At 46.0% G+C, this 69,383-nt stretch overlaps 7 protein-coding genes and 1 non-coding gene across 10 annotated transcripts; 4 read left to right on the forward strand and 4 right to left on the reverse strand.

Moving 5' to 3' along the window:
* The first annotated feature begins 6,228 nt into the window (after nucleotides 1-6,228).
* On the forward strand, nucleotides 6,229-11,834 carry LOC123098788 (uncharacterized). The gene is made up of 10 exons (XM_044520863.1): nucleotides 6,229-6,471; nucleotides 6,595-6,669; nucleotides 7,144-7,328; nucleotides 7,409-7,661; nucleotides 7,817-8,036; nucleotides 8,142-8,277; nucleotides 9,292-9,495; nucleotides 9,634-9,699; nucleotides 9,808-11,338; nucleotides 11,448-11,834. The coding sequence occupies exons 3-10, from the start codon at nucleotides 7,167-7,169 to the stop codon at nucleotides 11,522-11,524; spliced, it is 2,649 nt and encodes an 882-aa protein (XP_044376798.1). The 5' UTR covers nucleotides 6,229-6,471; nucleotides 6,595-6,669; nucleotides 7,144-7,166; the 3' UTR covers nucleotides 11,525-11,834.
* A 17,016-nt stretch (nucleotides 11,835-28,850) lies between these two features.
* Nucleotides 28,851-34,188, forward strand: LOC123100409 (tau-cadinol synthase-like). The gene is made up of 8 exons (XM_044522348.1): nucleotides 28,851-29,220; nucleotides 30,017-30,247; nucleotides 32,023-32,264; nucleotides 32,376-32,395; nucleotides 32,568-32,786; nucleotides 32,891-33,023; nucleotides 33,550-33,798; nucleotides 33,898-34,188. The coding sequence occupies exons 1-8, from the start codon at nucleotides 28,851-28,853 to the stop codon at nucleotides 34,186-34,188; spliced, it is 1,755 nt and encodes a 584-aa protein (XP_044378283.1).
* A 410-nt stretch (nucleotides 34,189-34,598) lies between these two features.
* On the reverse strand, nucleotides 34,599-39,978 carry LOC123098790 (N6-adenosine-methyltransferase non-catalytic subunit MTB). Its single transcript, XM_044520864.1, has 7 exons — nucleotides 39,784-39,978; nucleotides 37,117-39,009; nucleotides 36,936-37,019; nucleotides 36,492-36,596; nucleotides 36,271-36,379; nucleotides 35,099-35,250; nucleotides 34,599-34,982 (listed from the first exon to the last, which is right to left on the reverse strand). The coding sequence occupies exons 2-7, from the start codon at nucleotides 38,926-38,928 to the stop codon at nucleotides 34,836-34,838; spliced, it is 2,409 nt and encodes an 802-aa protein (XP_044376799.1). The 5' UTR covers nucleotides 38,929-39,009; nucleotides 39,784-39,978; the 3' UTR covers nucleotides 34,599-34,835.
* A 15-nt stretch (nucleotides 39,979-39,993) lies between these two features.
* On the forward strand, nucleotides 39,994-42,660 carry LOC123098791 (mitochondrial inner membrane protease subunit 2). Of its 3 annotated transcripts, none has more exons than XM_044520865.1 (6): nucleotides 39,994-40,190; nucleotides 40,333-40,585; nucleotides 40,695-40,767; nucleotides 40,863-41,028; nucleotides 41,327-41,430; nucleotides 42,225-42,660. In XM_044520865.1, the coding sequence occupies exons 2-6, from the start codon at nucleotides 40,432-40,434 to the stop codon at nucleotides 42,232-42,234; spliced, it is 507 nt and encodes a 168-aa protein (XP_044376800.1). In that variant the 5' UTR covers nucleotides 39,994-40,190; nucleotides 40,333-40,431; the 3' UTR covers nucleotides 42,235-42,660. The 3 variants fall into 3 exon arrangements, 2 of the variants coding, with proteins under 2 accessions (XP_044376800.1, XP_044376801.1); XR_006447980.1 differs by having other exon boundaries at nucleotides 39,995-40,190; nucleotides 41,338-41,430; XM_044520866.1 differs by lacking the exon at nucleotides 41,327-41,430 and having other exon boundaries at nucleotides 39,997-40,190.
* A 1,634-nt stretch (nucleotides 42,661-44,294) lies between these two features.
* Nucleotides 44,295-45,812, reverse strand: LOC123098792 (tubulin-folding cofactor C). The gene has a single exon (XM_044520867.1). It carries the CDS (start codon nucleotides 45,698-45,700, stop codon nucleotides 44,684-44,686), a length of 1,017 nt encoding a protein of 338 aa, XP_044376802.1. The 5' UTR covers nucleotides 45,701-45,812; the 3' UTR covers nucleotides 44,295-44,683.
* Nucleotides 45,813-55,072: 9,260 nt separating this feature from the next.
* LOC123100410 (7-deoxyloganetin glucosyltransferase) lies at nucleotides 55,073-56,897 on the forward strand. Its single transcript, XM_044522349.1, has one exon. The coding sequence runs from the start codon at nucleotides 55,124-55,126 to the stop codon at nucleotides 56,609-56,611; it is 1,488 nt and encodes a 495-aa protein (XP_044378284.1). The 5' UTR covers nucleotides 55,073-55,123; the 3' UTR covers nucleotides 56,612-56,897.
* Nucleotides 56,898-57,415: 518 nt separating this feature from the next.
* On the reverse strand, nucleotides 57,416-57,611 carry LOC123100963 (U2 spliceosomal RNA). The gene has a single exon (XR_006448569.1). It is a non-coding gene; the product is annotated as a U2 spliceosomal RNA (small nuclear RNA).
* A 646-nt stretch (nucleotides 57,612-58,257) lies between these two features.
* LOC123098793 (phosphoribosylamine--glycine ligase) lies at nucleotides 58,258-61,967 on the reverse strand. The gene is made up of 4 exons (XM_044520868.1): nucleotides 61,446-61,967; nucleotides 60,849-61,222; nucleotides 59,858-60,388; nucleotides 58,258-58,955 (listed from the first exon to the last, which is right to left on the reverse strand). The coding sequence occupies exons 1-4, from the start codon at nucleotides 61,690-61,692 to the stop codon at nucleotides 58,542-58,544; spliced, it is 1,566 nt and encodes a 521-aa protein (XP_044376803.1). The 5' UTR covers nucleotides 61,693-61,967; the 3' UTR covers nucleotides 58,258-58,541.
* Nucleotides 61,968-69,383: the final 7,416 nt, after the last annotated feature.

Below are 69,383 nucleotides of genomic sequence, written 5' to 3' on the forward strand. Positions count from 1 at the left end.
GCGGCCAACTGGGGGCATTGGCTCTAGTTCGCTGTTTCCACCGTAATTTAGTGAATACGTGCGATTAGTTGCACAAAGTTAGTGGCCGCTGTTCCAGTTTCCACGCCCTTGCCGCCCGCTCGCCTCTCCTCTCCCCGCCAAGCCCCGCTGCTTCCGATCTGATTCAGGTATTCAGCGAAGGCGCGAGCCAACCTGCTGCACTCGTCAATTTTTCCGGCTCCAACCAACGAAACAACCAAGGTTTAACAGATCACACTATCTACTAATCTATCTTGATTCTCATTTGTATCAGTGTTGAATTAAATCAATTGATACATCAGATTTTGTTGTTTTGGTTGTGTGATTTATGACAATAAGATTCTATGAATACTTCCTATTCGAGATACAAAATATCACTATCATGATGCAAAATATTTGTACTAGTTCCTATCTTTGATCCATTTTTTATGTCAAAATTATACAGTATGTCAATTCGAGATTGCAATTCAGCAGCTATGAAGAGAAAAATGCTGCCCATTATACATTGCCCTAATATGTAAAAATTATTTTTTTGATTTTATTGGCAGTCGTAGGGGTCAATTTAAACTAATAAAAATATAATGATGTTTTTATGTCGCTGAAGCAGAACCTTGTTCTATATGATTATTTTTTGCACTGGAATTTTTTTGTCTACTTGACTTGCCCCCCCCCCCCCCCCCCACACACACACACACATGCCTAAACCTAAATCCTGGCCCCGCCCCTGCGGCTCCCTGCCCTTCATAACTGCACTGGATGCTAAGCGACGGCTTCAGTGCAACTCCACATGCCCTACTTCCTCTGCAAGGTTTCCCACTGCAAACTAAAAATGAAATAAATAAGAGGAAATAACTATTGCACCCCAACTCGGCAAATACGAAAAAATACAAACAATAGGAAATGAAGCATTAAATTAATATAAAGACTTTTGCCCGGTACCCCACTCATCAAACCGGAAAATAATGAAACAAATAAAAGATAAAAATGAGTTTGGCACAATGTAATTGGCAAGTATAGAACCCGACAAAGACTAGGGTGACATCAACGTTCTGTCGACTGCGAGAACCAGGGACAGTTGTCCAGCCATTTCCCGAGTTCTATGTTTTTGCCTCGTGTTGCACTGAGCAAAGAGATTTTTTTGCCGAGCCCCCCCCCCCCCCCAGGCAACCAACTTTTTTTAGCTTTGTTGAGTTTCCGATAAAAGAAACTCGGCAAACAGTGCGCAAGTTGCTAATTCGGTAGTGTCCTCTCCTTCCTTTGAAGGAAGTTCGTTTAGGATCTTGCCTCTATGTGTGAAAGAACTGGTTGAGGTTTTTCTATTTGATGTTCCCCCTTTGATAGCTTGAGATATTATTCGTCGTCCTACTGTGTATATTAGCATTCTCGACACCGCCACAAGACAGGGCAAGCTACACCGGATTGGGGGCAGGGCCGCCTACATGCGCTCCTCGCTATACGCCGATGATGCCGCCATCTTTGTGGCGCCTTTTAAGGAGGACATCCAGCAGTTGACCTCCATTCTGGCAGGGTTTGGCGAGGTCACTGGTCTCATAATGCACCTCGAAAAGAGCTCGGTGGTTCCTATCAATTGCAGCGGCATTGACCTTGATGTCGTTCTTGAGTGCTTTCCGGCCAAGCGTGCTACCTTCCCAATGCACTACCTTGGCCTCCCGTTGTCCGTCCACCGGCTCAGGAAGATCAATCTTCAACACTTAGTGGACAAAGCTGCAGGGAAGTTGGTGCCTTGGCAGGGCCGGTTCATCACGGCGGCTGGGCGAACAGAGTTGGTTAGATAGGTGACCACCTCCCAGGCCACTTTCCATGCCACAGCGATTAAACTTCCTGAGAGTACTTTGTGCAATCTCAATAAGCTTGAGAGGGCCTTTGGGCAGGAGCGGAGAAGGTCTCTGGTGGGCAATGCAAGGTCAACTGGAAGGCCGTGTGCAGACCAAAGAGCTTGGGCGGTTTGGGAGTCCTCGGCCTTCACTTATATGCGAGAGCTTTGCGTCTGAGATGGCTATGGTATGAATGGAAGGAACCCGATAGACCTTGGGTGGGCATGGGAAACCCATGCGACTCCACGGACAGAGAGCTCTTTTTTGCTGCGATGACTATCACCGTGGGGGACGGTCGGGCGACACGTTTTTGGCACTCCCCATGGCTGGAAGGAAAGAAGCCCAAGGACATCGCCCCGCTCGTGTTTGCGAGCTCATCCAACAAGAACAAATCTGTAAAGGAGGCCACCCAGGATCAAAATTGGGTACATTGGATTAACATGGAGGACGGGCTTTCGGTTCACCATATTGCACAGTTCTGCATGCTCTGGGAGAAGCTCAGCCAGGTTGAGCTTCGGGATGACCTGGCCGATGACATCAAGTGGAACCTCATGACCAATGGCACATACTTGTCCGCCTCGACCTACAAGGCGCAATTCGGAGGGGCGGTGGCAACCAACATGAAGAAAGTGGTATGGAGAAACTGGCCCCCTCCCAAGTGCAAGTTTTTCGCGTGGCTCATCAACAAGAACAGGATTTGAACGGCGGACCGGCTACAGCGGCGAGGGTGGCCAAATTGCAATTTATGCCAACTCTGCAAAAGGGAGCCGGAGACGGCGCCACACTTTATGTTCCAGTGTAGGTTCTCCATGCGCATTTGGAATGCGGTGAGATGTTGGCTTGACACGCCGGAGCTCGACACCGCCGACTGGGCTGGAATCTCTTCGGTCCATGAGTGGTGGACTAGAGCGGTCCTTGGTCACGGACATCGGGGGAAGGCGGTCTCTTCGCTTATAATGCTAGTCTCTTGGGAGGTTTGGAAAGAGAGAAACGCGAGGGTGTTCCAGAAGAAATCCTCGATGCCTACCATGGTGATAGAGGGCATCAAGGTGGAGGCCAGAAATTGGGTTTTGGCCGGGGCTAAACACTTGGGATCCTTGATGCCGTGAGAGTAGTCCTTTTTGTTTTCACATTTGTGGAGGAGTAATGACCCTCATTAAGACTTTGTTTTATACTCCTTCTTTATTGATGAGATGAGGCAAAGCTTTTGCCTCCGTTTAAAAAAAATCTCAAGCTCGCCTCCACTGAAGGCTAGACAAAAGAAGAAACGGAAACTAAAACCGAAGCATCAGCCAGAACAAGGCGATGCCTATTTCCCTCAAAAAAAAGATGCCTATTCTTTTCCAATGCAAAATCAAGCATGGATGACCAAATTATGGGCTTTGCACCCTTTCCAAGCAAGAACAAGAATCTGGAACGCATCTCTTCTTCAAGTGTTGATTTGTGCTTAGACTTTGTGGATGGTCGTCGATAAGTTTCATCTTGAGGGCATGGACACTTCAAGATGGCACTTGGAGGAAACCGTCATGACACAGTGGGCCAAGATGACTGACACGAGAGCACTCCCAATAGGAAGGCAAATGGCATCACTAACCATGTTGGTTTCTTGGATCGTGTGGAATGAGAAAAACGCTAGGCTATTCCACAACAAAAAAATGTCCCACCGCCAATCTTGCTAAACAACATCATGTCAGACGCAAACATGTGGATCACAGCGGGTGCCTAACAACTAGGGACAATAATTTTATTCGAGTAATCATTCATGTCGTGTAATAAGGGGCACTTGTAAAAACTCTATTCTCTCCTTAATTGATTGATGAGGCAAACATTTTGCTAGCATTTTGAAAGAAAAAACCCAAAGTAGATGAACGCGTCAACAACACATATATTTGCTTCCTAATGAAATAGTATTCAACAACATTTGTTGTATGAAATGGAGCAAGTGCCTTTGGACACCCTAACGGACACATGGTAGGTACACAAAAGGCGTGTTTGGTAGTGTTCCCGAGCGAGCCTGCCCGTGAAGTATGGCTCAACAAAGTCTGGCCGAGGTAAAACAGGCAGAAAACTAACATCAGCACTTTGTTTGGTTGGCCGCATCTAGGCCTCTTGCATTAGGGGAGCAATTTTGCATAGGGTTCCGTTGCCCGCATTGGCTCGGCTCACATAACTACATGGTGTTTGGTTGAATAGGCGGGATATGATTAAGAGGTAACACTTACACTTAACACTCACAGTTACACTGTGCATCACGACCGCGGTGGACGGTGACCGTGGCTCCGCTTCTGACACGACGAGCTTGGAGTCTTGGGCGAGCGTTCCTGTCGGCGTCGCTGCGAACTAGTTGTTAGCGTCGCCGCCGCAGAGAAAGTTCGTGTGGAGGAGCGATGAGGCAGAGGACATGGGAGGAGACAGTGTGTCGGACCATGGCGAATGCGGTGGACGGTGGTCGTGGCACCACGTCCAACATGATGAGCATGGAGTCGTGCACGAGCGACCCCATCAGCGGCGCGGCGAATTAGTTGCTAGCCTCGTCGCCGCAGAGAAAGTTCGCACAAAGACAGTGGACAGAGGAGGAGAAATGCAGTGCTCGCGCCATGACAGCGTCAGTGCAGTATGACCACAGTGAGGAGGCCGAGATGGCCGACATTGAAAACGACTCCAGTGTAGTAGGACGCGGGCAAGGAGGTCAACAGGAACGACACCGACTAAGAGGGACGAATAGGAGGGCTCTTAGGCAGAGGACAGAGGATAAGAAATACAGTGTGCGCACCATGGCGGCACCAGTGCAGTAAGATCATGGAGAGAAGGTCGAGATAAACGACGGAGATGATGACACCACTGCAGCAAGACACGAGAGAGGAGATCGAGAGAAACCACACCAGCCTAGAGGAATGATTAACAAGTGTCGTAATCACACCACACATATGCATATGTATCATTGTTCAAGAACTCGTCCAATTAATTAGTTAATGGGCCAGTTAATCGCTACTCGTAGGGTGCCGCAATCAAATAGCACTTATTTATTGAGAGTGTTTTAGCACATGGGAGCGCGTGCTCCTGGTTTTTAAAATGTGTTTTAAACATATTTTGAAATGTTAAAAAAATTTGAACAAAAACTTGACGCGTACATTTTGATATTGTACATGCTCATAAAGTCGTTTCGCAAAAAACCATAACTTATATGTCACGTGTGAAAAAGACAAAATCCAGTGTTAAAAAATGCTTTTCACAAAACATCATTTTGTCTTTTTTATACAAGCCACAAAAAATGCCGGTTTTCTCCGACACTTGACGTGGACACATATAATATCGAGATGTATGTGCCAAATTTTTGTTTTGAATTTTTTCACACTTTGAAATATATTTTTCACGTGCAGGAGCGAGCGCTCCTGGGAGCACCAACGGATTTTCGTTATTCATCGTGTTAATTTGTGAGGCCGATTAATTGGCTTGTCGGGCCAATTAATCGCTGCCGACCCATTAATTTGTGGGCAAACCAAGCCAAAATTTTGCCCCGTAACCCCTCCCATCCCCCTCTCTCTCCTCAATAGTTAGGGTTCAACCAAACATTAGCATATTTTGGTATATTACATAGCAAATAACATAAGAGTATGGTATAATACATAAAAACAAGATATATGTTGGCAAGTTCCTATTTAATCTACCGATTAATGGTGGGCCGATTAATCCAGATAATAGGCCAATTAATCGATTAATCATTACTCCTAAGCCGACCGAGCAGCTACCAGTTACCGATTTCCTGAACAATGATATGTACAATCACGAGGAAGCTGTAAATCTTCTCGTTTACGATCGTTGAAACAGAAAACTTGCAACATGAATGTCGTGTGGAACTGCGAGATTAGGCTACTAGTCAAAGGAAATTTTGAACGGTCGATCGCGTGCGATGAATTTGACAAAATTTGTCCAAAATAACTCCAAACGTGAACACAAAATTGAACATTTACTGTCGATGAAACTATGAACCGATCGCAAAAATGAAACCACAATATCGATGTACATATTTCTTGTGTAGAGCTTATTTCAAATCGAAGCACCGTTGTTTAGATTGAAAGGGAGAAGGAAGAAAGGAGAGTAGTGAGGAGCTTACTAGAGGTAGAAGAAGACCTATAGTCTATGTGTACATAGTCGCATCCCTCCACCCTTTTCTCGTGCAAGGGGCTCACCCATGTGCACTCGTTGTGACTCAGCTCGGCCTGGCTAGCTCAAAACGGTCTATCTGAGCGTTCCCAACTAAACATGAGAGGTGCTTTGAGTTTCGTGCTATGCAGACTCAACAGTGAATACATGTAACCAAACATTTCAGTTTTTTCTTGCGCGGGTCTGGTTGAACCAAATCCATGCAACTAAAAGCCAAAGGGCATGTATATAGATATTTTATCAAGCACATTAGTAGAATATTACACACCCATGTGTCCATGAGTAGATAATGGAGAATGGAGAAACTGGACACGGTTCTCTGGTCTCCCTTTGACAGGTTGAAGATATCCTCCTGACCTCTCATATCTCAAGCTCGAGTCTCCTTCCCAGTCGTCCAGATTATACCTGAACTCAACTCAAGCTCGCGTCGACTTATATTGCCGGGATTCGCCAGGTAATTTCCTCGCCTTGAGACGAGCTGCAGATTCTTTCTTTTCTTTGACCCAGGATGTTCTCCGGATCCAGTTTGTTCTAGTTGCTTACGGCTGTGGTCACTGAATCACTTGCATACATACAGGGAGGTGATTTGTGTGATTCTTCTGCTAATAGAAACTGCAACCAGAGCTACCGTATTACAGCAGTGCTTCGCCAGGTACTTTCCTTAGACCGGCTTCTCCAGATTCTTTCCTTTTTTAACGCAGGATCTTTCTCCGGACCCACCGCTCAATCACCTGCATATAGGTGATCTGTGTGCTTTTTTACTAACTATAAACTGCGGATACAACAGAGCAAGTGTCAAAAATGATTTTACATTTTGGGATGGAGGGAGTGCGTATTTAAGGTTCAAATTCCCTGATCGTCCGAATGTGCTGCATCAGCTTTTTGGTACACACAGTCCAAACAAGACTCGGGACAATACGAGTCCTGCTCTGCAACTTTTTCTATTGCAAAGAACTGCAGAGTATCTTATCGTTGTGTACTTCCTCGTTCCCAAAATAAGGGGTGCAAAACTGTACCAAGTCAGCCAGCGACACTTGTTTTCTTTCATGATTATCTCCAGTAACTTTCGTAATTGGTGTAGCTGCACCTAGTAGCCTCACAAATGATACACTTCTTCTATTTTCAGGTTACCGTGCATTGTTATCGTAAATGGATCACCAATCTGTTATTACACCATGGGACCTGGAGTGCATGCTATGCGACGAAGCGGCAGAGCCGAAGGCCTTGCCGCTATCGCTTCTGAAAAGAATCACACATGATTTCTCTGATGAGCAAGCAATTGGCAGAGGTGGATTCGCGGTGGTATATAAGGTACAGCAACTCTCAGCTATCCCAGTCTTGATAAAAGGTCAGCTGACAACTGAAGTGGTTGCTGACAATGCTCACTGCAGGGAATGCTTGAGAATAGGACCGTGGCCGTGAAGAGAATGTCGAATACGTATATGTACGAGAAGGAGTTCCAGCGAGAAGTTGAATGTCTCATGATAGCCAAGCATAAAAATGTAGTACGGTTTCTAGGATATTGTGCTGACACACAAGGGAATATGGCAAGGTATGAAGGAAAATTCGTCATGGCAGATGTCCAGCAAAGGTTGCTATGTTTCGAGTATCTTCCTAAAGGGAGTCTTCATGAGTATATCACTGGTAAGATCATGTGGCACCCAAATTATCTTTTCAGTTCTAAAGACCATGTGATTCAATATCCCACATTTAGTACCCACCTTTTCTATACATTCTAATATTACACACACTTGGAGTATGTCAAGTAATACTAAACTTGCTTTATCCTCTCCCCATAGATATGTCTTGTGGACTTCGGTGGAGAGACCGCTATCAGATTATCACGGGAATTTGTCAAGGGTTACATTATCTTCATCATAAACATATTGTCCACTTAGATCTAAAGCCCGCGAATATATTGTTGGATGATAATTGGGTACCAAAAATTACCGATTTCGGCATATCAAGGTGCTTTCATGAAATGCAAAGCCAAGTTATTACTAAGATAACTGGAACGCCGTAAGTTTGCTAAACCCTTTCGAAAGTTCAGTATTCTACTATTATTTACACCAATATTTTGTTACCTTGCTCATTAACCAATCACACGGGCGTATATTTATGCAGCGGATATTTGGCACCAGAATCTTATAACCATACTAAAGTCACATACCGGCATTCGTACCAGCTTGATATCTACAGTCTTGGTATAGTAATCATAGAGATACTCACTGGAAATAAGGGGTATCACGATGTTGACAAGGTAAGAACAATCTATGTCTTCTTTTGAAATAAAAGGTTGTACTTCAGAACCAATGCATTACTTATTTCTCTTTTGTATGTATAATAATATCACTATAAAATTCACCATGACTGAAAGATTTAGAGATCCTATGATATGTACGTATGAAAGTTTGGATTTGAACCTCTGGTCGGTCAAAGGCTTCTGTCCGCAACTAACCACATTTGAACAAGAGGGGTTTCAACCATATATATGGAAAAGAAAGACGTGTGTAACTGCGTTTGAAGTATTCTCATGTTTCGCCGATATTTAGCACTTTGAAATCCCACAAATCAGCAGTTAAACCAGATTAAGATCATGATTTAACTGTAAACATTAGTACAATATGGAACATCTTTAAAAGCATGGTTCAATTCAACATGTGATCTGTATGAAATAAATGGTGCATGACCGAATCTACCTTTCAATGTTAATGTTGCCTACTATAATTATTGGCAACACAAGTATCAAACAACATTTTTCGACCTTCCAAGCATCAGAATAAGACCGAGATCTACAAATAGAACAAAACTGAGCATGCTCCTTACAGAGACACCAGCAGTACCCAAAAAATATTGAAAGTGAAAATAGAATACATAAAAACATATATTGGATGAGTACTTTTCAAAACAAAAACAAAACTTCTATACATGTTTGTTTTGAACTTTCGATGAATGAGGAAATGTAAATTTACATGGCCCTATATGTGAGAACGAAAGAAAATAGGCGTCCATTCTCATTACCCATGTCCAAGTTATCTCATACCTCAGTTTTGGTGCATATTTTTTCTTGATTGAACTGATACATGGTTTCTTCTGGTATCTGGGAAGAAAATAGGCGTGCGTTCTCATTTATTTTTATGGATTTTTTATTGTAGTTTGAAGTTTTGATTGATGTATTTTGATGTAAGATGTTAACACAATGTATCTATACATAGCTAGTTTCACATTTTAAAAGATGGTTCTTCTTTTCATAATTCACAAATTCAATTCGTAGGTAGTTGAAAGTTGGAGTAACATGTTGGAGCAATCACAGAGCGAGGTACAGAAGAAACAAATACGAGTATGTGCTCAGATAGGAATAGAGTGCACAAACTTTGACCCGGCGAAGAGACCGGATACACTACATATAATTAGTAGACTCGATGAAACCGAAAGTATGGGCGGATATATCAAAACAGGCATGATTACTTCACAACAGGTAAGATCAATCCCGCAACATCCATGACATCCACCCATCAAACTTAGTCTTGAGCAGTTGTTGCACATCTTCACTTGCATTTTTGTTGCTCTAAGCCACCAGACGATGTTAAGTGTCCTTAATTGGTTACTTGAACAGGTCGGAGATGTTCTAAATAAACTGCATCAAGATGCACCTAACACGCCAAGAGAATCAAGCTCAGAGGTGAGTTCTCATCTGAAAGAACCTGTAAGTATTGATATATTGATAAATTCCAGATAAGTATATATGTGTCTAAAAGATCGTACCCACTTGAAATTTTACTCCTTGCAGGAGAATGCCACTGTAGTTACAGTGGCAGGGACAAACAAATATGACAGTTTTTGGAGAAATGTGGCAAACCTTGACATGTTCAATGAGACCATACATAGTCTTGATCCAGACATCAAGCGATGCTTTGAATATTGCAGTATTTTCCCCAGAGGATCAAAGTTGAGAATGGTCGAGTTAGTTCACCTGTGGATAGCGCAAGGGTTTATCAAGATCAGTTGTGCAACAGAAGACATGGAAGAAGTAGCCGAGGGCTACTTTCAAGAGTTAGTGTCGCGCTCATTTCTGCAACCAGAAGAAAGTAGTTATGATACCGGTTGCTTCACAATTCATGATGCCCTGCTTGATTTATTCGACAAAGTTTCTGGAGATTGCTTCAGAATCGAGAATGACTTTAGAGGAGGTGGCTGGGAAGGAGATATCCGTCGAGATATCCAGCATCTTTTAATTCGTTGTTATGATGGCAAATTGATTACCGAGAAGATCCTTGGGTTGGAAAATTTGCTCACTCTCATTGTTTATAAAGGTCACGCAGCACCAGGTGAGGAAAGAGTGATTGAGAGTATATGCAAGAGACTGCCGAAATTGCGGGTACTGGCCATTCCTTTCATCCTAGAACGTTATCCGGGGATGGAACCAAATGAGTTGTCTGTCCCAGGATCCATTACCCAGTTAAAGCACCTACGCTATCTTGCTCTCAGGACAAATAGAGTATGCATGTTAACCATACCAAGAGCACTAAATAAACTACCAAGAGTTATCCAGGTGCTAGATTTTGGTGATGGCAAATTGGATGAGGTTAACTGTGTTGACCTTATCAACCTGCGGCACATAAATTCCGGCTCATCGGAGTTCCAATTTCGTAACATAAGCAGGCTGACCTCACTCCAAACGATAGCATGTGCCTTCGGAATAAGGGATGCACCAGGATATGAGGTAAAGCAGCTGAGGGACCTAAACAAGCTTCGCGGCAGCCTGGAGATAAATGGTCTTGAAATTGTTAAAAGCAAGGAGGAAGCTCTTGAATCCAAACTAGCTGCCAAGGAACGGCTCAGCGAACTGAAACTGCAGTTTGGGCACAGTTCGCCAGAAGTCCAAGCAGAGGTACTTGAGGGCCTGTGCCCTCCCGTGGGGCTCCAAACACTGGAATTGCGTTCCTACGATGGCTCGAGGTACCCAGATTGGATGGTTGGTAAGCAGGACGGTGGCCCAAAGGACCTGCAAACACTTTCGTTCTGGTGTTGCTCCCAGCTAGAGCATGCTCCCGAGGCTTTCCCTCATCTGCGTGTGCTCAACCTTGCATACTGTAATTGGGACGCCTTACCAGGCAATATGGTGCACCTCACATCACTCAAGAAACTCAAGATCGAGTGGTGCTCTGAAATCCGGTCGCTTCCAACACTGCCCCAGTCTCTTGAGGAGTTTTGTGTTGAGTGGTGCAATGATGGGTTTATGAAGTCTTGTCAAATATTCAGACACCCAAACTGGCAAAAGATTGAGCACATCCCCAGGAAAACAATCGAAGGCCTAGCACGTAAGACTATAATCTCTCTTTGATGTCCTCTTTTCCCATTGTGCGTCTGTAGCCCATGTTCTGCTACGTACTGACGCTGCTTGTGTTTGGCCTCCGTTGGACCCGGTAGCTATACAGGATGTGGGAATCAAGATTCGGTCCGGCATCAATCTCCTGACAAGCTTTTGGCATCGCAAGAAAGTATGAAGGGCGTTCCAAAACTGCTGCCTCCCGATGTGATGGTGGCATCTGATTTGTAATATAATTTATGTTGGGAGAACTGTCGAATTTGATTCCTGGCTGCTAGCTACTCCCCACGTCTCATAATATAAGAGCATTTTTTTTACACTGATGCCTTATATTATGGGACGGAGGGAGTATTTGTTTCTCCCCTTTGTTGTGTTTGTGTATGTGTGAAGGATCAGTTTGCATCTTGCTTGAAAAGCTCTAACCTTACTGCCATGCATATACATCAGTGCGGCTGTTTTGCTTGGCATAAAAGTATACATACATCTCATGTTCGTCACGCAAAATGTGTATTGTTTGCCTATTTGGTCACTAACACTGCTTAATTGATTTGGGTGTTTCTCCTGATAATACAAGTGCAACCCAGCTAATTTAACTTAGGATGCAGCTTAGCATGTATACTAGCATGTATTATGTTTTGTTTTCTTAATATTTGTCCTCTGGACTGGAGACTCTTTGTTGAAGGCAGACTCTGGTTCAAAGGAGTCTGCGGTCCTTATTGTTCTGTTGAATGTACAAAAAAATTCTTATCATGTTAAACATCGGAATGTTCATCGGTTCGTTCTTTGTTACTTCCATTAGGGCATCTTCAATGTCAACCCGTAAATTTTTCCCCGCATCCATTCGCGGACACGGATGCGGGAGAACGCCATCCAACATTGCCAGCATACATTGCAAACACTTTTTCAATAAACCGGATAAAATTCATGCAAACACAACGGATTTCATATAAATCGGACGAAATTAATTACATTTTGAACATATTTTAACTAAAATAGCTAAAACTATGTGCACGTCCGGTCGCGCGGAGCTCCATTCCCACGACACAGATACACTGCACTAGTCTACGGCCGGCCGCGGCGGATCCCTTGTCTTCCCCATGTCTGGCAGCCCCGGAGGTATATTCTTTCCCCGTATCTTCCCTATGTCCGGCTGCGTCGCTCATCGGAGTGGCAAAGGGGGTGCTTGAAAGATCGTGGATGTCGCCTAGAGGGGGGTGAATAGGCGCTTTAAAATAATCACGGTTTAGGCTTGAACAAATGCGGAATAAACCTAGCGGTTAATTTGACAAGCACAAAACCTACAACGACTAGGCTCACCTATGTGCACCAACAACTTATGCTAAGCAAGATAAACAACTAAGTGATAGCAAGATATATGACAAGAAACAATATGGCTATCACAAAGTAAAGTGCATAAGTAAAGGGTGCGGGTAAGAGATAACCGAGGCACGCGGAGACGGCGATGTATCCCGAAGTTCACACCCTTGCGGATGCTAATCTCCGTTTGGAGCGGTGTGGAGGCACAATGCTCCCCAAGAAGCCACTAGGGCCACCGTAATCTCCTCACGCCCTCGCACAATGCAAGATGCCGTGATTCCACTAAGGGACCCTTGAGGGCAGTCACCGAACCCGTACAAATGGCAACCCTTGGGGGCGGTCACCGAACCCGTACACTTTGGCAACCCTTGGGGACGGTCACCGGTACCCGTCAAATTGCTCGGGGCGATCTCCACAACCTAATTGGAGACCCCGACGCTTGCCCGGAGCTTTACACCACAATGATTGAGCTCCGAACACCACCAACCGTCTAGGGCGCCCAAGCACCCAAGAGGAACAAGCTCAAGGGTACCAAGCACCCAAGAGTAATAAGCTTCTCAACTTGTAACTTCCACGTATCACCGTGGAGAACTCAAACCGATGCACCAAATGCAATGGCAAGGGCACACGGAGTGCCCAAGTCCTTCTCTCTCAAATCCCACCGAAGCAACTAATGCTAGGGAGGAAAATGAGAGGAGGAACAAGAAGGAGAACACCAAGAACTCCAAGATCTAGATCCCAGGGGTTCCCCTCACAAAGAGGAGAAAGTGATTGGTGGAAATGTGGATCTAGATCTCCTCTCTCTTTTCCCTCAAAAACTAGCAAGAATCCATGGAGGGATTGAGAGTTAGCAAGCTCGAAGAAGATCAACAATGGGGGAAGAACACGAGCTCAAAGGATAAGGTTCATTTGGGAAGAAGACCTCCTTATATAGTGGGGGGAACAATCCAACCGTTACCCCCCACACCAGCCCCGCAGAGAGCGGTACTACCGCTTGGCCAGCGGTACTACCGCTCCCCCCCCCCCGCGCGGTACTGCCGCTGGGCAGAGCGGTACTACCGCGGTGGTCAGGGCGGTACTACCGCATACGAGCGGTACTACGGCCCCCACTGCCGCGGCTAGTACCGTAAAACCCGACACGAAAAAGACCCCTCGAATCGAGGCGGTACTAGCACGAGACCGCAGCGGTACTACGGCTGGGGGCTACCAGCGGTACTACCGCTCTAGAGCGGTATTACCGCTTGTAGCACCCAAGCGGTACTACCGCTCCGGCCCGCGGTACTACCGCTGAGACCAAAACTGCCATAACTTCTGCATATGAGCTCCGAATTGAGCAAACTCAAGCTTGTTGGATACAAGACGACGAGTAGCATCAAAACAGCGACTGGTTATAGTAAGAAGAGGCAAGGAAGGTATGCCAACAAATAGAGGAGTGAAACCTCCAACCGAGAAGAACCGGCATAACCTTCCAACATCGAAAACATCATAGAAGATGCGAGTGAACTCCGTTTTCGATGAACTCGAGCTTGTCATCAAGATGACCATAAGCTCCAAAACTCACAAAGAGAAAAACCAAACAAGAACCAAGAAAGATGATGCAAGGATGCAATGGTTTGAGCTCTCTACGAATGATACGATCAAGCTACTCATCGAGAGCCCCCCTTGATAGTACGGCAATCGATCCTATAACCCGGTCTCCCAACTACCATCATGAGACCGGTAAAATAGAAAACCTATCAAGGGCAAACCTTTGCCTTGCACATGGTCCACTTGAGCTAGATGATGACGATCTTGACTCCCTCAAGTTGGACCACCTTTCTTGGTTGCGTTGGCTCGATGAAGACTATGTGATTGCTCCCCCATACTCCACTATGGGTGAGCCACTCTTCCGCACATCTTCACAAGTCCATTGTCACCACAATGGACGGCAAGCTTCAAGCATTTGATCTCTTCATGATGCTTCACTTGAACTTGCACACCGCAACCTAACCCCACAAAGAACTCTCACGAAGATCATGGGTTAGTACACAAAGCGTAATTGACAATGCTTACCACACCATGGGATCGCTTGATCCCTCTCGGTACATCTTCTACGCTTTGTGAGTTGATCAAGTTGATTCACTCTTGACTTAGTCTTGATCAACCTTGAATCTTTTCAACTCTCTTCATTTGGATGATGTCTTGAAGATATACATGAATGATCACACAATCTTCTTCTCCAAGACATGCTTGCAATAAGCTCAACTCTCACATGACCAATCTTTGGATAATTCCTTAAAAACACCTTGGTCACCACCAACACATGAACTCTCTTCATTTGGATGATGTCTTGAAGATATACATGAATGATCACACAATCTTCTTCTCCAAGACATGCTTGCAATAAGCTCAACTCTCACATGACCAATCTTTGGATAATTCCTTAAAAACACCTTGATCACCACATAAACTCCTTGAAACCAACACATGAACTTCAAGAAATGCCTATGGACAAATCCGTCAAATATAACTCAAGGCAACCATTAGTCCATAGAGATTGTCATCAATTTCCAAAACCAAACATGGAGGCACCGCATATTCTTTCAGTGCTTCAGCCAGAGAGGGTTGGGGGCTTCGCATCCATGAAGCCCAGGCGGGGGCTCACGATGGCAGCGCTGCTCATCGGAGTGGAACCCCCGCGATGTGCTTCAGCTAGAGGGGGAGGGAATGACGATGGCCTGCGATCGGGCTAGACACCGGTTGTGTACGCCGGTGTCGCCTCGACAGTGACCTTCATTGGACCCAAGCGGCGGCAGCATCCCGTGTTCTACAACTCCTTGATGACCTCGGCGGCGGGCGAGGACGTGTTGGACGCCGCATCGTCGCCGACCTCCGCCGGCAGGACGTGTGGCCGGAGTAGTTTCCTCGGCACACGCGCGGGTTTCAATGGAGGAAGGCGGGTAGTCTGCAGCCGTTTGAATGCGGCGTGGAGGCACGTTCAGCCGGGCGAGAAGCGGGCGGCGCTCTCTCGGCCGGCGCGCCGGTTCATTGCCGGCAGTGAGAGGTCGCGTCGTCTGTGCCGTCCTCCCGTCCGGTCAAATCGCAGGCATCAATGTCGGTCGCTGCATGCTCTGGGTCGGCATGAATGCAGCGCGACGTGTCGGATGGAAAGCGCGGGAGGGGCGAGGGAGGAGGTTTGGGTGGGCCAGGGCGGTGAGAAGCAGACGTGGCAACGGTCCGAATTCCCGCAAAGCCCCCTCCCCCAACGTTTGTCTCCGGTTTGCAAGAGAAAACACGTGTGGACCACCATGCAGACCAATATAGGCCCGCATTGAATGGCTTCCACGGTCCGGACAGTGCGGTCCGAACTTATGCGGGAGGTTTGAGGGTCGCCGCCGAGATGCCCTTACATATCTTTTGTAGCGGACTGAAACTTGTGTGACAAATTTATTATCTCATTTTCTTGAAATCGATCTTGTTAGTGTTTTGTCTGAACATCATGGGTTAATCGCTGGCCGAGGTACCCAGGATTAAGGATAGATTCGGAGTTCATACAAATCATCATGGGTTCAGCCGAGACCGGGATTGGGGATAGATTAAGTGTCCAAAGCAATCATCATCAAATACTATTAATTAATCATCAATAACGGATTTTGACAGAGTATTTAACAAAAACTACCACAATTTGACCTGACCTAACAAAGAACTACCACTTTCAAAAAATATTACCCGAAGCTACCATTTTTCTTCTATTTTTTCCTAAAAACTGCCAAGTCAGAAAAAGTGGTCGATTCAGGTGGTTCAAGCTCGATTATGACATGGCAGGTTGACAGTTAATGTTGACCGTTATTACAAATAGACCCACACGTCAACCCTCTTCTTCCACCTCTCTCTCCCCTCTTGTGCATTACATCGAACAAGCTGTGTGCGCCTCACCGTCGTGGAGGCTCGCGTCCTCGTCGCCGTCGACCAGAGGCGCCGCACTTGCCGGGCCAAGCTTCCAGCCACCTGTGTGTTAGCTTGCGTGCTAGCTTGGCCGATGCGCCGCCGCGAGTGCAAGATGGCCTCTGCCCTCCGCGCCACCGTGAGCTAGCTGGTCGGGCTAGCAGGCTGCCATGCTGCCTGGCGAGCTAGACGTCATGCTACCCGGCAAGATGGCCGCACCGTCGGGCGAGTTGTGAGAGCGGGCTGCCGGCCGCCGTGCCGCCGGGCGAGCGGGCCGCCGAGCTGGCCTCCACAAAGCCACTATAACGGGCGTAGGTACCGCAGGCAGGGGAGGCCTCGGGTGTAGAGGATGGCCACCGGAGCTGGCAGGCGACGGGAGCCCTCGTCTAGATCCTCCATGGGAATTTCAGAGGAAGGGGATAGAACTGATATGTGGGCCCCACATGTTAACGGTCAAAGTTAACGGTGCTGACTGACGGGTAGGCCGAGTCTGCCAATCACATTTAAAAGGGATAAGTATATTTTTCGTCCTCGAACTCTTTCGGTAGTATAGAATTAGTCCCTCAACTCCGAAACCATTAAAACCCAGTCCCTCAACTCTTTAAACCGGATAATTTTCGTCCCTTACGGCGTTTAAAGTGGTTTTGGTATGATGTAGACATGGTTTTAACTAAAACCGTCCACGTGGACTGATTTTCTGTGGCCCGATTCCCTCCCTCCCTCCCAGCCATGGCCGGCGGGACCTTGCTTCTTGACCCCAGGCGGATTTGCTCGGTCCTGTTGCGTGCCGATGCGGACACAGACAGCGCTTCTTGCCCATTTCAGACTTTTCCCTCTGGTTGAATTTTGCCATGTTCTTGTTCTTGATTCGTCCCAATATTGCAAAACATCGCTGCCGCTCTCCTCAATTGGTGCCCTGTTCAAGCAGCAGGCCTGGCTCCCCCTTGTTCGATGTGGCTGTGATTTCTGGGGTTTTCCCGATTCAGAATTCGGCTCTTCCCATGCATTTTTTATTTCTGGATCTGTGCAACAACTCGCCTTGCTGATTCAGAATTTGGCTTCCTTGTTTGGTGCGCCAGCCAAATAATTTTAGTGCATAATAAATATACTTTTTGTTCAATTCATGGAACTGACAACTATATTTGTGCTCCTGTCTTTGATTTCTATTTGTTTGCAGAAACTGATGAAGTCACTTAAGTGACATGGCGGTCAAAACCAAGTTACGTGGACGGTTTTAGTCAAAACCGGGTTCACGTTATATCAAAACCACTTTAAGTGTCGCGAGGGACGAAAAGTATCCGGTTTAAATAGTTGAGGGACTGAGTTTTAGTGGTTTCGGAGTTGAGGGACGAATTCTATACTATCGGAAGAGTTCGAGGACGAAAAATATACTTATCCCCATTTAAAATGCTCAAAACAGTACTTAAATCGAAGTGGTAGTTTTTAGGAAAAAAAATTAGAAGAAAAGTGGTAGCTTCAGGTAATTTTTTTCAAAGTGATAGTTTTTTTTTGTTAGGTCGGTTGAATTGTGGTAGTTTTTGATCGAATACTCGGATTGACGAGATGATTGATGGTGGGTCGTCGTTGGAGATACTCTAATGGGATAGTCTTACAGATGCCCTCATAACCCAGCCAGAAGAAGTACAATAATGCTGAGATCTGGTGTTGGTTTCTAGGTTGTCCTACCACTCATTTTCTCACGGGCCATGCGAGAAGTAGTTGCATTTTGCATGGCGTACATGCAATTATTTGTATTTCCCTGACACAACCCGCAAGGCTGAATCTTCCTACTCCCTTCTTCCATATACTATCTCAATTCAAAAAAATAAAAAATTGATGGTGTGATTTGTGTAACTTGCATGTCATATATTATTGCTCCAATTTGTGATCAAAATTAACCTCAAAAAACGTATAGGCCCTATATACATGGAAGAAGGGAGTATGTTTATATTCAAAAAGTGAAAAGAATCTTCTAGATTTATGTTGCGGGGATCTTTCTGGCCACGGCTCTGAAATTCGAATCGACCCCAAATCCAGCGCATGCACGTCGCCGGTGAACCCAGGGCGCCGCCCCATGGTGGGTCGCTCCGTTTTATATAGACGTACGCACACGCTCCCCCACCCCAGGCACCCGCAATCTCCTCTTCCTCCCACCGCCTTTGCAGCTCCGCGTTCGCACCAGCGACCGCCTCCCTCCTGTACACGTACGGTACGCCCCCGAGGTCGCACGAATCCATCGTTGCGTCGATTGATTTGGGGGCGATCCTTCTGGAGTGTTTCTTAGCAGTAGCCCAACACCGCTGAGCTTCTTTTGCCTTTGCCTTGAAACGATGCCTTTTCATGTCTCTCACAATCTGCATGTCCATGTCCCCAAAGCCTATCGTAGTCGTAGCTCTTCCCCATCCACTGGTCTCCTCCGAGCCTCGAGCTATATATGTACCACCCCGCAATGTCGAGTGTTTGACAAAAAACTATCAGAATTGGGGCTTCCATCCCACAAAACTACCACTTTTTTAAAAGTGGCTGATAACTACCAAAAAATTGAAAGCGCGTGACTAAAAACTACCAAGTTGACCAATTGACCGTTTTAGAGCGTTTAAACCCGTTTCTGACAGCAGTGGCCCACATGTCAGGTGGACGCCAGCGGTAACGGCTAACGGCGCTCTGTCCCAGCCGTTAGAGTCGGCCGTCGCGGTCGCACCTGGTCGGACCAGGACTAAGCTGGCCGACCGGGCCGCTCGTCCCCACGCTCCCTCACTCTCCCTCGAGCTCTTCTCCTAACCCTAGCCGGCGGCGTTCATGGCGGCGGTGGATGCAAACTCCGGCGCCGAATCGCTTGGAGGCATCCCCCCCGACGTGGTGGGAGGCGATGTTGCCGGCTTCTCGGAGGTTGATAACTGGCTAGGCAGCACAAGCTTCGTGGTTCCACAGCCTTCCCAACCGCAATCTCAGCCGTCCCAGATGTCGGTGAGGCCGCCTCCGGTTGTAGTACCGTCGACGAGAAGAAGCGTAGGTCGAGGCCGGCGCAAGCTTCCTCGTCCTGCTGGCGGAGCGAGGTATGGCATCTGATTTCTCATAATGTTTATGTAATTTTAGGTTAGTTTTAGAAGCATGATATATAGGCTAGTTGCACACTTAGATTCAGATTACAACCCTGTTAGTGCACAATGGTAAATTGAAATCTGTTAGCAACCTTAACATTGCGTTGTGTTTTCAGTGAATCCAAGCTGTCAGAGACCTGAAAAACAGTTAACTGTCAGAAATCTTAATATTGTCCAGGCCGTTTACTTATAACTATCTTAATCTATGTTGCAGTATTGATGACCCAAAGTGGGAAATTTGGTTTCATTTCCTAGCCAGAGAATCTGTGGTTAGAAGAATTTACCAGTCAGACATATCATATATTACTCTGGTTTCTCTTATTGCGTCTGAGGGCTGTGGAGCTGATGATTATATGTACTATGTTGTTGATGAGGAGAAAGGAATAGAAGGTCTAAAGCATGTTGGTTGTGAAGATGATGTGCAGCAGATGTTGATCCAATTAGATAAGGAAAAGATTGTGAACATACGAGTTGTCAAAGCAGATGAGCCTTCTAATGCGGATGAAAATAGAGATAGTTATTTTGCTGAACATTGTATTAACACACAACAAAGTTCCACGATGCTGGTGGATGCAACCAAAGACAGAAAGGATGAGCTTAAGAACAACAATCTTTAGAGAGAAGCTGACCTTAACCATTTTGAAGGTGACACTGATGTGTCTGAATTTCTTTCTGATGAAGATAGCAACAATGTGGAATTACATACAGGCTCCTCCTCTGAAGAAGAAGCTGCAAAACAAAATAGATCAATGGTCCAGAAGCTGAAGGCAGTGAGAAATCCTGGTCCAACAAGTAGATCACACCATGAGAAGAAGGAAAAACCAGACTGGTTTCCTGAAGCAGATGAATTTTGTTTTCCTGGTGATCCTGGAATTAGTGATGAAGAAGATGAGATTGAAGGAGCTTTCAAACTACCAAGTGGTAGGAAGAGAAGGTTGAAGAAGATGAAGGAAAGGGTATGGTTCAATAAAAAGCTTCCAGATCCACAAGAACAGTTTTGTAAGGGACTGTGCTTCACCAATGTTTATGTGTTCAGAGATGCACTTAGGGATTTTCACATCAGGACTTTGAGGAATTTCCAGTATCACAGAAATGCCCCTGATAGGATTATTGTTTGGTGCTCAGAGAGAGCACATGGATGTGATTTTTATATCTGTGCCTCTAAGATAGCTCATGAGCAAACTTTCTGCATCAAGAAGTGTGATATGCTGCACAATTGTGGAGCATGTGCAGAGAACACAAAGGTTACTACAAAGTGGTTGTCCAAATCAGTACAACCAGCATTGAGAGATGACATTAGAGCTCCTGTGGATGCATTAATAAAAAAGACTAAGACTAAGTTTTCAGTTGATGTTTCAAGAAGTGTGGCATATAGGGCAAGGAGGAAGGCTATTGATGTGGTGCAAGGTGACCACAAGCAACAATACTTGAGACTGAGGGGTTATCTTCAAGCTGTTCTTGACACAAACCCTGGGAGCAGATGTATTGTAACAACATTTGTTGACCCAGAAAATCCTGCACCCACTCCTAGATTCAAGTACATGTTCTATTGTCTGGCAGCATCAAAGGAAGGATTTCTGAATGGTTGCAGACCATTTATAGGTAATTGTTGTTGAATTTACTGTTCTGAATTTTGGGTCATATTTGGCCTGTAGCTAATGTTTTACTGCATCCAGGGCTTGATGGGTGTTTCATCAAGTTAACCACTGGACAGCAAATTCTTGCTGCCACAGGAAGGGATGGCAACAACAACATCTACCCCATAGCTTTTGGTGTGGTTGACAAGAAAGATGGAGAAAGTTGGACTTGGTTTTTAACTCAGCTGAGATGCTGCATTGGTAGTGGTAACAAATTTGGAACATACACAATAATATCTGACAGGCAAAAGGTTAGCAAGTAAATCATTGATCATTGCTGCTATAGTATAGTACTTCATGGAATTATTTCAGTGTGTTCATGTGTGACCCTGTTTTCTGAATGTATAGGAGTTACTTAAGGCAATAAATGAGGTGTTCCCTGATTCACCTCAAAGATTCTGTCTTAGGCACATATATGCAAACTTCCAAGCAGCTGGGTATAGAAGCAAAGAACTAAAGCAGTGTGTTGGCCAGGCTAGCTACTCTTACACTAGGCATGGGCATGAATTAGGGATGGCAGCTCTGAAAGCACAGTCTGAGGATGCTTGGAAATGGCTTAAAAATATAGAGGTCTCTGCTTGGGCTAGGTATGCTATGGATCATACTTGCAAAACAGATCTAGTTGTGAACAACCTTAGTGAAGTCTTCAACAAGATGATACTTGATGTTAGATCCAAACCAATAAGGACAATGTTTGAAGGGATTAGAACCAAGCAGATGATAAAGAGGCAGCAGACTAGGGAGAAGTTGCAGACATGCAGGTGGACAATCACACCAAATTACTCAGAGATTTTAGAAGAGAACAAAAAGTATGCCAAGCACTGCCAGGCTGACAGAGCTGGTGAGACAATTTGGCAAGTAACAAGCAAAGAAAACCAATATTGTGTGGACATGGAAACATGTACATGTGACTGCAAGAGATGGGACATGACAGGTTGTCCTTGCAGTCATGCCATATCTGCATTGACAAAGCAAAAGCTCCATCCCGAAGACTATGTTAATGAATTCTTCAAGAAGCCACTGTACCTGGAGGCATACAAAGCAATAATTTTCCATGTCCCTGGTCCAGATTGCTGGCCTGATACAAACACTCCAGATATCCAGCCTCCTGTGTTCAAAGAAAAGGCAGAGAAAAAGCAGACAACAAGGAGGAAGGGTGAGTTTGAGGTTCCAGCTCCTAGAGACACTAGTAGGATGGGTACTATCACCTGTGGAAATTGTGGTTTGGAGGGACATAGGTATACAAATTGCAACAAGACTCTAAGGCCTAGGCTTCAGATGAGGAAGACAGGACATCAGGTAATTTTTCTGAACCTGTTATAACAATTTCAGTTCCTCTAGACATACTTTTTCATCCAAAAATAATTTTTAAAAGAAATGTTATGTGTTACAAGCAGGAAAACAGGGCAGTTTATGAAGACATAGCTGGTTCATCTAGAAAAGTTCCTCTTGCAACTGCAAGAACCACAACAGTTCCTGCTGCAACTCCATCTGCATCTGCACCAGCCCCTTCTGCATCTGGCCCAGGCCCTTCTGCATTTGCACCAGGCCCTGCACCAAGAACTAAAAGAGGTAGGCATGCAGGTAGAGGGAGGACTCATGGATTCACTGCTCCAAGAGTTGCAACCACTTCAGATAATCAAGTTGGGACCAAGAGGAAGAGAATGACAAGCTCCAAATTAAAAGGTTATTTCTATTGCAGTGGTAACTACTGAAGTGACAGGTAAGCTGAGATGAAACCTGTTCTGTGGTCAAGTTGTCTGAACCTATTATGTGGTCTGAAACCTGTTTGGTACTTTCTTTATTTGTCTGAACCTATTATGTGGTCTGAACCCTGTTTGGCACTTTCTAAATTTGTCTGAACCTGTTCTGTGCTCTGGAACATGTTTGGCTATTTCTGAATTTGTCTGAACCTGTTCTGTGCTCTGAAACATGTTTGGCTATTTCTGAATTTGTCTGAACCTGTGAAAATGGGCCTTTGATTGGGCTTTGTTATTGGATCAAACTCCCGAAGCCTTCTGTGTTGTCTATAAGAAGGCGAACCCTCTCTCCCCCTACCCAAAACCTAGCCGCCAGCACCACTACAACCCAGCCGCCAGCCAAAGAGATGGATCCCAGCCATGGAGAAGTTGTTGATGACCAGGAGAAGTTGGGTAGGGCAGCAAGAAGGGCTGCAAGAGAAGAAAGGAGGGCCCATCGACATGAGCGACGGCGACGGCTAGCTGCCAGAATCATGGCAGAACGCAACTCCAACGACGTGAGGCAGTTCAACGAGGTGTTCCCAGCTGGAACCAACATCACTGACAAGCTGATCATTTGGTGGGCTAGAGAGAGGGAAAACTTCCATCGATATCAAGTCACCAGGGCGAGGTGGAGTAGAATTCTTGATTCGGCGTGGTGAATCTATTCTCACTAATGCTTGCTATGGATTTCTCTCTTGAATAAATGTCAGCTTGTATGAATTCTTATCAATTTCTCTGAATGTATGCGAAGTTAACTGAATTTTCTTAATTTGTGCTCTGTAATCGTTTGTGCGTGGTGGTTCATGGTAGTTAATGTAGGTCTAGAAGCATCCACACACAAGTAGTGGCCAGCCATGTCTTTAAAGACAACACCCAAAACGTGTAGTCTCCACTTCTCCTCTCTTTCTTTCTACTCGACCATTAGCCTATCCAAATTCCCATCCAAAAAACCACCTTCACGCCGGTGATGGCATTTGGAGAGGGTTGGCATAGGGCCCTACGGGAGCTGTGTGCTGGCGACGCCAAGAAGCTGGAGTATGCGCGTGAGGTGAGTTCTTGGTTCAGCAGCCCTACCATGCTGCAGAACCAAGCGCTCGCCGTCAGGGTAGCCACCACAGACGAGGAGAGGGAGCGCATGCCTGACCTCCATCGCCCCTTGATTCAAAACCTCATCTGGGCAATGGGTGAAGCTAGGGATTCGCCGGACCCTTTTCAGCGAGCCCGTTGGTATATGTACCAAGACCGCCTGAATCTGCGTTCGGTGGATCACCTAGCTGAACGCATATTGCCAGTGCTGCCCCTCATGAGGATGATGGAGATGCAGCCAGAGCAGGCGCTGCCGGAGCTGGAGCGGCCACCAGTGCAGGAGGAGGAAGCATGCTCATCTAGCAAGAAAAACAAGGCCAAAAAACAGAGCTTCCAAGGTCCTGTTCGTCGTTCAGAGCGTCTTCGTCTGCTGCGTTAGTACTGAGGATGCTGCAATGTAGATGATGATGCTGCAGTGTATGATCTACCTGTTTTAAGTTTAGCAACTTAGATCAATTGTATGTGATCCTGCGAAGTACTATGTTTTAAGTTAGCATGGTTGATCTATGTGAATGAAACCTGCTCTGAACTGCCTCTGAATCTGCACAAGTTTCTGTCAACTTTAAACAGCACAAGTTTCACCACGCAATAACTACAGCACAACTACCACCAAGTCTCACTGAATTCAACTTCTTTACTGCATCACTCCACCTCTCTTTACTACGTCTCCTCTTTCTTCAACTACTTAACATCAACCTCACTGGATCTCCGCAACTTCACCTCACTCGCTACTTCTCTCACAACCACATCCTCTCTGCACCCATGGCTGGTTCCTCCTCCACACCAGACCCATGGCTCAACCCATTCCCCACTGGCAAGGGCTGGGTTGCCATGCTATTTGGTTCGGCGCGCGGTGACCAGGATCTATTCCTGGACTACATGAAGATAGCTACGAGATACAACAGCGCGGATGGACTAGTAGATGTTGCTGACCTAGTCCAGAAGAAGGCGACGCCTCAAGAGAAGAAGTGCATGCAACAGAGCTATGGAACTAAAGGTAAGGGTATCCTACCCATCGACACTCTACTATGGGCAATGAGAGAGGCAGAGTCCTCCGATGATGGCCAGCGTAAGCGATGGGAAGCCCACCGCTATGTTGCTCCGACACAAGCTGCAACTGATGTAGCAGTGCAGGAAGAGGACGATGACGACTTGCAGATAGTTGCGCCACCTGCAGAGCAGGCTCGCCGCCGTCCCCCTCCCATCATCGTCATCGACGAAGACGATGAAGAGGAGGAAGTGCAGAAGCAGACAGATCCAAGGAAGATCAAGCAAATCATGCGTCGCTCTGCACGCTTAGCAAATCCTAAAGATGAGCAGTAGATCCAATGTTATTTATGTTGCCTAAGTGAACCTATCTCTGAAACCTGCTCTGAAATTAGTGTTAGCTAATTCAGTTTCGTCAGTGTTCACAAGTTCAGTATCGTCAGTTATGTTTATCTGAAACTTGGTTTGCATGTATGTGCTATCTATGTTAGAGAGACTATGTGCTATCTATGTTACAGAGAATATGTGCTATCTCTGGTGTATCCAAGATCAGATAATTCTATGTGCTATCTATGTGCTATATATAGGTCAGTACTGGATGCAACAGATTACGAAAACAAATATAGAAATTTAACATCATCATGGACTATAGTTCATAAGCTAACTTACTATCCATACTTGGCATTACAACTTGGAGTTCATAGGCAGTTAATATCTTAAAGCATTACAGATCACATGCAGTGCCATGGGCACCACAAAACAAATCCCCAAAATGATCTGAAACCAGGACAGTTCATAGGCAGTTCATATATAGTGTTATAGCTAGCTAAGATGCATATTTGCATCAGATAACATAGCAAGGCCAATTATATATATAGGCCTCATATATACTTACCATCCAGAGCTGCCACTTCACTCCTCCATCACAACTTCCTTGATCTTGTCCAGCTTTTCCTTGCACCCATGACCAACCTTCAGGAGCTCAGCAATGACATTCTCCAGCTTCTTCTTCTCTTCTTTAAGGTGGTCTCTGTCCACCTCTATCTCCTTCATGGCCTTCCTTGTGTTTTGGATTATATCAGCTTGACTCTGAAGGATGCACCTCTGTTCTTTTTTGAGCTTAAGCTTCTCCATTTGAAGCTCAATCTTTGCCTGCTCCTCAAGTTGCTTCTTCTTCTCCTTCAGTTCATTGATTGCCTGGCTTGTGCAATCCATGTCATGAGATTTGATTCCATCCTGATAATCAAACAACTTGGACACATCATCCACCAGCTGGCTATACTGATTGGCCAGAGAATCAAGCTCCTTCTGCAGTTTTGCAACCTCTGTCCCATGAGCCTCATTATCCTGGGCTCTACCAAGGTTCTGCTCATGATACATATCCCAGAGCTTGGTTAAGCACCTTTGCAGAATTACAGGCCAGGGGGCATCTACCCACTCCAGAACACCACAGTTCACACCATCCTGAAAATCAAATTATTTTTGCAGTGAACACCACAGATAACAAGCAAATTCAGAATAACAAATCATAAACACATGTGCTATACATAGGTACACTAGCTAGCTCTATACTCAAAATACAACACATCAATATGTTTCCAGTGCTCTCTGCTACAAGTACAATATTCAGACATACATAAGTTTTCACACTTAAGGAAAATTTAGAAAAACAACAACTAAACGCTACTCTGTTTCCACTACATAGCAGAAAATCAAGCTAATCAAATCCACACCAACTTGGTCTATTACCTCAGTAGCACATCCGACGAATCTCCTGCCAGTGTCAGTGCCTTCAAATGCCACAAACTTGCCTGCCCTCTGCCTGTGCAAGATGCACCTTCTGTCAGATTCAGTCACAAGCCCACAGAAGCTTGGGTCTATCACAGTGTTAGGAGTTTGCTGCTGCAGCAAAAACATATATGTATCAACTACAGCTCACATATATGAACTTAAATGGAAGAAATCTCAATTATCTTCAAACCCTAACCCTAACCCTAGAACACACAGGAAGGAGAGGAGAGGATAGAGTTAGCTGACTTACGAAATACTCCATCTGCATGCTGCTGAACTCGCTCATGAACTCGTCATCGTCGTCCGAGGTCTCGTTACTATTGGGCCAGGACGGCATGGTCAGTCGTGGCGTCGCTGGAGAGCGAGAAGAAGCAGAGGAGAGCAAAGTGGGGAGTGAGCTCGGGGGAGAGTGAGGGAGCAGGTGGGGACGAGCCCGGTCGGCCAGCTTATACCTGGTCCGATGCGGCCCGGTCGGCCCGGTCGACCAGGTGCAACCGACGAGCGAGCGGCTCTAACGGCTGGGACGGAGCGCCGTTAGCCGTTACCGCTGGCGTCCACTTGACATGTGGGCCACTGCTGTCAGAAACGGGTTTAAACGCTCTAAAATGGTCAATTGGTCAACTTGGTAGTTTTTCACGCGCTTTCAATTTTTTTGGTAGTTATCAGCCACTTTTAAAAAAGTGGTAGTTCTGTGGGACGGAAGCCCCAGTTCTGATATTTTTTGTCAAACACTCCCGCAATGTCAATGTTAAACAAGGAGCAGTCCGCAGCCACAGGGCCTCCTGCGTTTCAGCTGCCGCTGAGAAGCTGTCGGCCATCAAACCTCGCTCTCGCTGTGGGGCCACTATTTCCTCGACTACCAGCCAAAACCATTGCAGGTATATGCTACTCCCTTCATTTCTGAATATAGATTTTTCTAGAGATTTTAACATGTGACCACACACAGAGCAAAATGAGTGAATCAATACCTTAAAATATGTCTATATACATCCGTATGTGGTAGTCACTTGTTGAAATCTCTAGAAAGACAAATATTTAGGAAAGGAGGGAGTAGTATGCATTTTAAAGGTGTTTCTACTAATTACTGAATTGTGTGGGGAATACGTGCGTTTGGTTCTTGGGTTGGGTGCATATACACCTTATATGAAAAAAATAGTAACTACAATTTTCTTTTTGAAAATTTTAGAATTGTCCTATTCAATAAAAACCGCGAAAGGAAAACCCCGGTGGCTTCAGGGAAAAACAAAAAACTTAAGGCCAAATAGGTGTGAATAACTTGTATATAGCTGGCTATAAAATTTGTTTTTTCCCCATAAGTCAATGGAGTTTTTTCATTCACGAAAAAAATGTGTACAAGTGCAAAACAAAGTCAAGTTTATTCCAAAGAAAATTTCTGGATTTTTTTACTTTTTCTGTAATTATTAAAAAGTACCTCATATAGGGTGTATATACACCCAGAAACCAAAGAACATTTCTAATTTTGTGGGCACTTACTCAGAGGGGGTGTGAATATTTAACAATCGGTATCAACTAGTACAACATAGCGACATGATTTTTGGGACATGGTTCTATGCGCACCCACTAAGACATTTTAATTTTAGAAAATATGAAATAATCAAACAGTTCTGGAAAGAAAATGTAGTGAACATGGTCAAGTGTTCTACTCACATAGGAAGTTCCGCAGAAAAATGGTTTTCATGTTCTTCTGGCAAAAAAAATTGCAGCTTCAAAACACTTGAATGGTACTCCTTCCGTTCACAAATATAAGATGTTTCGGACATTTTAATATGGGCTACATACTAGTTGAAATGAGTGAACAATATGAGCTACCAGTGGGTAGGGCTATCGCCTCCATTTTTGCCAGAAGGGTTGGGTAGGGCTATCAATCTCTATGAAGGCGAGGTTGGCCCCAGGGCCAGATGACCTACGGTGGCCTTCTTCTAGAAGTTTTGGGATGTCCTGCAGCCGGTGATCATGCCGATGTTCCACAAATTTTACATTGGGACCTTGGTGTCATAACCCTTATCCCCAAAGTAGTTGGGGTGACGGATATCAGATACTTTAGGCCGATCACAGTGATTAATGTGCTCGAATGGATTTTTGTGAAAGACTGTGCGACACGTTTGCCTCCTATAGTGGAGCGGATTGCTCATCCCCTCCAGACCGCGTTTCTGAAGGGCCAGCTTATCCACAATGGGATTCTGGCCCTTCACGAGATTGTCCACGAGGTGGCGTCACGGGGTCATAGGGGCGTATTTCTCAAGTTGGACTTCCAAAAGGCATACGACCGTATGGATTGGTCCTTCTTGCGGCTAGTGCTCCAGCGTCGGGGCTTAGATGAGAGATGGTGTTCTTGGATCATGTAGTTGGTGCAGACTGGGAACACCAACAATTAATATCAATGGCGAGGTGGGAGCATTTTTAGGTCCTCTAGGGAGTGAAACAAGGGGATCATATTTCCCCTCTTCTCTTCAACCTCGCCGTCAATGCCTTTGCACGCATCTTAGACAAAGCTAGGGTGGCCCGTCACCTGTCGGGGGTAGTGGGCCACTTAATCCCGTGGGGAGGTGTCACCCATTTGCAGTATGCGGATGACACCATGATTATGGTGGAGGGGTCGGACCTTGACATCGTTAATCTTAAGTTCCTCCTGTTGTGTTTCGAGACCATGTTGGGACTTAAGATCAATTTTGACAAAAGTGAGGTCGTTGTCCTGGAATATTTTGCGGCCGAGCAATAGAGGATCGCGGACAACCTAAACTGCAAGTTAGCGGCTCTCCCCAATGCATATCTAGGGATGTCGATGTCCGAATCCAAGATTCTGTTGAGCGAATTTGACCTGCTGGTGGGGCAACTAGCGTCCCGTGCAGAGCCTTGATGTGGGCGGTTCACTTCCAAGGGAAGTAAAACTATCCTTATTAGTTCTAACCTCGCGAGCCTCCCCATGTATATGATGGGGATGTATATCCTTCCGGAGGGCGTTCTTATATCGTTCGATAAGGATCTGGCTAGGTTCTTCTAGCAAGTGGCAAACAACTGCTAGAAATATCATATGGTTAAGTGGGCGGACATTTGTTTGCCTAAGGATCGGCTGGATTAGGTATTATTGCCTCGCATCGCATGAACGTCGCCCTCATGTTGCAATGGGTCTGGCGGATCTTACGGGGAGACGGTGGCCTGTGGCTGCAGCTTCTTCAGGCAAAATACCTAAGAGGCGAGCCTCTCCTGGCATGCTCTCGCTCGGGTGGTTCCCAGTTGTGGAAATCAATCCAGCGGATCAAGGAGGATATTCGTCTTGGGGTTTTCTTCTCTACAGGTAATGGGGAAGGTACCCAATTCTGGTTGGATCCATGGGTTTGTAGCGAGACACTTCGGGTGGGTTTCCCTTGTTTGTTTGCTATCTGCACTGACCCGATGATCCCGGTTTCTGCGGCCTCCAGAATGGGCAGTGGAACATCTTAATCCGTTGCACATTTGGGAAGGCGGAAATTGTAGAGTGGGCTCAATTGCGGGCCGACCTCCCGCCGTTGTCGCCGGATTCTCCGGACACTGTTTCTTGAAGTCTCACCTTTGGGTGAGTTCTTCGTCAGCTCAACATATCATGCACTCTACCGACACCCACTATTCCTTGGCCTTCCCCTCTGTGGAAGGCCCCATTGCGTTTAAATATCAAGATCTTTGTGTGGCAACTACTGCGTGACCGCCTACCCTCTGGTACGTACCGAGGTGCTTAAGTGGCACGGCCCGGGTAATGGCGTGTGCCCCCTATGCGATGTCTCAGAAATAGGGACACACATCATGTTCTCATGCACGGTGGCGCGGGCCCTCTGGAGTTTCGTACGCGAGGCACTAGGGCCCGGCTGAGAGGCCCTGGACTTTGAGGAGTTTCCTAAGATAAGAGCTACCCAGACTAGACGAAATTACTGCTTATTCTGGCTAATCTTTGCGGCAATGTCATGGACGTTATGGACGACTCATAATAAAATGGTGATTGAGCGGGTCTTCCTGCAGCAGGCCTCTCACTAGTTCTTCAAATTCCTTGCTTTCTTGCAGCACTGGCACCCCCTTTCTAGGCAGCGTGACCGCGACCGGCTTGGGCTCATGCTAGATGCGCTTCTGGCTACCGCGCGTCGCTTATCCTCTTTGTATGCCCCCCTTGTCAACTGCCACTCAGTGGTTTTTTTCTCTATTTCTTTTATGTTATTTTGGGCATGATTGTGTTGTTGCCCCAGCCATCTTTTCTGCTATGAATCTTGGGATTTGGTTGTATGGATGTTTGCTTTATTTATAGTGGGACAAAATCCTATTTCTAGACTAATACCATTTTTTTTAGGGTGATACCATCTTTCTTTAGTATTTGACAAAGAGGTGTGCACGTCTTTTTCTCTAAACTAGCCAGAAAAGCTTTGGCTTTTAAAAACAAAGTATCCATTGCCTAGACATTAAAATACTTTACTAAGGATTTGAAAAACCTATGCTGACAAACTAGGGCTAGCGGCTAGCCCCCTTGAGAACCAAGCGAAGTGGTGGAAACGTGTGAATCAGATACAATTTGTGAGATGGTACTTTTAATTTTCTAGATTTTACTCCCAATTAGCAGACATCGCCAAAAAAATCATATCATATACTTTGAGAGATAGCTTACTTTATTGTCATCTAATTCGTTCAAGTGTATCTGGATGTGTGTAGAGATCGGAGAAATGGATGACTTTAAGAGCTGATAAACTGAAGGAGGAGGTCCGTGTGTTGTTTAAGACTTGCAACAACATGGTGGAAATGATCACCTTACTGGACAGCGTCCAACGTCTCGGAATAGATCACCACTTCAAAGAGCAGATTGATGTGGCGTTAAGTGACATCCTCGAGAATGAGTTATGTAGCTCTAGCCTTTCACGAAGTTGCTCTCAGGTTTCGTTTGCTTAGAGAACATGGTCTTTGGGTATCTCCAGGTATGTCTGCATGTGAATGTATACAAGCCATTAGCTAATTCCCACAAAACATATATAGAAGATGGTCCATGGTTTAGATTACTCCGTACAACTTAATATGGGTAGCTTTCATTAACAATACGTCACTAACATTTGACCTCAGATGTTTTTAACGCATTCAAGAATGAAGATGGGAGCTTTAGGGAAGATATTACCAATGACCCAAGGGGACTTTTAAGTCTATACAATGCAGCTCATCTTCTCATTCATGATGAGCCATCACTTCAAGAAGCCATCTCTTTTGCAAGGCATCACCTTGAATTGATGAGAGGCAGTCTCAAGTCCCCTTTAGCCGAGCATGTTAAGCGTGCTTTTGACATACCATTTCCAAGGACCGTTAAGAGGGTAGAAACAAGGTATTATATCTCAGAGTACAAACATGAGGAAGGAAATAGCCCAACTCTACTGGAGCTCGCGAAGCTAGATTTTAACCTTCTACAACATGTCCACTTGAAGGAACTCAAATATCTTACTAAGTATGTCTCTGTTATATCCACTACTCAATTAAGAAGGAACCAATAAAGATTCATGCCTCATGTATTGGATCCTACACATATATGTTTTTGGCACTGTCCATATCTAATCATAGTTTAGTTGGAATAATTTCTTTTACTAAACTACCAAAGTACTTCAAATAAATATTTCCAGGTGGTCGGATGATTTTTATGGATATGTGGGGCTAAACTATGTCTGTGACCGTCTGGTGGAGGGTTATTTTGCACCATATGCAGTGTATCATGAGAAAAACTTCACCCTATCAAGAATATTCTTTACCAAGCTAATGGTGCTAATGACCATGATAGATGACACATATGATTCCCATGCTACCATAGAGGAAATTCGGCAGCTAAATGCGGCCATACAAAGGTTAGTAGTTTGGATTTACCTGCTTATGTGGAAAAGTGGTAACATGCAATGCAAGGAATGACCGAATTAAGTTTTCTTTGAACTATCTGCAATCTAACATGTAGATGGGATGAGAACGCAACTTCTCTTCTACCCGACTACTTGAAAAGGTTCTATAATGAACTCTTGAAGATCTTTAAGGATGCTGAAGATGAAGCATTCATTGACACCTACCATGTTGCCTATGCTAGGAAAGCAGTACACGATCGTATACCTTATATATTTAATATTTTAGGATAATGAAAAAGTGGACTCCTGTCATGTACCTTAAAGAACCACAAAATCTAGTTTATTATAATGTTTACGGCAGTTTGAAATACAAAAGCATGACACTTAGTAACCGCAGAGGGTTCCAAAAGGGTCAGAATAGACTGACAAATAAATAGGGATCTGTGACACAAAAAGGAATAATGATGCATAGATCCGTGAATTAAACTTCCATCCTAATCATGCAAAGAGCTCCCAAAACACAATCTTCAATCCCCATCAAGCTAACTCCTCTACCCTATGTAGTGGTCACCAAGATTACAACAATGAGGTGGACAAGAATATAGCTTACATGGGATTAGAACTTTCTTGTTATCAATTTAAGATTTGGGATAGAATTTCACTTTTCCATCCTTGCACTCACTAGAGATGCACACATCCTTTTAAATATGATGTGTACATGCTATCATCTGTCACACCGTTTGCTTTCATGGTTAATTTGTTGTCTTTTGTACAGTTTCAGAAATTTTCTACTTATCATCTCCAAGAAGCCGAATGGTCACACGAGAATCACAAGGCAAGCTTTGAAGATTTCCTGAATTTATCATCCATGTCCGTAGGTTTAGCGGGTCTGTCTGTAGTTTTGATGGTTGGCATGGGTGATGAAGTAACTAAGGAAGCATTTGAGTGGGCAACAAGTTTCCCTAATATCATTATAGCCGGCGGGAAGATATTGCGTCTATTTGATGACATTGCTGCATTTAAAGTATGTCTTTTTTTTGGCTTTTGTCCCAACTATAACCTTTTACCGCATTGACCATTCAAAGGTAATGTATCAAACCAATAATGTTGTATAAACTTGTAGGGTGAAAAGGGCAAGGCTGATGTGGCAACCTGTTTGGAGTCTTACATGGTCGAGCATAGGGTCACAAGCAAGGTGGCCATTGCCAGAATCCATTCACTGATTGAAGATGAATGGAAAACAATAAACGAAGCTCACTTTGAACATGGGGCACCGCTCCCGGTGGTGAAGCGGATTTTAAACTTGATTAATAGTGGGACCATATACTATGGGGATCAGAAAGATGGATTCACCTTTGGCATGCATCTTCAAAAGACTATTGAGAGCCTCTTCGTCAACCCCATTCCCATGTAGTAGGTTCCAATGGTGGCGTGACAATTTGCATATGCCACTTCCAATAAGTATTTGTACAATATGCAATTGTATTCATGATTACTGGATATGATATCACATTTAATTATATGTCTACATGTTACCGTGCAAGTTTATTTTTGTGTCAGATATCTATATATTCACCATGGGTCTTTGTTTTTGTGTCAAATATCTATATTTTCACCATGGGTCTTTGTCACTGCCGGGCACTCCCAGAACCGGCAAGCCACTGTAAGATTTTGTTTCAAACAATATTTGCGACGGCACAGCCAACGAAGAGGTGATCACACTTCGCCGGTGCAGAGTTGCACATTACACACAAGAGAGGCATTAAGCCACCCCAAGTGCCCAAACACAAATGCACCGCATCAGTACATGCATGCACGCGCGCGCAAAGGTAAGCTTCTTATTCTGATTGCTGCCGTTTCATCAAAACATCCATCATCCATGACACTGACATACAGTACAGTACATTTTTTCGACGACAAGCGGATCAACCCCACCTACAAGGTGTAAAATAATAGCTACAAATATGGGAAAATAAATGTAGCCACCACTGCAGCTTGAAAACAGATCACGGTGCACCGAGCTCCATGGAGTGGGGTTTTCCGCCAATAGCGCAGATGCTGTCAGTTCTTCGGCGGGGGTGACTTAGGCCTGAGCCCCTCAATCTCCGGAGTCGTCACGATGAGGTGCGGAGCACCAGGGGGAGGGTTCCGACCGCCGCCTCCCTGCCACACCTTCCCATCGCTGTCCGCAAAGTTCTTGTTATACGCCTGTAAGAGTCAAGTTTCTTAGCAGAGATGACGTTGATGTGTGGAGATCGTGGCAATGCATATGCTCTTGTGTAACTGTGTGCAGGAGCACAAAAGTTGAATATCCGGCTTTTTACCTCTTTGTTGAAGTTGGAGTAGGACAAGTCTTTCCCAAGAGTAAGCCAGCCAGGCCGAATGTTATGATCCTCGCCAAAGAGTTCGAGGCGCCTCTTTCCAAGAGCAAAATGCTCAATGATCCTGTACATGTCATCAGGTTTCTTCGTTGAACCTGTAAAAGAAGACATATACTTGTAGGCATCACAAACAAATATTATGCTTCAAAGGATGCGTTCTCTCTTTTTTCAAAGCTATACTTCAAAAAAAACAATGTAAACATAAGGAATTCTGAAATACACTCCAAGCTGTCAACAAATGGATAACTAGATATCTGTACGCTGTCAACAAATGGATAACTAGATATCTGTACCATGAACATAGAAGAGAAAGTAGTAAGGCCTTCCCTAGTAACTTCACCAAAATACGTGTTTTTCTTTCAAGCATACCAAGATGAAAATGACCAAGGAATAGCTAACTTGCAAAAGGCTACCACGGAAGGATAAATAGTACGATTATTTAGCCGAGCCAAAAACATCTGCTCATCTTCCACATCCAATTACCTTTATGCCAAGAATCAACAGTACAACCCATGAAATCTCTAACATCTCCTTTTAAATGTGCACATTCGTGCATTATAGAAATCTTAAAGAAAACATGAACAAATGTTTCTCCAATCTTGGACATACTTTCATGGTTGTCATGAGATTATTATGCAGAAAATGCATGCATAGTGGTACACTTGCTACAGCTGCTTCAGGATAATCAACGCCATATTGTTTTGTTTGAGTTTCAATTAGCGTAAAAGGATTATTCAGAGTTCAAGCTTCATATGCACTACCTCTGTTCAATAATGTAAGACATTTTGGCAGTTCAAAACTGCCAAAACGTCTTATATTTAGGAACAGAGATAATACAATTTTCTTCAAACCAGTTGTAATAAACCAATCCTTCCACAAGCCAGATAGAATATGCTTGTATCAACAAGTCAAATTCTTTTAAAAATCATACTCCACTTTTCATGGGCCAAACCATAAAATTCATACCATGACAACAACAAAGACAAAACAGTGAATTTAATTTCATACAGGAACAAGACAGGAAAGGAAAAGAGGCCTCAGAATAGTTTAGAAGACAGATATCATAAACGAAGAACAATAATAAGCATTATCAATTGCAGCTACGAGATAGATACCATCAGTGGGTTCTTCAGCTATTATTATATCAGTATCAATATTCGCGTGGATGACATGACCATCAGTGCTACGGCGTACCGTTCCTTTTATACCCATCAAACAATGCTCCTGCACAAAGAAAGATGGATACTTCACAAGAATCCCAGAGACATGGGGAAATTGCAAAGTAAAAAACAGAAAATAATGCTATAAAACATATAATACTTAATAACAGCACTACCTTTGAATGCTGCAACAATGTACGAGAATCATGCCGCAGACCTGATGATGCATTTTTCTTGTTGGTTTTCACCCAGCAAACATCCTCACACCTACGAAATCCCCACTGGACAAAAGAGATGTTTCAGCTAGCTTCATCTATTATTACCTTTATTATTCAGCTGGAAACTGTATGACAGATCTAAATTGAATAAAACAGTGCCTATATCTTTTGAAACAGATGAATACATTGGAAAGAATGTGAGATTTATGCAGATTGAAGTTTGACTGCAACTAAACGGAATGGCAATTACAGAAACATGATCAAAATGCATTGTGGCTATAATGTTTTGGGGAGGACACATGAGCCTGGATGGCCTTCTGTAAGCTGGCATCATGCCATTGCCCAGAAAATTTGACAACAAAGTAGGTTGTAAACTGCATGTGTTAGAGAAAGCTGTCTCACCTTCTTCAAACATTGACGTCCCTGTTCAAGACCTACGCCATCACCAACCCAAAGGAAGAGAAAAGAGGGAGTATCAGCTATAGCCTGTTGATTCAAACAATTCACGGAAGTATATTAATAATTCTGTGGCATAAAATGAACACCCTTAAAAAGGATGAAACAACCAGACAAGAACAACAACCTCAATCTTCAAATTCATAATCTCCTCAGCGTTCCAATATTCAATATGATCTGTTATTCCTGGTGCACGATGAACATACTCTTCCCATGGTGGATCCACAAGAATAACATCAAACTTTGTACCGAAAAACTCTGGAGAAAGAACATGTTGCCGTAGATCACACTTAAAATACATCGGTGGTGAAGCAGCGTTAGTAACAATTTCATCCTTCCTCTGTATGAGTTCTCTCAATTTTGGATAGTCCTCCGCTACACTTGTAAGATCTAGTTCTCTAATGAAGTTTTGAGGTCGCATGCCAGTGTCCACAAAGTTCTGAGAGTAATCATTCTGTTCACCCCTTGAAGGAGCCTTTCTGATCGGTGCACCATGCCTATGTGGCACCCAACCACCAGATGGCTTATCATGTGTCATTTCACGATTTTGTGTGCTCATCTGGTTAAAACCCAATCCTGACATATTCGTTGGAGTACCCATTCCTGGGCCCATTTGATTTAAGTGAACATTATGAATAGGTCCAGCTCCCATACTTGGAGTGAACCTATGCTCGCCAGCAACTGGAGGAGGGATGTGAAGGTTAGGTGGAACAGAGAGCATGTTGACATCAACACCTCCTGCTCCAGGCCACACCATAGGTCCAGGAAACGGCGGCATGAAAACACCAGGTAGAAGAGGAGGACCTGGAGAATGGGGAATATTTGGCCCCATATGTTGCATTTGCCCTGGTGGCAGGGTGAGTGCACCAAATGAAGGTGGCGGCATAAGTGGCACGGGAACTCCAATTCTCTGAGAATCCCTTCCATTTGGCCTCCCCCTTCCTCTAGAGGATCTATCACCTTTAGGCCCTTGCTGAGTAAATGGAGAAACCATGCTGGTGCCACCACTTTGATCTGCTTCAGGATGATTGGTACTACTATCATCAGTTGTTCCAGGAGCTCCCACATCAGATCTTCTTCCAGAAACAGAGCCCTCTCGCCCAAAATCAAAATTGCTATTTGGCCTGATCTCTATTGAATCAGACCTGTCATACCGATTTCCATAGGTTGAAGAACCTCTGAAACTCTCAGATCTACCCCTGGAATCCTGCCGATACCCAGCTCGACCATGAAAACTCGAACCATCTAACCTTTCCTGTGTGCTCCTCCATTCAGAGACATTTGCCTCTTTAGGATCTCGCAACTGACGGCTCCTCGAGTACTGCTCAGATCCTTCAATCTCTTGTGTTTTCACATTCCAACTGCTGTCTTTCCCTCTGTCTGGTGTATCTGGTATTTGTGAAGGTGGAGCGTCTCTGTTCCTTCTATCCCCTGATGACTCCCATCCATCGTTACCCACTCTGGGTGACGTCTCCACTTTTTCCACACCACCCTTGCTTTCATGTCCGTACTCCACTGTATGCCCAAGAATCTCTTCCTTTTGATGACTTTGATCCACTGATCTGCTATCTTCATTGATGTTCTCAGCCATCGCAGATCCCCTCCTCTCATTGATATCCTCATCGGATCTCCCGCCCCTTGAACTACTAGAGTCTACACCTTTTCTAATTCCAACCGACTCATCTGCGTGGTCGTGGATCATCTCTGTCTCCCTGCCGTGCTTATTATGGTCAGAAGAATAACCACCATCTCTTGTATCAACCCTGTCTGCAGAAGTTTCACTTCTTGAAGAGTCCCAACCTTTCCTGTCGTCTCTCTCCCTCCTATCAAAATCCCGATCCTTGGAACCATCAGGACTTCTCCTTGGAATCTTTGGTGATCTTAGATCTCCTATCACATGATAGTCATCTTCCTCAGCATTAGATTTAGACCCGTCCATCAGGCAACTGCAATTGTTGCTACCTCTCTTCCTAAGGTTACAACCGAGTTGAGAAGCTTTGGCAGGAACCTTCAGATTCCACTGCATAGAGAAACATTTTATCAGAAAAGTGAACTTTGGAATAAGAAAATCAAGGAAACAAGGTCTTGCGCACACACAAATTAAAAAATCGAAATCTGAAGTTTGAGAAAGATTATAACAAGTTGAGCCAGATTCAGCATTAAGTATATATTCTTAAATAGATGGAAACCGAAGTGTAGCACTGGAGCAAAATCTAAAACTGGAGATTGGGAAAAACCAGCACATATCATAGTAAACGTTGAGTAGCACGCCTGATTATTCGCTGGCACCAGAACAGGTGAAAACAATCGATTGCATGGCATACCACCAAAATAACAAGTTCAAGCCTGGGAGATGGATCAATCTACTTATAAAGTCACCTACCCACCACCACATCATGTGATTATCTTGAGCTGTTCAATGACTAAATCCAACAAATTTGCTCGAACAAAAATACAGAGCGGGGAGCAGACAGGGGGTGGACCTAAACGCCCCAAATTCGTGTGAAGACAGGGGGGCAGCCACGGGCACACTCCTCAAATTCGTGAAGTAAATCACTGGACGACTAAAACCTCGCACATCACTAAATCAATCGACGAAGACCTCGGGCGGGGTGGAGGCACCAGGGACGCCTGCGTCGACGCTAAGCTGCGGCATGGCGGCCGCCCTAGGGCGCAGCGGCAGCGGGCTACAGGAGAGATTTCCTAGCCGCACGGGGCGGGATTGGAGCCCGGGGAGGGGTTATAGCACGCGAGCAGCTTGGGAGAGGAGGGAAGAGTGGGCGGGGGGCCGTACCGGAGCGGGATGGGAGGGCGGCCGCCTCCGGCGACCTGCGACGTTCGAACGCGGCGCGGTCGGTGGGGTGGTCGTCGCCGCCGCCGCCGCCGACGGTGGGAAGTGCAGCGAGGGTTTGGGTGAGGGTCGGAGCGGTGGCCTAAACCAACAGAACTAGTACAGAAGAGAGGCCCCGCTGTTTGATATGGGCCGTTGATTACGCGATCGGACGGCGGGCCGTAAGCGCTTCGCTAATTATACCCTGTGGCTTACAACGCCCTGACGACTCAAACCATCCGCCGCCACCACACACCGTCGTCGCCGTCGTCGCCGCAACTCCCGCCGTTCTTCCTCGCCGACCTCCACGGAACCGCTCCAAAGCCTTGGTCGCCAGCCTCCGCCTCCACGGAACCGAGGAAGATTGCTCGGTAAGAGCCTCGGGTGATTGGATTAGTTTTCTTCTCCTAATCTGCTCCATCTACATCTAAGTGTTCGTCTGCACCATCCACTAGATTAGCTGCATAATTCTTTGCCGTACTAATGTACTAGTAGTACCGTACATCTTTGCAGTGTATTCCCTTCAGAGCTCAGTTCACTGCATTTCTGCAGTGTTTCTGCACTTCAGAGGTTCAGATCCTACCTGTATGCAGTGACCGGATAGTTTTGATAATGGGAGCCCGCAGCCAGCTTTGGTCGATCGCCAAGATGTCGGTCACCGGGGGTGTAATCGGCGTCACCATTTCCGACCGCTACGTCACCGTGGTCGCGATAAAGGGTCATTCGATGCATCCCACCATGACGGCCACCGACAGCGCCTTGCGAGGTATTCGTGGCTTTGGTTTCCACGGATCAGTGCAGGCATGGAGAGTTGGATTATCTTGCGATCCATACTCAATGATTCTGTGCTGACCAGGTTGCTCGGCTCGAACCAGGTGACATCGTGTTAGCGGAGAAGGCCTGCCTCGACCAGTACAAATTCTCTCGTGGCGATGTGATTTTGTTCAAGTAATGCTTTGAGTCATGCAAGTGATGCTTCTTTGTTTTCTGTTTGCAGATGCGTTGACTCGTGCAAGTGATGCTTTTTTGTTTTCTGTTTGCAGATGCCCTAGTAATCATAAGGAAGTGTTCGTGAAGAGACTGATTGGCTTACCTGGTGAGTGGATACAGCTCCCCGCGTCTTCTGAGATAATTAAGGTCCCACAGGGGCATTGCTGGGTTGAAGGGGATAATGCTGCTAGAAGCTGGGATTCGAGGTCATTTGGTCCAGTAAGTTACTTTCATCTCCATTTTCTTTTCAGCTTTACAAAACGATTTTACTTTGATTTGGCTGTTCTGGGTAAATGTTAAAGTCCAGTTGTTTGAGTGAAACATATTAATTCCTCCAGTGTTAGAAGCTTGTTTGTTCAATGTTGGAGTAACCTCATTTTGCTCCTGAGTACCTGCACTATTGTACTATCATGTGAGCTCCTTCCATAGAAAAACTGGGTCCCTGAAATATGCATATATTGGTGAAGTCTTATTGAGATGGGGATATTAATCTCACTGGCTGTGTATGATGCTTAAGCTTTGTACCAGAAATATGTGGAGACTTGCAGTCAACAGTTCTAAGAATTGGCATCAAGTGGTATTGAATAACCTGGCAAGCTTCCTGGAGTATGTCCATTTCATGTACGGTTCCTTCTTAATGGTTTTAAAAATAATGCTATGTCATGTTATATGCTAGAACATGCTGGATGACTAGCAGAACATAGTACTTGAGCTCCAAGCCTCCTGGTTCTTGCAACATGCTATACTATCTTTGTGTATTTGAGGTCTGAAGCAAAAGAAAAAAAAAAATGATACACTATAGCCTTCAGCATGTGGTGATTCATAAAATAAAATAAAAAAGCCTCGGTGCCTACCCATAGGAACACCTAACAGAAGAAAACACTAAAGAAAGGCAGAGTAAAGAAAAAAGAAATCTGATAGTCAGGGAAAGCCATACTGTAAGTAACACAACAGCACAATACACTAGAAGGCAGGCACATTTGTGTGCTAGGGCCTAAGGTGGAAGAGTTTTAAGCTTGCCAGGCTGCAGTGGTGTTTTCTTATTCATGTTGCTGGATTGGTTGTAAATTTGCTAATTCAGCATGTCCTAGAATTAGCATAGGATACAGTAGAGCAAACAGAGTGTTGTGATAGATATGGAAACATAGTTTTCTTTTAATTAAAAATATCGCGCAGGGAATTCTTAATTCGACTAGCTCTATTCTACTCCCTCCGTTCCTAAATATTTGTCTTTCTAGAGATTTCAACAAGTGACTACATACGGAGCAAAATGAGTGAATCTACACTCTAAAATATGTCTATATACATCCGTATGTGGTAGTCCATTTGAAATCTCTAAAAAGACAAATATTTAGGAACGGAGGGAGTATGTTGCATCATATGACTTGTTTCATTAACGTGTGATGTTTCTTCAGATCCCTTTAGGCCTAATAAACGGGAGGGTGACCCACATCATCTGGCCGCCGTCGAAGATCGGCAGAGTGGAGAGAAAATGGCCCGAAGATAGAATCCCGCCGTTTTGATTCGACTCCTCACTGCGCGTGATGATGATCCATCCAGTTTAGCCTGTTTTGGGGCTACCAGAAGTTTAGCTAGCCGTTGTTCACGTTTTGGTGAGATTTGAGTTATGCCTGTTTTGGGGCTACCAGAAGTTTAGCTAGCCGTTGTTCAAGTTTTGGTGAGATTTGTTCTGAAATTTCATTTTGCCCACCATTGTTGTTGCTGTTGCTTACTCGTGTAAACAATTGTCTTTGATTTGGTCAAATGTAAAACCTCAATCGAGGCCCTTCACATTCAATCGTTTGTTTTGCAAACAAATACAGCTTGGCAATGAACCTTTGCAACTTGTTGTACTGGACTCAGCAGATGCAGATGGACAGAAAGAAAAAAAAAACTCTAAACTTGATTTATTACTCCTTCAAATTCTGCAATATGCAGCGTGTATGTACAGTACAGCAACAAAAAACAAAAAGGCCAACTGAAATCCTAATTTATCTTTTTGCCGGAATTCCAAGCTCGATGTCGATGGTAACGACGACGGGGGCGCAGATGCTCTCCCAGTTCCCTCGTCACTGTCAATCTACCAACACACTGTAGAGTGCTAGCTCCTTAAGGATGTTGAGTCTGCTGTAGTAGCAACGGCAATATGCTGCTTAAATTAAAAACCTCAGGCCACAAGCAGCCGCCTCCTCCTCCTACAAGAAAGAAAGTTAGGGTTCGTGCCTCCCGCCGGCGCTGGTCTGCCCCATCTCCGGTGGCCCTAGGGCCATGGAGGTGCGGTGGATCCTGGCAAGGGCCGGCGGCAGGGCTCCGCTTTTACTCGGTTTTTTCTTTAATTTTGCTAGGGTTTGTGTCCTGCTCAGGAAGGCGAGACGGCGGCGGCTTCCTGAAGATGGAATAAAGGTCTCCCCGCCTAGCCCCCATTCCGGCGGTGCGTCTAGCATCGTTTTGTGGGCGTGTGGAGGTGTGTCTCCGGCAGATTTATCTTTGGTGGATTTGCTCGGATCTCGTCGTCGTTGTTCGTTTACATTTGTGTGTCTTCGGTTTGGATCCTTCCGATCTACGTTATTTTTCATCGGCGGTGGTTGCTGTTCTGGGGTGCTGGTCCTATGGGGCCTTAGCACGACGACTTCCCGACTGTCTACTACAACAAATTGTGCCCGACTCCGGCCAGGGGCGTAGCTATGTACAGCTAGCCGGTGTCACTGGCACCGGGTCCAATTTGCACTTGCTTAATATAATCCGTTGATTTAGTGTGTAGGTCATTGATTGTTTGATATGTAGGCATGTGTTCTTCTATGTGGACACCGGGTAATTTTCAGTCTAGGTCTGCCCCTGACTCCGGCGATGGAGGGGCGATGACGGCGGCACGCCTTCGGCTCGCCTCAGTGCTTGTAGTCGTCCCTATGTGGTCTATGGATGTGGATGTAATTTTTATTTCTTGTGTTCGTTGTACTGCCATGATTGAAGATGAATAGATTGGAAGTTTTCCCCGAAAAAAAAATATGCTGCTTAAATTTCGCCTTCATGCAACTATGTCAGCAGGTCAGGAACAGCTCGTAACCTTCTCCGGCTCCGGCTGCAGCCCGACGGCGATGTTGCAAAAAGTTAGAAGAAACAGTCTCTTGGAAAAGTATCTCAAATCACTTTAAATTGGGCAATATGGCTTCCCCTCTTCTTGTCACTGCCACTAGCAGGAGCAAGGGCATTTAGCCATTTCTGGAGACTGTCCCCTCTGAACTTGCCATTCTCATCCACTATCAGGTCCTCCCTCCGTTTCAAGATATAAGATGTTTCTTGGTCTAGATTAGACCCAAAAAACGTCATATGTTCTGTTACAGAGGGATATGTATATAAAGCATATCACATCCAGCAGGGAATAATACATAGTGCTGCAGAGGTGTGGGTTAATACTCCGTGTATACTGTATGGGCAAGGTTGCTTATGTACCTCCAGCAGGAAAATACATAGTGCTGGGAACTATGTACCAGTACCACAAAAACATGCATTCCTGCCAAATTATAAATTCCTCAACTTATGGAGCACTCAAGGTCACAGAATTGGATAAACCAATATAATTGTACAACCGAATAAACATGCATGTATTCCAATGCTATCGACCAAAATTCAAAGTATGCTTCTTCCCAGAAAACTGCATCATCTTACTAAGTATGCATAACTATGAAATAATCAACGCCTTTCTGGACACGCGTTGAAGGGTCTCATGCTTCCAATCCTTAGTTCGGCGAGCTCAAGATACAATGAGATCATAAACATCAGCAAACGGAACATGTAATCACCAAAAGCATCAAGATTCAACCAGTCCATAACATTAATCCAAAACTGGGGCCGAGAAAGAAACCTCCCGAGCAGCTCACTTACAATCCTCCCGTTCCTGAACTTCTGAAATGTCGACAATCGGCAGGCGCTCTTCCTCCGGAACCAAGCACCAGTTTGGTGACTGCACTGCCCTGAGCCATTTGAAGTCATCCACATTGGCCCAGTTACCAGTGTCCTCGGCAAGCCCAGAGTCCCTCAGATCATCTTCGATCCCTTCATACTTCAAAGCATGTGGTGCAAATCTCACACCGCTGCAGTCCTCAATGATCGGCCTGCTCCTCACCCGCAGGTAGAAATCTGTTTCCCTCGCTTCGTGGATCCTGATCTGATGCGCCGCCATCACAAATGTACAGCCCTCAACATCCTCTATGAGCACCGAGCCGAAAACAGGGCCAATGTATACGCGGCAATCTCTTAACTTGTGAATGTACAGCGCCCGGCATTTGCCCTTGAGGTACACCTCACAGGAAACCAGATCAGCAAGCGTGAAATCTCCATCCTTCTCGTTGGCAGCTCTCAGATCCTTCACCAAGGTAGCGCCATTCCTGCTCCGGAACCCAAACCCTGGCAGGATCGCATCGGGGTTAGGCTTTGGCTGCTCCGGAGGCGGCTGGGGCAGGGCGGGAGGATCCTGCGGGGGGTTCTTGGTGGCTTTGCTCTTGTTCCTGAAGGAGAATGACTTCTTGGGCCGGATCTCGGAGGCGGCGAGCTTGTGGGCGGCACGGAGGTCGGAGACGGCGGCGAGCGCGGAGCGGAGCTCGTACGGCGGGAGGGAGTGGGAGGCCTCCGCGACGAGGCGCTCGAGGTCGTCGACGGCGGAGGAGGCCGCGGCGAGGGAGGCGGCGGCGCCGTCGGGGGAGGAGCGGCAGGCGGAGAGGGCGGACTCCGCGGCGGCCTTGGCTGCGGCGAAGCGAGAGAGGAAGGCGGCGACGGGGGACGCCTCGGGGGAGGCCGCGGAGGAGGCGGCGGTGCGCTTGGAGAGGCGCTCGAGCATGGCCAGGTGCTTGCGGTTGCCGGCGGCGGCTTTGGTGCTGTCGACCTCCGGCTCCATCCCGGCAGCCGCAGTGGCGGCGGCGCTGGGCGCGCTCGGATCCGTGGCGCTGCTTCGGCTAGGTTTGGCTGCTTCCGGTCAATGCGGGGATGCGATGCGACTTGGCTCTGAATCAGTAAACAGACTCATTACTGAAAGAGTAAAATGCATTGGTGGTCACTGGACTTGTCACGTTCACTTTGGTCACTGTACTCAAAAATACGGTTAATATGGTCACTAAATACGAGTTGTGGTGATTATACGGTCACTGTCACATCGTATATCTTCGTATTTTGTTGAGTTGACTAGTCAAACAGTTTGAATGATGCCTCCTCAGCTCTTTTTTTTCTCTGTACCGACGCAGGCAAAATAAAATAGTGACGCGTGGGGATTCGAACCTCAAAGAGTGTACACTTATAACAACCGTCATGATTCCTTATTGTACATTAGCGTGCATGCACACAGTGCACACACAGTATGCGGCAATTTTAGCAAAAATAAATTTGAGCTAAATTTTAGCAATTTTAAACTAAAGATATGCATGAAAATGTTGTGTAGATGCAACACACACGAAGTGTTACAGAGAATTTTTTTGCCGCTACGTTCAAGTTCTGTGGTATTTTTTCTCTTATATTGAGATTGTTTCAAGTCAGCCGAAACATCCTAGTGTACCTCATGATCGAACTGATGGCTGCGCCATTCAACATGTACTTTCCAATTACATACTAAGCAGCCCTGTCTACCTTGGTTTCGTGCCATCCCACCAACGCTTACATAGCGGCGAGCTAGCTATATGCAGGAAATAGAAACGAGGCCATGCATATGTACAAGGCTGGGGGTTCACGCTACATGCTCTCTTAATCTGTGACGAAACTGAAGAAATATTAGCGCCTAGCAGGCGGAACGTGCAGCTTGATTAACAGATTAACAGGGTAAATGAAAAGAGCTTGAGAGTTGAGAGGTGCATCAGAGTAATTGGACTGGAGAATGAATTATGTATTGATGGGATGATAATAATACGCAGATATCACAAGCACGTACAATATATGCATACGCACACAACCACAAATATGCACGTACCCATACAAGCTCAAGCACAGCATGCATGCACAGCAAGCAACAAACCACATGTCATGGCTGTCACGTGAATGCATAACGTTACAGCAGGATGCCTTTCTCCAGTTTAGACACAAGGAGAGGTGAGCACAGCGGGCTAGCTTGCTGACAGCCTTGCGCTATGTTTGGGGTTTGATTCCACACTATGTCACTATTTTATTTTGCCTCTACTTCTTTCTTCCACTCACAGACAAGTGGGGTCTGCGTCCATAGAGAAAAAAAAGAGCTGATAAGGCATTATTCAAACTGTTTGACCGGTCAACTCAATAAAATACGAAGCTATATGAAGAGACAGTGACCGTATAATCACCGTAACTCATATTTAGTGACCGTATTGACCATATTCTTATGTACAGTGACCAAAGTGGGCGTACACGACAAGTTTAGTGACCACCAATGCAATTTACTCTTACTGAAAACCAAAGTGTCAAAACAGCATCAATTTCAGTTTTTTCCATGCCAAAATACCACTAGTGGCTAACTGACTAACATATACTCAAACAAAGACATATATGCCCTTACATAGGATTGTTGTGCTTTTTTACGAGCTGCTATACAAACTTTGCATGAAATGCCCATTGATTTGTTTTTGCTCTATTATTACCAATGATTTGTTTATTACATTTCAAATGCAACAGTTAGCAACCACTAGTAGAAAAGGGGGCTTTTGTCCCGGTTGGTAAGGGCCTTTAGTTCCGGTTTTTGAACCGGGACTAAAGGGTCGTTACTAATGCCTCCCCCCTTTAGTCCCGGTTCTTACACGAAACGGGACTAAAGGTCGTCCACGTGGACGCAGCCTGGAGCTCCACCTTTAGTCCCGGTTGGTGTTATCAACCGGGACTAAAGGAAATTTTATGATTTTTTTTTTGAAAATTTTTTTTGTGATTTTTTTTTAAATTTTCAAATTTCTGAATTATTTTAACCTCTAATCTCTAATCACCACCCCTCATCACTGCTCAATTTATCCTCTAATCTCTAATCACCCCTCATCATTCCAAATCATCTAACTTCCCGGACGGTCACCCATCCTCTCACTACTCCAGCCTGAGCACGCTTAACTTCCGGGTTCTATTCTCCCTCGTTTCCAAGTCTGCACATGTTGTTTTCCTGACAATAGTAAGATGTCAATCCTATTAACCCTCAGGAATTTAGCTTGAGCAGGAAGTGACACATTTCACTGTTTGAGTTTGAAACTATTGTTTTAAAAAACAATAATTATTTAGTAACACTAATATATCTGGAATAATTAGTTTGACCATTGTTTGACCACTGTTTGACCAGATTTGACCAAAATTCAAAAAAAAACTGAAATAATTATTTAGTAACACTAATATTCTAGAATAATTAGTTTGACCATTGTTTGACCACAGTTTGAATTTTTTTGCATTTTTTTGCCTCTCCAGATCTTAAAAGCCCCGTAACTTTTTTTTGTTAGGTTTTTGAGGATTTTGAAAATGTTTAACGGGGTTCCCAGGGAGATTTTTCATATAAAAAACTTTTTCATCCGAGTTCGTATGCAAAAGTTATGCCCATTTTAAGAAATTCCAGAGAGATTTTGCAAATAAAGCCGAAATTCATATTTGTTAATTTTCCCAACAACTAGACCACATATCACATGGGAAACTTATTTTATTTTATTTTTTTGACATTTCCATCATTTTCTTTTGTTTTTTCTAAAACTGAAAAGGCGGTCCACGAGGGGGGGTAGAGTTTGATGGGCCCTTTAATAGCAAAAAGAATTTTCATAAAGAATGTTTTTGTTAGACATTTTAATAGCAAAAAGCATTATCATAAAGATTTTTTTGTTAGAAACTAAAATAACAAAATCTGTTTTTGAATAGAATCATAAAACACAGTAATAACAAAATCAAAGAATTCAAATTTGAAAACTAATGGCACTAACAGAAAGTTTATAATTTTTGTGACCTAAAAGCAAAAAGAATTAAAAAATAAAATTTAATAAAATAAATAAAAATAGCAACAGTAAGTATTTTGTTGTAAGTAGAAACAAAATAAAATAAATAAAGCAACAAAGAAAAAAAGTGCCATCTACTGGGCCACCACGGCCTGAATACGACTAGAAACCCAACCATGGGCCAGGATTCAGGCCCGCAGGTGGCCCAGTAGGCCCAAAGGCACACAGTGTACGGTTAGGCCCGAAAGCCTGCAATTGAGAGGAGCTCGAGAGGGTGGGCGCAGCAGCGCTTATAAACCACTCTCGAGCTCTCTCAACTAGCGAGGTGGGACTAAACTTTGGCCGCGACGCGGGCAGCACATGTCCTTTGGTCCCGGTTGGTCCTTTAGTCCCGGTTGGTGCCACCAACCGGTACTAATGGGCATCGCACCCTTTAGTCCCGGTTCGTGGCACCAACCGGGACTAAAGGGCCCAGGTGAACCGGGACTAATGCCTTAGCCGCACGAACCGGGACCAATGCTCACATTAGTCCCGGTTCGTGACTGAACCGGGACTAATGTGAATATTGCCCTGTGACGAAAGCCCTGTTTTGTACTAGTGAACTTAGCATCAGATGGGTTGTTCCTTTGATGTATTTCTTTTTGTGGAAATCACTCCCTTAATTTAGAGTTCCTTTATCCAAATAACAAACGTAAGAATGTGAGGTTTCCCATAATGTAGAAAGCATCATTTGTGTCAAGATGCCACAAGGTTGCTGCAATCCTGCTCTTTTATGAGTACACCGGATACATGATTTCATCCCATATTCCAGAGTTGTCGACTGCCAAAAACGTGCAAGTTTTCTATCTTCCCGTGAAAAAAAGAGGACCCTTTGGCTAGGGTTTCTCGTGCCTCCCGCAGTTGCCGCCGCCGGTCTACCTAGTCTTATGTAGTCTTAGGACCATAGAGGCGTGGTGGATCCCGGCCCTTGCAGGTGGGAGGGCTATGTTTTTCTTGCTCTTTTGAATTTTGTTAGGGTTTGTGTCCTGCTCAGAGAGGCGAGGCGGCGACGGCTCTCTGAAGATGGAATAAGATTCTCCCCGCCTAGTCCCCGCCCCGGTGGTGTTTCTAGCATCATCGGAGGGCGTGTGGAGTTTTTTCTCCAGCGGATCTCGCAGAATTTGGTCGGCATTTGTCTTCGATGGATCCACGTGGATCCTGTCTTCGTTTGTCTGTGTTCGTGTGTATACAGGTTGGATCCTTCCGATCTACGCTTCTCTTCATCAACGGCGGATGTTGTTCTGATGCGCTGACCCTATGGGGTCTTAGCATGACGACTTTTCAATTGTCTACTACGACAAGGTTTGTCCGGCTCCGATGAGGGAGAGACGAAGAAGGCGGCGCACCTTTGGCTCGCTCCAGTGCTAGTAGTCGTCGCTAGGTGGTCTACGGACCTAGATGTATTTTTTATTTGATCCAATTGCCATATGATCTCTTACCTTGAAAGAGGTAAGATTACTAAATAGGCAAAAACAAATTTGTGGGGAAGGCAATGATTCTTTTTGGAAAAGTGCTGATTAATATTGGGGAAATATATTGCTAAGAACTCTTGACATATCGAGTATTACGTGAAATGGGGGATGTGCCCTAATTATTGCACATCTAAGTGAGTCAATCAAACTAGAAAGAAAAGGAGAAAAGACAAAATAAATGCTTGCACGTAAAATCAATGACATAGCACTTAGATGTGCAATATTTATAGCACATCTAGATGTGCTTTAGCAAAACTGAATAAATTTTTTTAGAAAGTACATTCTTTTAATACAGTACAATTGCATATGCCCACATACACGCATATGCACTAAACGCGCGCACGCGCACCCTGCCCCTATAAGCACCTCCGAGATAGCTAGTTGACATCATTTTAACTTGTATATGCATAAACATTTTTTTTGCATGGTAATACGTGTCTCATTCATATTATAAAGAACAAAGTACAAGTCACGTAAAGACTGACATGACAAAACTGAAAAGATAGCAGAACATCTCTGAGCATGATACCAACGCCCGTCACCTGCCTCCGGCACTACCACAGCAGCCACCGAAGAAAAGAATGACGAATCACCTCCTCACCCGAGCCTCACCCGAGCTCGACGCGGCTCCATCGCTGATATGCAGCTTTACAGACCTCCAAGGTGGCTCACCAAAAGTGAAGCCCTTGCCGTTGAACGAATCAGACCGGGGCAACACCCCGGACACGCCATCGAACTCCAGATCTGGCACCCCACCACGACTAAAACGCCGAAGGAGGAAACCATACCTGGCATCCACGAACCACGAGCCCAGCACATGCTCCGTCTTCCAGATGTCGTCGATGCAGACCACAATCTGTATCCGTTCCTGGACTACCTCCCAAGCTCTGCGCCGACGCGGGAGCAAACGCCGTCGCAACGACGAAGCTCGAGGACACAGGTCCACCACGAGGATGTCGCCGCCGCCACGCCATCCTTACTTGAACAGACTGGTTTCCAAATCCATCCCCAATCATAGGACCGATGGCCTCGTCAGGGAATGATCCAAAGAATCTTTATTCAGCGATGTCATCGTCGCCGCCGAAGTAAAGACGATGAACAACCTAAAAACCTAGACTACGAGGGAGTAAAAACGATCCACACGCGTGGATCCGGTGAAAGAACATGCAGTGCCCCCATGTTTGGTTTTGGTAATTGATGACAATCTCTATGGACTAATGGTTGCCTTGAGTTATATTTGAAGGATTTGTCCATAGGCTTTTCTTGAAGTCCATGTGTTGGTTTCAAGGAGTTTATGTGGTGACCAAGGTGTTATTAAGGAATTATCCACAGATTGGTCATGTGAGAGTAGACCTTATTGCAAGCATGTCTTGAAGAAGAAGATTGTGTGATCATTCATGTTTACCTTCAAGACATCATCCAAATGAAGAGAGTTGGAAAGAGTCAAGGTTGATCAAGACTAAGTCAAGAGTGAATCAAGTTGATCAACACACAAAGCGCACAAGATGTACCGAGAGGGATCAAGCGATCCCATGGTGTGGTAAGCATTGTCGATTACGCTTTGTGTACTAACCCATGATCTTCGTGAGAGTTCTTTGTGGGGTTAGGTTGCGGTGTGCAAGTTCAAGTGAAGCATCATGAAGAGATCAAATGCTTGAAGCTTGCCGTCCATTGTGGTGACAATGGACTTGTGAAGATGTGCGGAAGAGTGGCTCACCCATAGTGGAGTATGGGGGAGCAATCAACTAGTCTTCATCGAGCCAACACAACCAAGAAAGGTTGTCCAACTTGAGGGAGTCAAGATCGTCATCATCTAGCTCAAGTGGACCATGTGCAAGGCAAAGGTTTGCTCTTGATAGGTTTTCTATTTTACCGGTCTCATGATGGTAGTTGGGAGACCGGGTTATAGGATCGATTGCCGTACTATCAAGGGGGGCTCTCGATGAGTAGCTTGATCGTATCGTGCATAGAGAGCTCAAACCATTGCATCCTTGCATCATCTTTGTTGGTTCTTGTTTGGTTCTTCTCTTTGTGAGTTTTGGAGCTTATGGTCATCTTGATGACAAGCTCGAGTTCATCGAAAACGGAGTTCACTCGCATCTTCTATGATGTTTTCGATGTTGGAGGTTATGCCGGTTCTTCTCGGTTGGAGGTTTCACTCCTCTATTTTTTGGCATACCTCCCATGCCTCTTCTTACTATAACCAGTCGTTGTTTTGATGCCACTCGTCTTTCTCAATCCAACAAGCTTGAGTTTGCTCAATTCGGAGCTCATATGCAGAAGTTATGGCAGTTTTGGTTTCCTAGCGGTAGTACCGCGGCCAGAGCGGCAGTACCGCTTATCGCCCCAAGCGGTAGTACCCCTGTCCAAAGCGGTAGTACCGCCTATGGCCATAAGCGGGTAGTACGGCTACGGTTCCGCGCTGGTACCGCCTCGATTTTGGGTCTTGCATTTTTCGTGTCGAGTTTTGCAGTAGTTGCACGGCAGTAAGGCACGGCAGTTCCGCCTATAAGCGGTAGTACCGCCCCGATGGGCGGTAGTACCGCCTGTAAGCGGTAGTACCGCTCCGGTCGGGCGGTAGTACCGCCCCGGTCGGGCGGTAGTACCGCTACTGCATTTTTGGTCCCGTGTTCTGCTCCTCCAGCGGTAGTACCGCTGGGGTGCGCGGTAGTACCGCTTATAAGCGGTACTACCGCCCCAAGGTTCATGTTTGGTTGCTCCTTTTCCCTGCTTCTTCCGCCAGAGCGGTAGTACGCCTTGTGGAGCGGTAGTACCGCTCGTGTGCGGGCTGAGCACATAACGGTTGGATTTTTCCCCTTCTATAAAAGGGGGTCTTCTTCCCCATTGAACCTTATCTCTTGAGCTCGTGTTCTTCCCCCATTATTGACCTTCTTCGAGCTTGCTAACTCTCAATCCCTCCATGGATTCTTGCTAGTTTTTGAGGGAAAAGAGAGAGGAGATCTAGATCCACATTTCCACCAATCACTTTCTCCTCTATGTGAGGGGAACCCCTTGGATCTAGATCTTGGAGTTCTTGGTGTTCTCCTTCTTGTTCTTCCTCTCATTTTCTTCCCTAGCATTAGTTGCTTCGGTGGGATTTGAGAGAGAAGGACTTGGGCACTCCGTGTGCCCTTGCCATTGCATTTGGTGCATCGGTTTGAGTTCTCCACGGTGATACGTGGAAGTTACAAGTTGAGAAGCTTATTACTCTTGGGTGCTTGGTGCCCTTGAGCTTGTTCCTCTTGGGTGCTTGGGCGCCCTAGACGGTTGGTGGTGTTCGGAGCTCAATCATTGTGGTGTAAAGCTCCGGGCAAGCGTCGGGGTCTCCAATTAGGTTGTGGAGATCGCCCCGAGCAATTTGACGGGTACCGGTGACCGCCCCCAAGGGTTGCCAAAGTGTACGGGTTCGGTGACCGCCCCCAAGGGTTGCCATTTGTACGGGTTCGGTGACCGCCCTCAAGGATCCCTTAGTGGAATCAAGGCATCTTGCATTGTGCGAGGGCGTGAGGAGATTACGGTGGCCCTAGTGGCTTCTTGGGGAGCATTGTGCCTCCACACCGCTCCAAACGGAGATTAGCATCCGCAAGGGTGTGAACTTCGGGATACATCGTCGTCTCCACGTGCCTCGGTTATCTCCTAACCGAACCCTTTACTTACGCACTTTACTTTGTGATAGCCATATTGTTTCTTGTCATATATCTTGCTATCACTTAGTTGTTTATCTTGCTTAGCATAAGTTGTTGGTGCACATAGGTGAGCCTAGTTGTTGTAGGTTTTGTGCTTGTCAAATTAACCGCTAGGTTTATTCCGCATTTGTTCAAGCCTAAACCGTAATTATTTTAAAACGCCTATTCACCCCCCCCCCCTCTAGGCGACATCCACGATCTTTCATCCGGCGACCCCCGTCACCACCGACGACCGAGGTCGCCGGTGGAGGGGAGCTGCCGGAGAACGGCGCTGGAAGATCGGCCTCCTCTGACGGCGGCTAGGGTTCCAGCCGCCAGGGACGAGAGGAAACAGCGATGCGTTATGCATAAACATGTTTACAAGGCTGACAAACTACTAATTTGACACGTGAATGGGATTGCTACATACAATTTTAGATTACTGCATTTGTTGTCAATCAGATTTCAGTTCCTTCAAACAGATTTTGAGAATCCATTGACAATAGTTTGTTCTGGATATAAGAAAATAACTTTTGATTTGTTTCTCCCTCAGAAAGAACCTTTGGATTTGTTTTGTTTATGTTTTTTAAGGGACTCAAATTTGTTTGAGTCATGCATACATGTTGAATTTGTTTTTCTACTGCGCTAAAACCTTCTATTTAAATATGGCAGATCCTTGTGCTCCCTAGAATTCATACGTTCATCTTCAACTTCAAGTATGTAGAGTTAATTAATGCGACCCATTTGATTTCCTGAATAAAGTGCAGTATGAATTTTTTTTAGAAGAGACAATTACTATATGCATTAGTATGCCCCTTTTTTTTATGCCACGATACACTAATTGGAGGATCCCATATAAACTTTTTTGCACAATAAAAAGCATCAGCAATCAAAGGCCGGCATTCATTACACTGTGTCAGTTAGGCGTACTTGTGTTGCTCGAATTTACTATTACCTGCCATTTTAGACTTTTGGCCCAGTAAGATGTTCACCACTGAAAGTTTGCATCCTCAGGAGATATATGATAAGGTACGACAATAGATATATGGAGTCAAGCCGAACCTATTGACGTCATCACTTGCGTTTCCACTTCTACATACCAGGATGCCAATTCAAAGACGTGATTGTGATTGCTATCCTACTTACCTATAAGTAACACAAGATACTGAGATAGATCCGTGCCAAGCCAATTCATATCCTCGGCAGCAGCAAGTGTGGTGTCGTGTCGCCTTGACAAATGCCCTGCTTGCCGTCCCGGCTCCAAAAGCACGGGGAAATGGCTTCTTCTGCACCGGCGGCCGAGAGAGCGCACGCCGTGTGCCTGCCGGCGGCCGCGCAGGGGCACATCATCCCGATGCTGGACGTGGCCAAGATGCTCCACGCCCGCGGCTTCCACGTCACCTTCGTCAACACCGAGTACAACCACGCCCGCCTCGTCCGCTCCCGCGGCCCCGCCGCGGTGGCCGGCGCCCCGGGCTTCCGCTTCGCCACCATCCCGGACGGCCTGCCGCCGTCCGACGACGCCGACGTCACGCAGGACATCACGTTGCTGTGCAAGTCCACCACGGAGACCTGCCTCGGGCCCTTCCGCCGCCTCATCGCGGACCTCAAGGCAGGCGGCCCGCCCGTGACATGCGTCGTCTCCGACGTCGTCATGGACTTCGCCATGGAGGCGGCCAGGGAGCTCGGCCTCCCCTACGTCCAGCTGTGGACGGCCAGCGCCATCAGCTTCCTCGGTTACCGCCACTACCGCCTCCTCTTCGCCCGCGGCCTCGCGCCGATCAAAGACGTCGAACAGCTGACAGCCAAGTACCTTGACACGCCGGTGGAGGACGTGCCGGGCCTGAGGAACATGAGGTTCAGGGACTTCCCGAGCTTCATACGCAGCCCGGCCCCGGACGACTACATGCTGCATTTCGCGCTCGGGATAACGGAGCGCGCGGCCGGTGCGTCGGCCGTGATCGTCAACACCTTCGACGACCTGGAGGGAGAGGAGGTGGCGGCCATGGAGGCGCTCGGCCTGCCCAAGGTCTACACCATCGGCCCGGTCTCGCTGCTGGCGCCACTCAAGGGTCCGAGTTCCACCATCAACATGAGCCTGTGGAAGCCGGAGGAGGAGTGCCTGCCGTGGCTCGACGGCAAGGACGCCGGCTCCGTCGTGTACGTCAACTTCGGCAGCATCACCGTCATGACCAACGAGCAGCTGGTGGAGTTCGCGTGGGGGCTGGCCAAGAGCGGGAGGCACTTCCTCTGGGTCATCCGCCCCGACCTCGTCAAGGGCGACACCGCCGTGCTCCCGCCGGAGTTCTCGGCCGAGACGGCGGGGCGCGGGCTGGTGGCCTCCTGGTGCCCGCAGCAGGAGGTGCTGCGCCACCCGGCCGTGGGCGCGTTCCTGACGCACAGCGGCTGGAACTCGACGCTGGAGAGCATGTGCGGCGGCGTGCCCGTCATCAGCTGGCCGTTCTTCGCGGACCAGCAGACCAACTGCCGGTACCAGTGCACCGAATGGGGCGTCGGCGTGGAGATCGACGGCAGCGTCCGGCGCGACGCCATCGCGGACCTTATCACGGAGGTCATGGAGGGTGGGAAGGGGAAGGTGATGAAGAAGAAGGCGCAGGAGTGGAGGGAGAAAGCGGTCAAGGCGACCGAGCCCGGCGGCTCTTCTCGCCGTAACTTCGACGAGTTGATCCGCGACGTGCTAGCCCCATGTTTCCACGGCAGTTAATCCTAGCCAGTGGTGTACCTTGATAAAAACAAAGAATAGTGTACCTGCTCCATGATGTAGATCTCTTGGTCTACAAATCGTTTTATACCGCAACAAAAACATAATCCATTTCTGTAGTGATGAATGGATTGCATTACAACAAATGAAAAGATGCAAAAGTTGTACGGTGAAGGGCACATGAAACACCTGAAACAGCAGGGCTGTCCGAGAATGCAAGGTTATAGAGAAAATGCAACTGTTTATCATATATGGAAACACAACTATTTTCGGAGAATGTTTGAATGAAGCAAATAGTCTAAACAAACGCTATGAATACATGATGATAGATGTAAGATTTATTCCCAGACGTTGCCACTGATGCTCGATGTCGCCTTCATATGTTGCCGCTGATGGCGGCGAGGGGAAGGGGCCGGGGAAGAGGGGTCCGACGGCGGCGAGATGAAGGCTTCGGCAGGAGGGGTCAACACACGGCGTTTCCTTGCTGCAGCGTGTAATACAGCAACAAAAACCAAAAAGGCCAACTGAAATAATAATTTGTGTTTTTCATGTATTTTGAGAAGAATGTTCTCTACGTGCACTAAAGTGTGTGTCCTACGAGAACAATTTCTTGCAGCGGTGGCTGTGGACCTGGTTCCCTGTTTATGCTCATGAATGAGAGATGGGAGGAGGTGCTCCTCCCGCAGCCGCTTCAGCAAGATGTGCTGCAATCCACTACAAGCAACCAGATTAGAGCTAGCTTCAGAAACAAACATCAGTTTTGGGTTCCGAAGAAGGCAAGAGAAAAATATTTACAATCTGATTTGGTTGGGGTGCGCCAGCCCAGGCAGTAGTGCAACGCCTGGGCGACACGCAAGGGCCCCAGCAGCAAGCTACTGTGGTGGGCCCTTCCCCATAAAAAATAAATTTAATATCGTTGTGGGCACATGGCCCACATATCAGATATTAAACTGATAAGAACAGATACTACACTTGATCTTAGCCAAAAGGCCGAGAAAGGTATGCTTCTTCCTGTGGCCTGGGTCCTCTTATATAGCGCGTCTTCGCCTCCCTTCCGCTCTGGCTGCGCGAGGTGGGACTAAACGAAACGATAGCTCTACGCTAGCACGGCGCAACTCTCTGCTCGGTTCGTTGCTCTGAGAGGCCCCGTTTCGGTCTGTTTGGGCCGTCGTTGAATAAAAGCCCAACATAGATGGGCCATTGAGCTCTGTAGGCAGTGCAGCAACTAAACGTAAGGCATGTCCTTCATCCAGAAAATTTTTTTGTTCTCAAAAAAAGAAGAGGCAAAATCCAGGCACATTTTTTCTTTTGAGGAATTTCATTCAGCCACCATCCCCTTTACACTAATTTTCTTGTTTGTATGCTAAAATATGTAGTGCCGGTACTACTTCACGGTTAAAAACAGCAACTTTCAAACGATATATACAAGGCGAAGATGCATACTAGAATGCTCTGGATGTTACCAAACAGCAACTTGAAGTAGCAAAGAGATCCATACCAACAAAAAAAAAGAGTAGCAAAGAGATGACAATGGATTGGTGGGTGACACGGAGGAGGAGACTGTTCTGTTCATATCAGTAGTGAATAGTGATGGCAATGAACCCCGAATCGCTCTTACATTTCTTTACGGAGGGGGTACTTACGAAGGATTGCAAGGAGATGCTTATTTAGAGATCACATGGTTATGTTCACTTGAAAATAGTTGGTTGGTGGTATTATTATTGCACCTCAAGAGCAATTGACACATTGCCTGACTTGTGGAAAATACATGACTGCTACAAATGGTTCGGAGCCAAACCATGGCCAAAAGATGCTCATGTTCGACGGGAGAAGCTATGCTCCTGTCAATTCCGCAACCACAACAATGGTGACTCTACTGTCTTCATTTCACTTGAGGATGGAAGCTCACCCCAGATTTAGGAAACCTAACTAATCAGTAGTTAGCCGTCTGCTCCTGCTTCAGTGCCCTCCAACCAATATCTCGCCTGAAGAATCCTTCTGGCCAGTCGACAACATCTACCGCATCGTACGCTCTAAACCTCGCTTCTTCAATGTCCTTGCCCTTCGCAGTTACGCCAAGAACTCGGCCTCCGACAGCTACAAGGTTGCCGTCTCCATCCAAAGCTGTCCCAGCATGGAATATCTTGACAGCTGGAGAAACCTGCTCGGCCTTGTCGATGTTTTTTATCACGGTTCCCTTCTTATAAGAGCCAGGGTACCCTTCACTCGCCATCACGACCACCATCGCGATTTCAGGTGACCAGGTTAGCGAAACCTTGCCCAGTTCCCCTCTGCATGCGGATAGCAGGACCTGTGCAAGATCAGACTCCAATCTCATCATCAGAACCTGAGACAAAGGAAGGAATTAATACAGGAATGCAGAGTCAGAATCTGATGGAAAACAAAATGTGACAGGTCAACTAGGAAAGTTAAGAAACGTATTAGAAATGTGGTAAGATACTGTGTTGTGTACATCAAAAGCATGATAACCTATGTGGTAAGAAAAACATCACATCGGCTATCAAATATTCTATAAATGCCTACCAAACTTAACAAGGGCATACTGGACTGAACTGTGAGTATAAAGTTGCATCATTAATTTAAAAGTTCACATATGCCTTTGAGCAGACAGCTAAAAAATGAAGATCCCACAGATGTCAACAAAATTGACTGCGCTTCTGGAATTACATGGAACAATAGAATAGCATGGATAGGTGGCACAGATGATTGAAGAAATAAATGGCGAGCTAGTTCCAAAAGAAGAAAGTTTAAGCAGTGAACAAAAGCAGGTTGTGTTGCTTATGTATCGCAAGTAAATGTACATGAGAACAAGACACAAAAGTTCAGCTGGCATTTGTAAGGCACTCACTCTGTTACAAATGTACATTGTTTTAGACATGAGCACATTCTACAAGATGTACCTCTGAACGCCGATTTCTAATGTCATGGACTACTACAATATGTTACCAGAAAAACACTCGAGCAACAAGCTATAAAGTATGAGGAGAACTTTATTAAGGCATCACTAAAGAAACTAAGTATGAACAGAGCTTCATTAGGGCATCACAAGAGTACGAGGACAAACACCGTTGGGAAGGAGTTGAAAACATTGTATTCTATTGTGATATTGTCCAACCCTCATCAAGAACATTTTGATCATACTGTGACTAAAAAACAAAAACAAACTTGTAATGCTTGAATAGGGAAAATATAAATATCTTAAGAGGCAGCTGACAGATAATCACTAACCTGGCATTCAGGATCCCCAAATCGCACATTATATTCAATAAGCTTAGGCAGCCCAGATTTCTTCTCTATCATAAGCCCGGCATATAATACACCAACAAACTTGCATCCTTCAGCAGCCATACCTTTAACAGTTGGAATAATTATGGTTTCCATGATCACGCTCTTAAGCTCTTCGGTCACTATTGGCGCAGGGGAGTATGCACCCATACCACCCGTGTTTGGACCAGTATCACCATCACCAACTCTTTTGTGATCCTGTGCTGATTCAAGTGGCAAAGCATTTTCACCATCTACTAATGCAAAGAAAGAGGCTTCTTCGCCCTCCAGATACTCCTCAATGACAACCCGCGAACCAGCAGAACCAAATGACTCGTCAACCATCATAGAGTCTATTGCTTCGAAGGCCTCATCCAAAGTCATAGCAACAACAACGCCTTTTCCAGCTGCCAATCCATCAGCTTTGACAACAATAGGGGCCCCTTGATCCTTGATGTACTCTTTAGCTTTTGCAGGATCCGTGAATGTGCGGTACTACATGATAGAGAGAAGAGTACTCGTATTAGCTTCAATTGTATGCCTTAACATCTGAATCTACAATAAGTATCAACAAAGAGGAGTATCAATTTCACTGTTCTCTGCTAAAGTGATTTTAGAGACCTTTTCTACAGTAATAAGATGACTTCATTTCAAAAAGCAATCTGTCTTTAGAGGGATATCAAATTATCAACTATGACTTATGAACTATGGTTGGAAATAATGCAGTCACACAATGTTTGTCCAGCAGAAAGTGACAGTTCATTGCATAGTGTCTGTATACTTAGTAGGACCAAATCAGCACAACATAAACATGGTCAGCAGCATTGCCTCGGGACGAAGGAAATATTTATGCCTAAAACGATATAACATTTCTCATATGCAGGCATCTCGTGAAAACAAACCACCCGTGGCCCCTGGAAGGTATAGTACGTAACACAAATGTAAACTGAAGTACCTGAGCAGTGGGGATATTATACTTATCACACAACCTCTTCATAAAGTCCTTTGATCCTTCTAATGCTGCAGCCTCGGACGACGGACCAAAGGTAGGTATCCCAGCTTTGACAAGGTCATTCGCAAGACCCGCAACGAGAGGACCTTCAGGACCCACTACCACCATTCCCACTCCCCTCTTGCGGCAGAACGATATAACAGCATCACTACTAGAAATATCTAAGTCCGATATACAGACCGCGTCTCTGGATTGAGCAATACCAGCATTACCAGGGGCGCATAAAACTGTGTCGCAAGAAGGTGAACGGGTCAAAGCATAACAGAGCGCATGTTCCCTTCCACCGCCACCAATGACGAGTACAGTCATCCTCCCTTCTGAAGAACAGAACAGAACAAAACAAACATTAGAACACTGGTGTTGCAATTTACATCAAACTGGCTGCTGGTATTAACTAGAGGAAAGGTTTTGGGCAATGCATTTCGTCTCACGGCACATTAAAAGTTGAGGCTTCATAACACAAAAAAGCATCATTCTTCTAACACCATGGAGTTGTTGAAGAATTCACACCCAACTGACCCAAAAACTAAATTTACCTACCAGCAACGGCGGTCCCGTCCTCTGGCGAAGCTTTCGGGATCGAGCGCCATCTTTCAGAATTCCGGACAGTCAAATGATAATGGCGGGCGACGTGCTGCACTGCATTACTGGAGACATTGCCACTCCATGCCCGAGAAACAGGGCAAGACGCCGAAGGCTTCCAGCCGCCGCACAGGTGATTACTGGCCAGGCCATGCCCCGCGGCAAGCTTGAGATGCCCCCTGATACTGTAAGCCGCACAAGCCATCGGGGCCGGCCCTGAGATGGAGCAAAAAGGGCGGCCCCCCAAGGCCTCGTTTTGAGCTTAGGGAGCTAGCCGGCAGCGAGCTGGACAGCGGCGAGACAGGGGGGCGAGGTCGAGCTGGCGGCGGCGAGACGGGATGGACAGGGGCGACGGCGTCGATTATCTGGCGTAGGATGGGCGCCGGCGGAGGACGTGGTCGGGCGCGGGGGCGGGGGGAAGAAACGGCGGCTGAAAGGAGGAGGCGGCTAGGGTTGTCGTCGCGCACCGATTCGAGCGGGTTTGTTGGGTCAGGCCTGGGAGTGGTGCAAACGGAGCCCGGATCCAGTGACTTGCCTCTGCCAAGTCACGCTTGCATCTTACCCACCTCTATCTACCATCCATTCAACATCCAACGGACAACACTAGTCAGCGAATATGTCACCTGCCGGACAGCTAACGGGGCACGAGCACAAAGTTAGATCTTTTTTTTTTCTTGAGAAGAGCACAAAGTTAGCTTCTTCTTTTTTGAGTGGTTAGAAAACTGGGTGTTTTTTTTGCGGGGTAAACTTTTTTTTTGGGTGGGAAAACCGGGTGTTGGTAGTAAGAGCATCTCCACTCGCGTCCCAACAGGCCCCCAGGGTGAGTTTTTTCGCGCCAGCGCTGAAAAAACCTCAGCCGCGTCCCCAGGACGCCGAAATCCGCCGGCTCGGCGCATTTTTTGGTCCGGCGATCCCAGGCCGAACCCAGCGCACTGGGGGCGTGTGGGGGCTCCGGCGGAAGGAAAAACTGTGCCTGGGCCACCACTGTCAGGCGAAAAAGCATCTTGCACTCTCAGATTCGCCCCCCCCCCCTCGCGCAAGCCCTTCCACCGTGCCGATCCCGCCGCCGCCTACCCACCCACCGCCGCTAGATAGGCCATTCCCTCGTCGGAAAAGAGAGGGTTTCGCCGCGGCGGCCTCCACCCCGCCCTGGGCGAGCTTTCCAGCGCTCCGGCCACGCAGGGCGGGAATACCGGCGGCTGCGCGCCTACCACGCCCATAATGTGTTCAGCAATTTGTCTGCTCGGCGATAGACTCGGACAACGAGGAGGCGTTCGCGGCGCTGATGGAGGAGGAAACCGATGCCGACGCCCAGGACGAAGAGCGTCTCATGGTCCTCGCCGCTCTGGCCGGCCTGTTCGCGAGCAATGCAAAGCCTCGACGAGGTGGCTCGATGCCGGGTCGGCTGAAGGCAAAGCAGAGGCATCGACTGGAAGGCTATTGCTTGCTCTACTCCGAATGCTTCGCCGACGTTGCACTACACGACGAGAAAGTATTTCGGCGCCGTTATCGGATGAGCCGAAAGCTCGTCAGGATTGTGAATTCCATCCGTGAGTTCTACAGCTACTTCAAGTGCAAGAAGGATTGCACCGGCACACTTGGATTCACCTCACCCCAGAAGTGCACGACAGCTATGAGGATGCTTGCATACGGAGCTCCCGGTGATTCACTGGAAGACTATGAACGCATGGCCGAGTCCACGACCATTGAGTGCTTGTACAAGTTCTGCAGGGCAGTGGTGGAAGTGTTTTGACCTCAATACTTGCGATCACCCAATGCTGAAGACACTGCTCAGATCCTAGCACAGAATGCAGCAAGAGGATTTCCTAAGATGCTTGGAAGCATCAACTGCATGCGTTGGAAATGGAAAAACTGTCCATTTGCTTGGCAGGGGATGTACAAAGGCGCCAAAGGCAGTTGCAGTGTGGTACTTGAGGCAGTGGCCACACACGACCTCTGGATTTGGCACTCCTTCTTTGGTATGGCAGGAACTCACAATGACATCAACGTATTGCAGTGCTCCCCCGTCTTTGCCAAGCTTGTAGAAGGTCATTCTCCTCCGGTGAACTTCGAGGTCAATGGGCGGCACTACAACAAGGGATACTACCTAGCAGATGGCATCTATCCGAGATAGTCCACATTTGTGAAGACTATCTTAAACCATGTGCTAGGAGGCAAGAACTCCCACTTTGCCAAGTGTCAGGAGGCTTGCAGGAAGGATGTCGAGCGGGCATTTGGTGTGCTGCAATCTCGATTTGCTATTGTCCGGTACCTCGCTCAGACCTGGTCGAAAGATCAAATGTGGGAGGTCATGACTTGTTGTGTCATCTTGCACAACATGATCATTAAGAGCGAGCAGGAAGAGCCAGTGTTTGACACTGAACCATATTACAGGTAGGGTCCTCTTGCCCAAGTTGATCACCACCTACCAGCAACCTGGACTGCCTTCCTCAATATGCGTCAGGAGATCCGAGACCCACTGGTGCATCAACAACTGCAGCAGGATCTGGTGGAGCACCTTTGGAGGCTCAAGGGCAATGCCTAGCTCGACGTGTGATGAAATATGAGTTTTTATTTGTTGAACTATGTGATTTTTATTGATTTGTTGAATTATTTGATTTGTATTCATTTTTTGTGATGGTCAATGTGATAAAAATAGCTTTGGTTGAATTTGTGCCGAAGCACGCCGAAATTGTGCCGATAGTGGGCCAATTTTGCGCCAAAATGGGCTGAAAAGTGGGCCAATTTGCGCCGAAAGTGGGCCGAAAACGGCGCCTAGGGGCGACCTTGGGGGCGGCGGTGGCTGGGAACCCGAACGCCCCCACGCCGTTTTTTCCGCCGGCGCGCCTCCCAGGTGGCGCTATTTCAAGCCCCTAGGGGCCGAATGACTGGAGATGCTCTAAGGTTTCTGAATTTTGGGGCGAAGTACCCCGAGACTGTATTTTGCGTATTGTTTCGTGATACGTTCCGTCGTATCTATAATTTTTGGTTGTTCCATGCCAATATTATACAACTTTCATATACTTTTGGCAACTTTTTATACTATTTTTGGTTCTAACATATTGATCCAGTGCCCAGTGCCAGTTCCTGTTTGTTGCATGTTTTTTGTTTCGCAGAAAATCCATATCAAGCGGAGTCCAGACGGGATAAAAACTGGTGGAGATTTTTTTTGGAATATATGTGATTTTTGGGAAGAAGAATCAACGCGATACGATGCCCGAGGGGGCCACGAGGCAGGGGGCGCGCCCTGGGCCCTCATGGCCACCCCGTAAGGCGGTTGGTGCCCTTCTTTCGCCGCAAGAAAGCTAATATCCGGATAGAGATCGTGTTAAAATTTCAGCCCAATCGGAGTTACGGATCTCCAGGAATATAAGAAACGGTGAAAGGCCAGAATCTAAAACGCAGAAACAGAGAGAGACAGAGAGACAGATCCAATCTCGGAGGGGCTATCGACCCTCCGCCACCATGGAAGCCATGGACCAGGGGGTAAACCCTTCTCCCATCTAGGGGGAAGGTCAGGGAAGAAGAAGAAGGAGGGGGCCCTCTCCTCCTCTCTCCCGGTGGTGCCGGAACACCACCGGGGCCATCATCGTGTGACGGCGATCTACACCAACACCTCCGTCATCTTCACCAACATCTTCATCACCTTCCCCCATCTATCTACAGCGGTCCACTCTCCCACAACCCGCTGTACCCTCTACTTGAACATGGTGCTTTATGCTTCATATTATTATCCAATGATGTGTTGCCATCCTATGATGTCTGAGTAGATTTTCGTTGTCCTGTCGGTAATTGGTGAATTGCTATGATTGGTTTACTTTGCTTGTGGTTATGTTGCTGTCCTTTGGTGCCCATCATATGAGCGCGCGCGTGGATCACACCATAGGGTTAGTTGTATGTTGATAGGACTATGTATTGGAGGGCAAGAGTGACAGAAGCTTCAACCTAGCATAGAAATTGATGCATACGGGATTGAAGGGGGACCAATATATCTTAATGCTATGGTTGGGTTTTACCTTAATGAACGTTAGTAGTTGCGGATTCTTGCTAATAGTTCCAATCATAAGTGCATAGAATTTCAAGTCAGGGATGACATGCTAGCAGTGGCCTCTCCCACATAAAACTTGCTATCGGTCTAGTAAAGTAGTCAATTGCTTAGGGACAATTTCACAACTCCTACCACCACGTTTCCACACTCGCTATACTAACTTTATTGCTTCTTTACCTAAACAGCCCCTAGTTTTTATTTACGTGCTCTTTATATTCTTGCAAACCTATCCCGTTACACCTACAAAGTACTTCTAGTTTTATACTTGTTCTAGGTAAAGCGAACGTCAAGCGTGCGTAGAGTTGTATCGGTGGTCGATAAAACTTGAGGGAATATTTGTTCTACCTTTAGCTCCTCGTTGGGTTCGACACTCTTACTTATTGAAAGAAGCTACAATTGATCCCCTATACTTGTGGGTTATCAATACCTTTTTCTGGCGCCGTTGCCGGGGAGCCATAGCGTGGGGTAAATATTCTCGTGTGTGCTTGTTTGCTTTATCACTAAGTAGATTTTATTTTCTGTTCTTAGTTGTTCTCTATCTTTAGTTATGGATATGGAACACGAAATACCAAAAAAATTAGGCGTACTTGCTACTCATGGAGATGGGGAACCTCCTAAAACCCCCGATGCTTATTATGTGATGCACTACTTTAATAATCCTGAGAAAACCTCATTCAATTATATAATGGGAGACACGTTGGATCAACGTGAATACTTTAGGGATTATCGCTTGACTCAAAAAGGGAAACTATTATGGGATCAAATTCATACGTTGCATTGGTATGCTAGGCAACTATGATTGAGATATGATTATCACTACAAAAAAATACACTTCCGTGATGATACGTGTTTGTCACAGTAGGTCGCGTTTTTTGTCATGCATGTACATCCATGACAAATTTATGACAGAATCAAGATAGTCATACCTGTGCTGTCGTAGAAGTGTTCCATGACATTACCAAAATTATCATCACGGAAGTGTCCACTTCCATGACGATAAATCGCGCGTCACAGAAGTGCTTTCGTCAAGGGTGACCGACACGTGGCATCCACCGTAACGGAACGCCGTTAAGCTATCGGGTCGGGTTTTGGATCCGATAACCCGTTAACAACCCCGACCAATGGGGATTTTCCACGTGTAAAATCATCATTGGCTGGAGGAGACACGTGTCAGGTCCGCGTTGGCACAGGTGTCACTCATCCAATGGGCGAGACGCGCCTATGATATGTTGACACGTGGACCGACCCATCAAGTTTAAATGGGCCGGCCCAACTGAAGGCCCACAAGATTTTGCGGACCATAATGGGCCGGCCCAGCTAAAGGCCCACGAGATTTTGTGGACCATAATGGGCTGGCCCAGCTAAAGGCCCACAAGATTTTGCGGGCCATAATGGGCCGGCCCAGGTAAAGGCCCACAAGATTTTTGTGTGCCATAATGGGCCGGCCCAGGTAAAGGCCCACAAGATTCTTGCGGATCATAATGGGTCGGCCCAGCTAAAGGCCCATGAGATTTCGACGACATTAATAGGCCGGCCCAGCTGTAGGCCCACAAGATTTTGAGGACCCTAGTAGGCCGGCCCATTAACTAGCTGCCATGTTTTGGGCCAAATGCCGGCCCATATTTGATCCGGTCCATTAATGGCCTGCCACGCTCCGGGCCTAATAGTGGCCCATATGTGATCCGGCCCGTTAAAAGCCTACCACGTTCTGGGCCAAATTACGGCCCAGATCAGGTCCGACCCTTTAAGAGGCTTCGGGCTCAATTATGGCCCATATCAGATTCGGCTCGTCAACTGGACACTATGCTTTTGGGCCCACTTGCTAAAGGCCCACTTAGTAATTCGACCTGATATTAGTTTTGGCCTGTTAAGGGCCCGTTTAACATTTCGGCCCTATATTAATTTCGGCCTGTTAAAAGCCCGTCATATAGTTGGGCCTAACTACGGCCCGGTTTGCATCCGGCCTGCTCGCAGCCGATATCTGATTGGGCCAAACAAGGACCGAGACAATTTTGGCCTGTTAAAAGACCGTGATTTGATTCGCACAATCATGGGCCGGGGTTCATTTCGGGCTGCTGCCGGCACGTGAGCTGTTCGGCACGTTGCAGGCCCAACCTACATCGTGATTGCATGACGGCCCGATTATGTACCGTAATTTTACGGTTTGGCCGATTTACTGCGAAGACAGGATATATATACAGTAAAATAACTGCAGCATCGTGAATAAGAAAAAACCTAGACTATACAATAAAGAAATTACGGCATATTACATCCACTGGGCATCAAAGTTCGCCACTATGATAATAAAGCACAAGCAGACAGCAGATTACATACACTGGGCATCAAAGATCGCCACCAGTGCAAATAAACATGCCGACAAAATAATATACAAAACCGACAGCACTTCAATAGAGTTCAAGAAAGGTTAGCCCTGCTGGGGAGCTGCAGCGCAAGCAGCTGAGCAAGATGATGAGACTGCGCTTGTTCAACACTTATATCTTCCTCACTCTGAAAGATAAACAAGCAGACAGATGACAGGTTTTGCACATAAAAGTATCAGTGCTGACAATTCATCACATTTCTTACTAACGAATAAAGTGACACAGTTTAAAATTGCATTAACACAATATGGTATTGTTCAGGTCAAGACATGGCAGGAAATGACATTGTGAAGGAGTTGGCAGCTTCATGACACCACTGGATTACAGATCAAGAACTCATAAGTATCAATCGTTAGTGTGCTGTCAATTTATACCATTTCAGATTGGCAAATAAAGAGACGGTTTAAATAATAGTAGAATGATATGACATTGTTCATAGTTAAGACATTGCAGAATATGACATTGTGCTGTAGTGGGTAGGTTCACCACACCACTGGATTACGGATGAAGAACAGAAGCATACATGCAGTGCAAAAGAAGATCACTTGCTCTGTATAGTTTAATTTACATGGTATGAAGAAGGAACTTGGTTGTACAACTGAAAACTTAAATTGAGAAAGGACAAACTTTTGTTTATGAACTACATAATAAACTTTAAACAAGCAATTTGATGCAAACACCAAAAATAAACAGCTGTTGCAGTCATGCCTAACCAAATATATACAACAAAGTTTGAAGGCTTGAGATGGACAAACTTACATTATTGGTGAAGACAGGCTCTATAAAGGCCTTGTCCATGCTGATGGGGGGGGGGGCAATTCAAGAAGTTTACCACAGAATCTTCTTCAAAAGCATTGCCTTTATTCTACATTTTGTTAAGAGTAAATATAGATGTGATAATATACGAAAAAATGGAGAATATTTAAGATAAGATGAAGAGTGATGCTACATAACCAAGTAGCTATAAATGTAAGTGCAGCGATACATGCAAAAGGTACAGCCAAGAGCAATGCACAGCTAAACTTCTTCAGTACCAACCTTATGGTAAGAGTAAATATAGATCTGATGTGTAGAAAATGGAGGGCAAAGGAAAATAAGCTGCAGAGTGATGGTACATGACCAACTACCTGTCATTATAAGTACACTGATAAAGGACAGCATGTACTTACAAGAACAATGCAGAGCTAAAAAAACATTGGCATTGGATATATTCTACACTAATGTAACCATTCATACAGATCAGATAATTTGGAGCAAACAATTGATAAGCAAGCTATCATGCATACTGCTGTCACATAATGAATCAGGTATGTATGCAAGTACAGTGATACAGGACAACAGGTACTAACAAGAGCAAAGCAGCGGGCAGCATATTTGCGATATCCTGTCGTTCTTGTCAAACCGGAATTCTTCTTCGAGCAGATTTCCTGCAAATAAGATCCGTAAGGCACATGCGGAAAAGTAGAA

The sequence above is a fragment of the Triticum aestivum genome, chromosome 4D (genome assembly GCF_018294505.1).
Source record: "Triticum aestivum cultivar Chinese Spring chromosome 4D, IWGSC CS RefSeq v2.1, whole genome shotgun sequence".
In the NCBI taxonomy this organism is placed as follows: domain Eukaryota; kingdom Viridiplantae; phylum Streptophyta; class Magnoliopsida; order Poales; family Poaceae; genus Triticum; species Triticum aestivum.

Coding starts and splice junctions, on each gene's coding strand:
- LOC123098788 (XM_044520863.1), top strand. CDS start 7,167: ATGGATCACCAATCTGTTATTACACCATGGGACCTGGAGTGCATGCTA. Junction 8,037..8,141: donor ACTAAGATAACTGGAACGCC/GTAAGTTTGCTA, acceptor ATATTTATGCAG/CGGATATTTGGCACCAGAAT. Junction 11,339..11,447: donor AACAATCGAAGGCCTAGCAC/GTAAGACTATAA, acceptor TGGACCCGGTAG/CTATACAGGATGTGGGAATC.
- LOC123100410 (XM_044522349.1), top strand. CDS start 55,124: ATGCCCTGCTTGCCGTCCCGGCTCCAAAAGCACGGGGAAATGGCTTCT.
- LOC123098790 (XM_044520864.1), bottom strand. CDS start 38,928: ATGGACGGGTCTAAATCTAATGCTGAGGAAGATGACTATCATGTGATA. Junction 36,380..36,491: donor CATTGTTGCAGCATTCAAAG/GTAGTGCTGTTA, acceptor TTCTTTGTGCAG/GAGCATTGTTTGATGGGTAT. Junction 35,251..36,270: donor AGCTGAAGAACCCACTGATG/GTATCTATCTCG, acceptor CTTCTTTTACAG/GTTCAACGAAGAAACCTGAT.
- LOC123100409 (XM_044522348.1), top strand. CDS start 28,851: ATGACCTACGGTGGCCTTCTTCTAGAAGTTTTGGGATGTCCTGCAGCC. Junction 32,265..32,375: donor TTCCAAGGACCGTTAAGAGG/GTAGAAACAAGG, acceptor GTCCACTTGAAG/GAACTCAAATATCTTACTAA. Junction 33,024..33,549: donor TTGCCTATGCTAGGAAAGCA/GTACACGATCGT, acceptor TCTTTTGTACAG/TTTCAGAAATTTTCTACTTA.
- LOC123098792 (XM_044520867.1), bottom strand. CDS start 45,700: ATGGAGCCGGAGGTCGACAGCACCAAAGCCGCCGCCGGCAACCGCAAG.
- LOC123098793 (XM_044520868.1), bottom strand. CDS start 61,692: ATGGCTTGTGCGGCTTACAGTATCAGGGGGCATCTCAAGCTTGCCGCG. Junction 61,223..61,445: donor GGACGGGACCGCCGTTGCTG/GTAGGTAAATTT, acceptor TCTGTTCTTCAG/AAGGGAGGATGACTGTACTC. Junction 58,956..59,857: donor TTGGGGATCCTGAATGCCAG/GTTAGTGATTAT, acceptor CCTTTGTCTCAG/GTTCTGATGATGAGATTGGA.
- LOC123098791 (XM_044520865.1), top strand. CDS start 40,432: ATGGGAGCCCGCAGCCAGCTTTGGTCGATCGCCAAGATGTCGGTCACC. Junction 40,586..40,694: donor CACCGACAGCGCCTTGCGAG/GTATTCGTGGCT, acceptor GGCTCGAACCAG/GTGACATCGTGTTAGCGGAG. Junction 41,029..41,326: donor ATTCGAGGTCATTTGGTCCA/GTAAGTTACTTT, acceptor ATGATGCTTAAG/CTTTGTACCAGAAATATGTG.